General features: G+C 39.6%; 2 protein-coding genes across 9 annotated transcripts in view; both read left to right on the top strand.

Moving 5' to 3' along the window:
* gdap2 (ganglioside induced differentiation associated protein 2) overlaps positions 1-16,700 on the top strand; it is a 72,912-nt gene extending 56,212 nt beyond the window's left edge. Inside the window, exons 11-13 of the mRNA XM_072585237.1 lie at positions 9,965-10,019; positions 10,329-10,472; positions 12,775-16,700. Coding sequence (XP_072441338.1) covers positions 9,965-10,019; positions 10,329-10,472; positions 12,775-12,822 — 247 coding nt within the window. The 3' untranslated portion in view covers positions 12,823-16,700. The remainder of the gene's footprint in view (positions 1-9,964; positions 10,020-10,328; positions 10,473-12,774) is intronic.
* A 16,860-nt stretch (positions 16,701-33,560) lies between these two features.
* Positions 33,561-65,418, top strand: tent5c (terminal nucleotidyltransferase 5C). Of its 8 annotated transcripts, none has more exons than XR_011962545.1 (3): positions 33,561-33,812; positions 46,505-46,600; positions 46,679-47,458. XR_011962545.1 is itself a non-coding variant. In XM_072585232.1 (3 exons), the coding sequence occupies exon 3, from the start codon at positions 61,114-61,116 to the stop codon at positions 62,266-62,268; it is 1,155 nt and encodes a 384-aa protein (XP_072441333.1). In that variant the 5' UTR covers positions 33,566-33,812; positions 46,505-46,600; positions 61,090-61,113; the 3' UTR covers positions 62,269-65,418. The 8 variants fall into 8 exon arrangements, 7 of the variants coding, with proteins under 7 accessions (XP_072441333.1, XP_072441332.1, XP_072441337.1 ...); XM_072585232.1 differs by lacking the exon at positions 46,679-47,458 and adding an exon at positions 61,090-65,418 and having other exon boundaries at positions 33,566-33,812; XM_072585234.1 differs by lacking the exons at positions 33,561-33,812; positions 46,679-47,458 and adding exons at positions 33,949-33,988; positions 61,090-65,418.
* Positions 65,419-72,089: the final 6,671 nt, after the last annotated feature.

Here is a 72,089-nt window from a genome sequence, read left to right as displayed (position 1 = left end):
CTGTATCAAAGGGTCGTACACTGGTTACATAAGTAAATGCACTATCGACAGTTCTGTTAAGTATGCTGACTTTGAGTAGGTTTTTTTGTGCTGTAGTAATTTAAACTGAGATTAAAATGTGTTGCTTTCATGTAGATGGATATAAATTGGAAGGTGACTACATGGTTGGGACTTGATAGAGGAATGCGATTGGGGGATAATAAATTCCAGGTGTGGGACAGAACATAAATATTAATATTTAATTTAAACTTAGATATGTGGAATAACTCGAGGCTAGTATCCCATCACCAAGTCACCCTTTATTTACACGTGGAGAGTCCTTGTCACTGATCCAGCTCTCTCTGAGACAGCTGAGTGTGAGGATGTCTGACCATCTTGTTCTTATCTGTCAGCCAGGGCTTCCTGATTGGGGTTGTTAATCTGGTCCAATCAGGGAACTGATATTCTATGAGGTCCACCTGGCTGAGCTCATTACAGTCACTACATCCCTCACCCTCTAAGTTTGAGGGTGTAGGCTGGTTCTTTGTGTCGCTCCTCCTGGAGTGTTTTAGCACGAGGTCAGGTTCCACCAAATCCCCCTCTGATAGGGGCGGCGTGTAAAGCATAGTTTGCCTCTTGGACCTGAAGCATCTCGGAAGAAATGTGTTCATTTCTTCAGGCAGTAAAGGCGTCGAGGCAATGACATCTGCCTTGTCCATCTTAGATTCTGACGTCTGTTCAATATTTGATGCATTGGGAGAACCCATGAGTTCCACCAGCCTTTCCGACTGTTCCATAGAGCTGGGCATGTTATGCTCCTGCCCAGTTTGCGAATTTGTAGCTTTCATATGGTCCACATGCTTGTTCAGGACTGTTGCACCCACTATATACTGGACCTGACCTCAGTCAACCATGTCTCTTGTTATGAAGATGTGGGTGTATTGTACCTTTTAAGAGAGTTAAAAGTTGGCAGTGACAGCACCAAGTGTTCTCAACCAAAAACAATGTAACATATACTCCAGCTACTGGGGTAACTAGGGTAGCTGGGTTACCTGGAAATGACAAAACTGATTCAAATTAGGCCAATCAATTTAAATTATACCCCCCAAAACACCAAACTCCAATCCAGTTCAAATTTAGTATATTGACAATCTTAAAAGCTAATGACACAATCCGATACTTTGGGAGTATAAAAACCAGGAAAAAATGAACAGTTGGGAGGAGAGCTGCCAAACTACCAGCATGTAAAAAGACTGCCTGAAAAATAGCTCTCTCAAAAGTACCTTTATCGATCAGTAACCTGTGAAGCAGAAATCCCTAAGAAGAAGAAAAGAAGATGGGAATTCAGAGAAAATGAAAGTTGCCTGGTTTTGAGATAGGAAGTTTTGTAAATTGTAATCGGGAATTTTATCGGACTAGTATTATAGAAGGGAAGGTAAAAGATAGGTTAGAGTAAGGACTTGTAAATAGTTGTTAGTTAATTATTCTCTATTATACTTTAAGAAATAAAGTTTGTAATTTTTTACTTTAACTAGTTCTTGGCCTATTGAATTTTCACAGATTACTGCACAAGATAAATCTTTTTCAGTGTTGCTGGTTTTAAATTAAGCAGGAGGGTTTACCCCGTGTCGTAACATTCATACCCATGGTTCCTATGCTGAACTTTATAACTCACACATGTACATGTACATGCACATGGTCGTACACACTCCCACAGCTGGAGCCATCCCAGCACGTACATGAAGGATGCACCCAAACTCAAATAAGCACCAGGACAGTATGGTATCTAATGAAGCTGTAGTTTATTTCCATAACCCTGCCTTCAAAGTCTGAACTGTTGTTTCTGCCAGACTATTGATGATGGATAGTATGGAACTGCCCTTGTACGTCACATGCTACTCGACATTAGGAACTACTCAAATTCCCTGCCTGTAAATGATGGCCCACTATCTGTGACCAATGTGTCTGTGTATGGCAAAAGATACATGCAGTTTCTCTATCATCATCCCTGTGTTTGATGAATGAACCCTGTGCACATCCACCCATTTTTGAATGGGTGTTCACAATGACTAAGAACATTGAGCCCATGAAAAGACCTGCAGAGCTGATGTGTAACAGAGTCTAGGAATTTACCTGCCATTCCCGGGGGAATGTTGGGAGAGCTGTTGGCGGTAATTTTTGTCCTTGGTGGGGCAGTGCCCAGACTGCCAACAATGTGGCTATATCAACATTACACTCGGCCACCATGCATAATGTTTTACCAGACCCTGGGGGAGTTCAGCCAGTATCTGGACAGCTCAAGATAATCTAATTTGTTCCCCATAATGATGTCCAGTACTGTGATCTGATCTTTCTGGGTCCAAAAGGGTTTCAATTTTGGTAATGACAGCCCTTTGGTTTTGCCCATCACCACCAGCTGTTTCCAGGATCAGATCTTTCTACATCCAGTCTGATATTGTCAGCTGTGACTGCATCTAGAAAAGTTGAAGCAATGGTACGTTGGTATCATTGGTGGTGTATCTGCTAGTTGGCGGTGAGTCAGTGCATTCGCTACTTGGCCTGTTGGACAGTGTTCCAACTTGTAACTATGCACACATAGTATTAGAGCCCATTGCTGAATTCATCCTGAATCTGTGGATGGCACTGCTTTGTCCTTTTCATTTAGATCTAGCAGAGTTTGTCGTCTGTTTATTATTGCAAATCTACTTCACCTCAAAATGACTGCCGAACCTTCCCTCGCTATCGGGATATTTATGTTGTGCATTAGCCAACGCCCAGGATGCATACACAATTCGGCATTCCTCTCCATTGGGCCAACTATGCACTAATACCACCCTGATGCTATATGGGGGGGCATCAGGTATCAATACCATATTTCACTTGGGATCATAGTGTGCTAACACCTTCAAGGATGGTAGCTATTTTTTCACGTCCGTGAAAGCAATGGCTTGGCTATGAGAGCATTTCCAAGGCTGACCCTTTTGATGCAAAGGTGCCAGGATGGAGGTGAGCTTATGCGTGAACATTCTGTAATAAGTCACCAGCCCAAGGAAAGACTTGAGCTCCGGTACAAAGGTGGGAGCCGGGGCATATTTGATTGCCCTCACTTTATCTTCCAATGGGTTTAACCCAGTCTTGTTGACTCTAGCCTAAGTAGGTCACTTGGGGTGCCTGGAACACGGAGGTTTCCCTTCTAAGGCATATGATTATGTCCAAGTTGTCTAAGTGCTCCTTATTGATCTTCCCTCTTATTAATATGGCATCTAGATAAATGGCAACTTGGGGTAGATGTTGTGAAATGTTCTCCATTGTCAGGTGAAAAATTGCACAGGCTGGTGATACACCAGGTGGCAGTCTTGTATATTGATACAGACCCTTATGGGTATTCATTGTAGAAAATTTATGAGAATCCTCATCTAACTGCAATTGCAAGTACCATGACTCATGTCTAGCTTAGTGATGGACTGCTCTGCCCACTGCCCCCCCCCCCCCCCCCCCCCCCCCCCCCACGCCACCGCTGCCATCTAAATCATTTATGCAAGCGATTGGGTATTCATCCAGCTATGAAAAGCACTTTACCATTTATTAAAAATCCCCCCAAAGATGCTTCACAATCCGTATGACCGGTGCTGCTCATTCCACAAACTGATGATTCCTTTGCTTTCGGGCTTTCTAATTTCTGTCTCTGCTTTTGCCTGCAAGGCAAATGGCACGAGATGAGCCTTGCAGAATCATGGAATTGCTTCCTAGCCAACTTACAAGATGTCCTTGGCTCCTTTGATAGTCCCTATACCTTCCTGAAAAACCTCTGGGTATTTAATTCTGACTTCACTCAGGCAGCTATTTTCTAATGAAAAAATGTTGCGCCAATCTGGAGGAATCTTTCTCGACCAATTTTGCCCAATTAAGCTTGGAACCAAGCCTTTTACTACACTCAGGACCGGAAACAAAGTTGTAAACTTAATCTGTAAAGGTTGCCCAGTATAGGTTCTCATTCAGCTGAGGTCTTGCACAAACTGAAGGGTTGGAGTCCAGAGTGAATTTTGTTCAAGACTGGTTCTTTGATTGTTGAAACAGTCATGTTACTATTAACCTCCATTAGAATTGAGTGATGATTTAACCGAATGTTTGTTTTGATTGGTTCTGATTCGGATATTGATGTGCAATATAACTGTTCTAACCCAGATGTAGGCAGACTTTGCTGGGTGTGCACTCTCCTGAATACTGGCCTGAGTGCTTTTGCTCAATTTAGGTTTTGTGGAACTCTTGAGCTGTATGGAATCCACGTACCAACAGCAGTAGAGTGCCACAAGAATCGGTACTGGGTCCTCTACTGTTTGTCATTTACATAAATGATTTGGATGCGAGCATAAGAGGTACAGTTAGTAAGTTTGCAGATGACATCAAAATTGGAGGTGTAGTGGACAGCGAAGAGGGTTACCTCAGATTACAACAGAATCTGGACCAGATGGGCCAATGGGCTGAGAAGTGGTAGATGGAGTTTAATTCCGATAAATGCGAGGTGCTGCATTTTGGCAAAGCAAATCTTAGCAGGACTTCTACACTTAATGGTAAGGTCCTAGGGAGTGTTGCTGAACAAAGAGACCTTGGAGTGCAGGTTCATAGCTCCTTGAAAGTGGAGTCGCAGGTAGATAGGATAGTGAAGAAGACATTTGGTATGCTTTCCTTTACTGGTCAGAGTATTGAGTACAGGAGTTGGGAGGTCATGTTGCGGCTGTACAGGACGTTGGTTTGGCCACTGTTGGAATGTTGCGTGCAATTCTGGTCTCCTTCCTATCAGAAAGATGTTGTGAAACTTGAAAGGGTTCAGAAAGGATTTACAAGGATGTTGCCAGAGTTGGAGGATTTCAGCTATAGGGAGAGGCTGAACAGGTTGGGGCTATTTTCCCTGGAGCATCGGAGGCTGAGGGGTGACCTTATAGAGGTTTACAAAATTGAGGGGCATAGATAGGATAAATAGACAAAGTCTTTTCTCTGGAATCAGGGAGTCCAGAACTCTAGGGCATAGGTTTAGGGTGAGGGGAGAGATATAAAAGAGACCTAAGGGGCAACTTTTTCATGTAGAGGGTGGTACGTGTATGGAATGAGCTGTCAGAGGATGTGGTGGAGGCTGGTACAATTGCAACATTTAAGATGCATTTGGATGGGTATATATGAATAGGAAGGGTTTGGAGGGATATGGCCCGGGTGCTGGCAGGTGGGACTAAATTGGGTTGGGATATCTGGTCGGCATGGACAGGTTGGACCGAAGGATCTGTTTCCATGCTGTACATCTCTATGACTCTAATTACAGTGGCTTGTGGCCTGTATCTTGAAGAAACTTTAACTATTTGGCCAAGGCTTGGCTACGTTTTGGGGTTTAGCTTTGGGCTGACCGAGAGTCCCTCTGTTCAGAATATGTCCTGAATAAGGCTGTGCTATTGTGTTCACTCAAGTGAGGTTCGCTGAGCTCAGTCAGACTGGTGAGGGTGTCCACTTCTTTTGGAATATGTTGCAACTCGTATGCTCCACTTGCCGCATTTTTCAATGATGAAGCCAATTGTGCCTATTTGAAGTCCAGTTGGGCTTCAGCTAGTAGGTGCTCTTTCATGGTTACACCATTAATCCCACTCTTGTCACCACTGGAATAACTTCAGAGAGGCCAGTATCTTGTCACCAAGTCGCCCTTTATTTGCACATGGAAAGTCCCTAACACTGATCCAGCTCCCTCAGAGTCAGTTTTCAGTGTGAGTACATCTGAATATTCTGTTTGTATCTGTCAGCCAGGTCCCCCTGATTGGACCAGATCAACAGCCCAAATCATGGTACTAACATTCGGAGGTCCACGTGGCTGACCTTCTTACAACCACTACAATGTGAGACTAGTTACGAGGAAAAGGAAATTCAGATCTGTGGATTGGTTGGAGTAGTTAAAGCCATTCTCTTTTGAGGAGGTTGAGAAATGATTTGATTAAGTCTATCTATCATCATGGATCTGTATAGAGCAGATGAGGAGAAACCATTTCCATCAAGGGAGCAGTTGAGAACACAGTCACTCCAAAATCAAAGAAATCAAATACAATGTGAGGAAACTATTTTTATGCAGCAAGTGACATCTAGAGGCACTGCGAAAGACATGGTTGAGGCAGATTCACTTATGGTTTTCAAGAGGGAATTGGGTGATTGTCTAAGGAGAACTACAGCGGGGGATGAGATTGGCAATTGAGACTGTCTGAGAAATCTGGCAGTGACATGAAGTATTGTCTCCTGTGCTTGTAACCATTGTATGATTTTATGAAATGAAATGTGATTTGTCTTATTGTCGATACTTTTTATTGATTAGAGATGCAGGAACTTGAATAAGCTTGATAATATACTCAATCAGTTTTTGTAATTTGGTTTTCAAGGCATGACTATTCAAGCATTGTTTTACAGAATTATGCTCCTTATGCTTTTTGTTTTCTATGTTTTGCAAGGGGTTATTGTAAGAAAAATAATGGATCTCAAGTAGTGCAGTTGGTAATTCTGATGCTGTCTCAGCCAAACAGCCCTGGGTTCAAGTCCCTATAAGGACATGTTGGCTACAGAAAAATGTTCCGTTAGTGTATACGAAGGATGATAAACAGCATTTGTGATGGCTACCTGTAACATGGGAAAAAGGGAAGAGGCAGGGGCAATTATTATAGGAAAAAGATGAAAATTAAGCCATTTTGGAAAATGTATCATATAAACAAATCTGTACATAATTCTCTAAGTAACACAGATACTTGAACTCCACCGAAAACTCCTCCAAATGCATTTCATTTGAATATAATCCTGTTTTAAATTCTGTGCTAATAGTCTCTCTTTATATTAACACTATATTGTTTTGCTTAATGCCAGTTCTCAAACTCTTAACATTTTTAAAAAATTTAAAAATCACGTGACACCAGGTTATAGTCTAACAGGTTATTTGGAAGCACTAGCTTTCAGAACGCTGCTCCTTCATCAGGTGGTTGTGGAGTATAAAATCGTAAAACAGAATTTATCGCAAAAGTTTGCAGCGTGATGTAACTGAAGTTATATATTGAAAAAGACTTGGTTAAGTCTCTCATCTTTTAGAATGACTCATGTTGGTTTCAGTTCTTTCATATGTAAATCACAAAACTTCTTCTTTTAAAAGTTGCATTCTCAAGTGAACTTTAACCATTGGTGTCATGTCAGCCCAGATAATGCATTTAAGGTGTTAGCTCCATCTGTGAGACTCTGTGCCACAATGGTCAGACTGATTCTAATCTGAAAAAACAGATCTACAGAATCTTACATGGATTCATGCAGTTTTTGAGGAAAGTAAAATGTAATTCTGCAAGTACAAATTCACCCCACAAACTTACATGAATGTGGGTGTGTGTGTGTGTAGGGTGGGGAGGTGTGCGGGGGTTATGAGTGTCTGTGAGACAATGTGTGTATGCATGTGAGTGTAAAGGGGTATAAGTCTGAGAGGGTGCGTGTGGAAGTGTAAGAGAGAGGGTCTGTAGGGGTGTGTGTGTAGTGCAGTGGGATCACTTGTAGTGTGACATGAACCCAAGGTCCCGGTTGACGCCAGCCCCACGGGTACCGAACTTGGTCATTGGCCTCTGCTCGGCCACCTTTTGTTGTTGCCTGTCCCAATGTCTGCCTTGGAGGACAGTCACCTGAAAGTCTGAGGTCAACCACTGAAGTGTTCTCCGACTGGGAGGGAACATTCCTGTCTGCTGATTATTGTATGGTGTCCATTCATCTGTTGCTGTAGCTTGGTCTCGCCAATGTACCATGCTTCGGGGCATCCTTGCCTGCAGCATATGAGATAGACAGTGTTGGCTCAGTCACATGAGTACCTGCCAGGTACATGGTGGGCGGTATCTCCACGCACACTGGTGGTATCCATGTCCACACTCTGACATGACTTGCAGCATCTACTGTGACAAGATTGTATGGTGTTGTCGTGAAAGCCAGGCAGTTTGCTACAAACAATGATTTGTTGAGGTCTGGTGGTTGTTTAAAGATGAGAAGTGGAGCTGTGGGGAAGGTCTTAGTGAGGTGTTCATCCTCATGGATAATGTGTTGCAGGCTGCGAAGAACATGGTGTAGTTTTTTGGCTCCTGGGAAGTACTGAACAACAAAGGGTACCCTGTCAGTTGCAGCACGTGTCTGCCTCCTGAGGAGGTCATTACTGTTTCTCGCTGTGGCACATCGGAACTGGTGGTCGATGAGTTGAGCATCATAACCCCTTCTTATGAGGGTATCCTTGTGTACTTCCAGGTGTCCGTCACATTCCTCCTCATCTGAACAGATCCCTACGTGTAGGGCTTGTCTGTAGGGGATGGCTGTTTTAATGTGTTTCGGATTGAAGCTGGAGAAGTGTAGTAACATGAGATTATCCATGGGTTTGAGTAGAAGTGAGGTGCCCATCCTTGGTGGAGATGCATGTGTCCAAGAATGAGACAGATAGTAGAGTAATCCATGGTGAGTTTGATGGTGGGGTGAAACTTGTTGATATCACTGTGTAGTTGTTTCAGTGACTCCTCACCACGGACCCAGAGGAAGAAAATGTCTTCAATGTATCTTTTGTATAGTGTTGGTTAGACGTCCTGCATAGAGAAGAAATCTTGTTCGAACCTGTGTGTGCAAATGTTGGCTTATTGCAGTGCACATTTGGTCCCCATGGCTGTTGTGTGTGTCTGGTTGTTAAAGGTGAAAAATGTTGTGGTCGAGGATGAAGCGGGTGAGTTGTAGGATGGTGTTCGGAGATTGGCAGTTATTGATGTTGAGTACTGAGGCTGTTGCCACGATGCCGTCATTGTGGGGGATGCTGGTGTAGAGTGCTGAAACATCCATTGTGATGAGGAATGTTCCCAGTTCAACTGGTTCGTGGGTGCTGAGTTTCTGTAAGAAATCTGTAGTGTCACGACAGAAGCTTCGACATAGCCAGAGAGGTTCTTACAGAGGGTTCATTTGAGAATGTAACTTGTAAATTGCAAAACTTTTTTTTACATATGAAAGAACTGAAACCAACATGGACATTCTAAAAGATGAGAGACTTAACAAACAATCCATGTCTTTTTCACCATATAATTTCAGTTACATCACACTGTCAACTTTTGCTATAAATTCTGTGTCTTACAATCTTATACTCTACAACCACCTGATGAAGGAGCAGCACTCCGAAAGCTAGTGGTTCCAAATAAACCGGTTGGACTACAACCTGGTGTTGTGATTTTTTTACTTTTGTACACCCTAGTTCAATATTGGCATTTCCAAATCATGACTTTTTTTTTACTATTTATTTGACTTCTTGTAATTTTACAGTAACACCAGACTTCCTGCCTTCCTACATTTCATTTTTTTTCACTCAACCAACTGCACCATAACTGGCCACTTGCAATTATCAAACTTTTCCAATTAACAGAACTTGAAACCAGCATTGTTATTTTGTCTGTGGCCCTAAAGAAGTTGTTAAATTTGCAATGGAGTTTCAATAAAAAAAGTAACTACATAATCTAAATGATTAAAGCTTTTCTTCAATTCATTCTGCTAATTTTGAAAATTGAAATGGTACCAAATTCATTCAACCTGAGTGAATGAAGTGTTTCAAGCAATATTTTTCTGGAAATTCAAGTATTCTTGTAAAGTTTGTCAGCTTTACTAAATGAATCAGTAACTCTGGTTTATAATTTGTCACAGATAATGAGAGACACCTGTTAGAATGATTGACATTTGTAATGCCACATTTATGACTAGTTTAGTCCTTGATCGTGTACTAGTTGACCTGTCCTGTAGAATAAATCCTGTAGCAAATCCTGTGCTGAACTTGAGGGATACAGAGACATCAGTATCTTTAATAGAGAAATCCACAACCAAAACTTTCATCTGCATCATTAAAAACAACTTTCAGAGGGGGCAATATTGCACGGGCTGATGGCAGTGGAAATTTCTTGATATAAAATATTTCCCTTTTGTTCCCTAGGTACAAGAAAAACATGAAGGCATTTTACTTTGTGCATCCAACATTTCGGTCTAAGGTATGTGTTTCACATAATGAATTGACGGTGCTAACCCAACATTAGGAAAACTAAATGAACAGCCCTAAAGTGTGAAACACAACTCTGGAGGCTAATTGCTGAAAGTGAATTAAAATTTTTTGTTTATTTGTCTTGCTCCCATTGCTTAATTGTGTGCACTGTCTAGCATTTGCAAAGCTTTAATATTCTAATAGTATGTTGCTGAGCAAAGCTATCTGTTTTCAAATTAAAGCTAATCTAATTGAAGTAGAATATACCAACATTGCAAATTTCAAATGCATGGTTCATTTTCTATTTTTGCTTACCTAGGTGATGACCTGGATGTTCACAACCTTTTCTGTCTCTGGGTTAAAGGACAAAGTTCATCATGTTGAGAGTCTACCTCAGTTGTTTACGCTTATTTCCCCAGAGCAGATTGATATTCCACCTTTCGTATTGGAGTATGATGCCAGGGTAAATGAGCAGGTTACTCTGTCCTGTTACTTTAAAAAATTACATGGTTGGATCAGGATTAGTGGGGGCAAGGGGTGGGAAGAGCAAGAGGAAAGTAGTGTTACATTTTAATGTCAAATATTAATATTTTTGGATGTTCATTTACTTTTTACAATTTGAAAATTGATTGTTCAGATTCTAGGTGCTTTAGCATTTACTTTTCAGTTTTGATCTGCAGCTTGATACAAGGGGAAGTGGTGATAATGTGATAATCAGACACCCAAGTTAACGCTCTGGGAAATGGGTTTAATCACACCATGACCAATGGTGAAATTTGAAATCAATAAAACTGGAATTCACAACTTAATATAATGACAACCACATAACCACATAACCACAGTCGATTGTCATGACAAAAAGTTTGCTAATGTCCTTGAGGGAAAGGTTGACGCAGGTCTTTCCTGGACGAGCTTGTATGTGACTCCAGACCCTCAACTACCTGTGAACTGGTTTTAGCAAGGCCATTCAGTTCAGCAAATGGGCGATAAATACTGGCCAAGCAAATAATACTCACAACCCATGAACAAATATATGCTTGAAAATTCAACTTCATTTCTGGTTGTATGCAAATGATTAGCTAAAAAATGGTCAGAATTGTTGAAAAAAATCAATCATTAAAGCAATTATTAAATTATTTTCTAATTTCTAATTAAAAACTGCCTATAGTGATGCATGATATCTACCTTTAAAATGATTTTCATTGAAGAAAAAAATTATAGGTTCTCTGTCAATGTATGACAATTCTCTGTAAGCCAACTTTCAGGTGCCCATTTTGCTTTCTCCTATTCAACTTAGTTTGTACCTAGTTCGTTCTTATCAGAGACCATGCAAATGGAAATAAACAGTATTTTTCACCACTCCAGTGGAATAAACGAGTGAATGATTAAGCAAAGTTATGAAAAACTGGAGTGGTGGCATTCCTGAATTACAGTACAAGGAAACTGAAACTGAACTTCAAATTAAAAAGAATATTTCCTGCATTGATTTCAGCCTGTAAAAGCTGTCTTAGCTTTAGCACACAGCTATACTTGTGTCTGCACCTTCACACCATTTTCCCAAGAAAATAAATAATCCAATTATGGTTATCCACTTCGGTGGCAAGAACAGGAAGGCAGATTATTACCTAAATGGAATCAATTTAGGTAAAGGGGCAGTACAAAGAGATCTGGCTGTTCTTGTACACCAGTCAATGAAGGTAAGCATGCAGGTACAGCAGGTAGTGAAGAAGGCTAATAGTATGCTGGCCTTCATAACAAGAGGGATTGAGTATAGAAGCAAAGAGGTTCTTCTGCAGCTGTACAGGGTCCTGATGAGACCACACCTCGAGGACTGTGTGCAGTTCTGGTCTCCAGATTTGAGGAAAGACATTCTGGCTATTGAGGGAGTGCAGCGTAGGTTCACAAGGTCAATTCCTGGAATGGCGGGACTACCTTACGTTGAAAGACTGGAGCGACTGGGCTTGTATACCCTTGAGTTTAGAAGACTGAGAGGGGATCTGATTGAGACATATAAGATTTTTAAAGGATTGGACACTCTGGAGGCAGGAAACATGTTTCCGCTGATGGGTGAGTGCCGGACCAGAGGACACAGCCTAAAAATATGGGGTAGACCATTTAGGACAGAGATGAGGAGAAACTTCTTCACCCAGAGAGTGGTGGCTGTGTGGAATACTCTACCCCAGAGGGCAGTGGAAGCCCAGTCTCTGGATTCATTTAAGAAAGAGTTGGATAGAGCTCTCAAGGATAGTGGAATCAAGGGTTATGGAGATAAGGCAAGAACAGGATACTGATTAAGGATGATCAGCCATGATCATATTGAATGGTGGTGCAGGCTCGAAGGGCAGAATGGCCTACTCCTGCATCTATTGTCTACTTAACTTGTATGTACCTGTGATCAAGTGAATTCACTTTGTGCTGGGGAAAGGACTGTAATGTAACAGCTTCATGCGAGTCCAATTGTTGTAAGCCAAAAACATTCAAAACTCTTGATGCTGCTCTTGACTCCATGTAAGTAAATAAAATTTGAACAAAATTTTGAGTATAAATTTATAAACCCTCAATTTGACAAATTATAGCAAGCTGGCTGCGATTTGTCCAATTGAGTTCATTGCTCCTTTTAAATCTGTTTTTAATCTAATTTTCAAAATTATTGAATAGAATCCAACTATTTATCAAAATTTAACCTTCGACTCATAGAATTGGGACAGCTGTCTGCCTAAATTGAAGGATGTTGAAATGACCACCTCTTTACATTTTACTTACAGATAAATGGACCTTACCAATATTCATGCCCATCCTCTCCTGACCTATGAAAATCAGCATGCTATTGGTTTCTACATACAGTTCGTATCAGGAATTGGATGTTCTAAATGAATGTTGATATTCAGGAGGCCTTTTTTCCTCCAAATTTTTGGAATTTTTTTAGAGCAACAATCAACTTGAGGCAAAACGAAATGAGACAGCAGCTATTGCCTTAAGAATGCAAATATTTTCCTATTTTTGTTTAAGAATGATTTTTAAGATCACTTGTTTTGAATTCTAATAACATTATTGATTCCACTATCTAAAGCTTGTCAATTTAATCAAACCTCTGGAAGAGTATGATGCAGGCTTAATGGTGTTCTGAAGACTTCTCTAGTGAATTTATGCTTTTCATTACTTTTAAAAATAAATTGTGCCTAGTGTTGTAAACTATAAAATAAAACTTTCTGTAGAACATTTATCTGCAGAGTGCAGGATAAATAATGTTATTTTGACATTTCATTATGATGAAGGACATTATTAAATCAGTTTTTAGTGTTGATGATTACATGTTATACTTGTTGTTAATTCATTGGTAGGTTATCATAAAACTTAAAACAACCACATCAAACTATGCCTGAATTTAAAAGGAAATGAAGTGAGCTGATCTGTAACCAGAATAGTCTCTGGTACACTCAGCTTTAATTGTTTACGTTAAAACTAAAGTGAACAAAGGTGGTTCTGCAAAATTCAGGTCAGCAATTGGCTGTATTCCAACTTCAATTTGGCAAAGCAATCTTCCATTTTACCCTCTTCCTCACGTTCACAGCTGCAGGTAAGCAGATAGGCACACAAGTGCAACAATTACTTTGCCTTTGTTAAGCATGTTGCAAAAGCAATTATTCAACTTTGAGAAACACATTAATACACTAGATAAATAAAAGGCAAGACATAACTTTAGGCATTTTTTAAAAAAAAATTCGCAAGTAGGGAAATCTCATGTATATTTAGTCATTCTTGCTCAAAACAGTTAATCTAGTGTACGATGGTCTTTATTTGATGGGTGTTTATCAGTGAGTTTTGACTTTTTTTATGGATTGTGTTAATTGTATTGAATAATTTTAGCTTGCAACAAAATTTTAATTGTCACTTAACACCTTTTTCATTGTATTATCTTTGCTGCAATTCTTTCAAACTTTTTAATAGTTTTTTTTAACGTGGCATTTAAATCTTTGATCTTACTGATTATTGAACTGCCGTTGCAGTTTACCTTCCTTTAAATGCAGTGCACAATTATTTTTTCTTGTAGTATGATGTCACTATTTAAATAATTGATTCAGAGCTTAGAAAGGAGAAATGTAGAATGCCTCAGGTACAGGTGTCCCCCATATCCGTGGGTGATACTTTCCAAGACCTACCACAGATGGTAGCGAACCCTATCATTTAAATGGGAAACTTACCACCCTGGCAGCCCCCTGGAATTATTTCTGGAATGTTCCATGTAATATTTTCGGGCAGTGTAAACCGCGGATAACTGAACCTACAGATACGGGGGTTCTACTGTATTTATTCTTCAGGAGTTTAGTGACCATAACGCATAATCGTATGCTGCATAGTTATTCCATTTAAATTGTTTCCTGGTTTCTAAGCTTATGCTCAATACCAGGTTTGACTTCAGTCCTGGGATGAAAGTCCACTCCACACCTTTTCAGGTGACTACTGGGCAGAACTTAGTTGCATAAAATAAATTTGGTACTTGTATTGGAGCTTAGTTTACCACATTGCTCGGAACAAAGATGGTTCTGCCAGTTTCACACTGGTTCAACAAGAGCCTCAAAGAAAATTAGGTGTAGGACGCATTGTTTCTATGACCGGAGATTTTGTTTTGTCTGAGATTTGGAAAAAGGCTTATAAAACTCAAAAATAACGTCTTGTTTTTTGGAGGATTAAAAATGGTGTTTGTATGTTATTCCAATCACAATTTATCCCATCCATGTTGTAAATATTCTTTGTTTACACTACAGCTGTAAATGCATATGTAAAATTAGTGAACCATTGTCAATTAAGAACATTTATTGTATCTTTTGTATATTGAATACTTTAACTTTGACATGTAACTGTAATATAATTTCCACATGGTTATTTTTGAATTGTACATTTATGATTCCACCTTAAACTTCAAATAAGCTTCTCTGAGCTGAAGCAGTTTGAAATTGAGGGCCTTGTTCCTTTCTTTGACATAATAGTAGTTTGGTCTTCTGGGTTCGAAAATGAATTGTGTGTTACTCTGAGGTTGTGATTCATCATTTTCATTGAAGAACATAAAACATGCCAATGAATGTGATTTTGCATAATGGCCAGTATCAACTTCTCCATTAAGTGGGATTCATCCTGTCTGTATGGGCAAGAGCTTTTTTAAAAAAAAAGTCCCTTGTCAGCTCTGATGTTAGAGAACTTTTATTTTAATTTGTATTGGAAACAGTTTTGATTCCAATTTGTCTCCAACTGTTCTGGTAATTGTGGCATTAGGGTAAGAGCTTTATTCTACTTGAGAGGTACAAATGACGTCTGTACATTTATTTTGAGGTATTAAAACTTATGAGCAAGATTGTCTTTAAGAAAGTAAATCCTGGCAGTTTAGGGATTAAACAAGTTTATGACTACTTATTTTAGTTTATTCCATTTTAAGAGCAACTTGGTCTTTCATTAATATAAACCTAATATAAACATTCTTCCTGAATTCGGAATGAACTGCAACAGTGGGAATATCTAAAAGATGGTCGTTCTTTGTTTAATCATTTACTGCTTAATGCTCTGCTAAACTCAAAGAACACGTAAAAACGCTTCCTTTTCATGTTTTAATTCATTAACCAATCTTCACACGAATAGTTAATTGCTCTCTATATTTATCCAAATTTGAAATATCTCTATTTTTCACTTGATAATGTGGCTGCATCACTATTGAAATATATTAGAACACTTAAGTAGAGTCGTATCTTGTGCATTATCTGAGAGAACTAAAACTAAGGTAATAGCATTAATTTTCAGTTGCTTTTCAAGGTCAAAAATATTACTATGGGATATCACTTTTTTTTCTAGTAAAGGAAAAAAGAATTTCATTGACAATAGTGAGTCTTGGGCGGAGGGGGGGGGGCGCAAGTCAGACTTTGCTCAAAGTATAGACAGATCTTTCAATGTCTTCACTTACTGAAAGGCTATAAATACTCTGCAAATTATTTTCAGTGGCTTACCATCAGAATATACTGCTTGTATAAAAAGCAGAGAATTTTGTTTAAGTAGCACACTTTATCACAAGGTAAATATAATTCAAAGTATCCTAAAACAACTGGCATTCAGCAGCAAATTTTACAGAATGAGCTGCTTGAATTCAGTGAAGATACTCCTTCACTAGTCATAACCTGATCTTTGTTATTTTATGATGTAGAAGCATTCACATGATATTCTTAACAATATTGGAGTGTTTCCATTTCCCTTCCTATTTTGCTTTTTTCCTTCAGCATTGTTTTGGGAGGGGAGGACAGTTGTCTTCACCAATATAGAAAAGAACTGGTTCAGCTGCTTTGACCTAGCCAATTATTCCTTGTGCCAAAAACTTTGAATCTGCAATCACGGTGATGTGTTGTATGGCTAACCATATCGCTGCCAAGTCACTTACAAATGCAAAGTCATACTTAAACATGCAAACATCTCCCTTTTATTTGTTACTTAAATATTTATGCTTGGAACTGAACTTCACACTAATGGCTCCCCACAATTGTTCATGTATACATGTATGGGTTCTGCATTCATTTGTGTTAAAACTAGTTTCACTTCATGTGTTTGTTTTGGCGAGTACCAATGCATTCATCTTATAGTTTGTGAGTATGAACTTGCCCTATTTGGGCAGGCAAGTTTTATTTTATGTTAATAAAATGTTACCAAGTACAAATTGAGTTTTTTTTTTTCATATGCAGCTCTGTGCTCAAAAGTAAGCTTGATAAGCTAGAGAATGAAATCTGATCCAGGGTAAGTAGGAATATGGATTTGAGATTACAATCACCAATGGTTTTATTAAGTGGTGAAGCAGGGCCAAATAGTCATCTTTTTATTCTCAATTTCTTATTTCTAGTTACCAAATTAATTCTCAATTTAATTGAATGTCCCTTTCATTAATCACTTCAAAAATTTGAATCCAGATTCTGCAAGAGCTGAAATGCCAACTTAATGACATTTGATGGATAAATCAATAGACTTTCACTGTTAGATTGAGAAAGTCATCTTGAAATTGAGATGACAAAAGCAAAATTAACTCTTACTCCTTAACATTCAAGAACAGTTTCATCACTGAATCCCCCACTGTCAACATCCTGGGGATTACCATTGACCAGAGTCTCACCTGAGCTCACCACATAAACCCAGTGGCTACAAGACCAGCTCAGAGGCTTAGGTATACTATCACAAGTAACTCACCATCTGCTTCCCCAAAGCCTGTCCACGTTCTCAGGACACCAGTCAGGGGTGCGATGGAATACTCTACACTTGCTTGGATGACTGCAGCTCTGAACAAAGTCAAGAACACTGATATCACCCAGGGGAAAGCAATCTGCTTGATTGACCACTTCAGGAGCAACAACATATACTATCTGTAAGAGTCATAGAGACGTACAGTACAGAAACAGACCCTTCGGTCCATTTGTCCAAATCGACCAGATATCTCCACCCAATCTTAGTCCCACCTGCCAGTACCCAGCCCATATCCCTCCAAACCCCTCCTATTCATATACCCATCTAGATACCTTTTTAAATGTTGCAATTGTACCAGCCTCCACCACCTCCTCTGACAGCTCATTCCATACATGCATCACCCTCTGAGAGCAAGTTGCCCGTTAGATATCTTTTATATCATTCCCCTCTCACCCTAAACCTATGCCCTCTAGTTCTGGACTCACCCACCCCAGGGAAGAGACTTTGTCTATTTATCCTCTCCATGCCCCTCGTGATTTTATAAACCCCTATAAGGTTACCTCAGCGTCTGATGCTCCAGGGACTAGACCAAAGATCCGGGGAAACTTGCAAACCCATGGCCACTTCCATCTAGAATTTTAGAATCCGTAGTGTGGAAACAGACCCTTCGGCCCAGCAAGTCCACTGGCCCTTTGAAGAGTATCCTGCCCAGACCCATTCCCCTTTAACCCTGACTAATGCACCTAACCTACACCTCCCTGAACACTCTGGGCAATTTAGCATAGCCAATTCACCTAGCCAATGCACATCTTTGGATTGTGGGAGGAAACCAGAGCACCCAGAGGATGCACATTCTCCCCACACCCATACTGGGAGACTGCAAAGTCCACACAGATGGTCTCCTGAGGCTGGAATCAAATCCAGGCCCCTGCTGCTGTGAGGCAGCAGTGCTAACCACTGAGCCACCGTGCCACCTAAGAAAAGTTAAACTGAGGTGTTGACATAGGAAGTGGGCTGCAGGTTTGTTTGCCAAAATTTCTCCCAAAAAGAAGTGTAAATCCGTACTCTATTCAAAATCATCTGTATGTGTAATAATGTTTGTTAATTCCATGAGACAAGATCTGTTTAAAGTGTGATACTTATTTGATTCAAATGGCGTCACCTTTAATCGTGCCAAGTTGATTCAAATAGTTTAAATCGCATGGAACCTAATTGGCAGAAGACTGGTATCTGAGATTGTGGGGACATCTGAAAGATACTGAGATGGGTCATTCATCAGACATCTCTGGCCTGAAGGTAGTTGGAAATGCTCTAACCTTGTCTTTTGTACTGATGTGCCAGGCTCCTCCGTGGTTTGTGGATGGGGACATTTGTGGAGATTTCTTCTTCCGTTTGTTATTAGCGAGTTTTGAGAAAATTTATTCTTTAATTGTTTTCCCTGCTGCCATTAACAATTGGATGTGCCAGACTACAGAACTTTAATTTGAGGACGCAGCAGCCTGAAAGAGTATGGCAGATGGTGAGGGAACCAAAAGAGAACTAAAGTTATTCGATCACAATCTCTCCAATCTGCCTGTCATAGCAACGTACAGCATGGAAACAGACCCTTTGGTCCATCTTGTCAATCCAACCTAATCTCATCCCACTTGCCAACACCTAGCCCATATCCCTCCAAACCCTTCGTATTCATATACCCATCCAGATGCCTTTTAAATGGTGTGATTGTACCAGCCTCCACCACTTCCTCTGGCAGCTCATTCCACACACCATTGGGGCCATTGTTCCAGCAGCAGGAAATGCAGGTGCATCTAGCACGAGGCTGTCAGAGAGGTCATGAGGTTACATATTTGGGTGGTTACTTTACCCGAAGCAATACTTGGTAGTGTCTCCCACCCATCCTCATCCTCATCCTCTAAACAAAAGAATATTCAGAGCGTCAGTTGGTAAGGTGGTAATTGTTTTCTTTTGTGTTTCATTTTCTCAGTGGTCTGCTTAGGAATTTAGAATAGTGGGAATGGATGTTTTGGGCAGTTGAATGTTCCTTCTGCAGTATGTGGGAGGTAAAGTTCACCTCTACTGTCCCTGCTTACTGCATTTGTGGGAAGTGCAGCCAACTCCAGCTCCTCGAGAACAGTGTTCGGGAACTGGAGCTGGATGAACTTTGGATCATTCAGGCAGCAGAGCAGGTTGATGAGAGGCGTTACAGGTAGGTAGATACTTCACAGCCACGTGAAGAAAATAGATGGGTTACTGTCAGGGATAGGAAAGGGAACCGGCAAGCAGTGCAGGGATCTCTCAACAACAAGTATACCATTTTGGATACTGTCGGGGGGAATGACCTACCAGGGGTAAGCAATGGGGCACAGGTCTCTTGCACAGACTCTGTTCTTGTTGCTGAGAGGGGAAGGGGAAGAGGAGCAAAGCTTTAGTCATTGGGGACTCCATAGTTAGGGGAAGAGATAGGAGGTTTTTGTGGGAATGAGAGAGACTCATAATTGGTTTGTTGCCTCCCAGGTGCCAGAGTTCATGATGTCTTCGATTGTGATTTTTGGATCCTTGAGGGGGAGGGGCACCAACAACATAGATAGGAAGGAAGGTGGGGATCTAAGGCGGAAATTCACAGAGATAGGTTGGAAGCTTAGAGTTAGAACAATTAGTTGTTATCTCTGGTTTGTTGCCCAAGCCACGTGCTAGTGAAGCGAGGAACCGGGAGAGAGTGGAGCTGAACATGTGGCTACAGGGATGGTGCAGGAGGGAGGGTTTTGGATTCTTGGATAATTGGAGCTCTTTCTGGGGAAGGTGGGACCTCTACAAACAGGATGGTCTTCACCTGAACCAGAGAGGTACCAATAGCCTGGGAGGGAAAATCGTTAATGCTCTTTGCAGCAGGGGGATGGGAACCTGAATTGTAGTTCCAGTGTACAGGAGGTTGAGGGTAGTGAGGTCAGGGATAGGTTTACAAGGTTGTGAGGGGGCACCGGTAATCAGGATGTTGGTTTGAAATGTGTGTACTTTAATGCCAGGAGCATCTGGAATAAGGTGGGTGAACTTGCAGCATGGGTTGGTACCTGGAATTTTGATGTTGTGGCTATTTCAGAGACATGGCTAGAGGAGGGACAAGAATGGTTGTTGCAGATTCTGCGATTTAAATATGTCAGCAAGAACTGAGATGATGGTAAAAAGGGTGGGGGATGGTGGCATTGTTAATCAAGGTAGTATTACAGCAGCTGAGAGAACATTTGAGGACTCATCCACTGAGTTAGTTTGGGCTGAGGTTAGAAACAGGAAAGGAGAGGTCACCCTGTTGAGACTTTTCTTTAGGCCTCCAAATTGTTCCAGGGATGTAGAGGAAAAGATAGCAAAGATGATTCTCAATAGGAGCAAGAGTAACAGGGTAGTTGTTATGGGGGATTTTAACTTCCCAAATATTGACTGGGAATACTATAAGTAGTTGAGATGGGTCAGTTTTTCAATGTGTGCAGGAGTATTTTCTGACAAAGTACATAGACCGCTAACAAGGGTGATGCTATATTGGATTTGATACTAGGGAATGAACACGGCCAGATGTAAGATTTGGAGGGAGACAATAGTGACCATAATTTGATTACATTTACAATAGCTAATAGGCAGGGATAGGTATATACCGCAGGGGAAGAGGTATAACTGGGGGAAAGACAATTTTGATGCGATTAGGCAAGATGTACGATGCATAGGATAAGGAGGGAAACTGCAGCAGATGGACACTCTTGAAATGTGGAGCTCATTAAAGGAAAAGATACTGTGGGTCCTTGATAAGTATATACCTATCAGGCAGGGAGGTAGTTGTTGAGAGAAGGAGCCATGGTTTATTAAAGAATTTGAAGCTCTTGTCAAGAGGACGAAGAAGGCTTATGTGAGGATGAGGCATGAAGGCTCAGTTAGGGGGCTCGAGTGTTATAAATTAGCCAGAAAGATCTAAAGAGAGGGCTAAGAAGAGCCAGGAGGGAACATGAGAAGCTGTTGGTGAATAGGATCAAGGAAAACCTTAAGGCCTTCTATCGGTATATCTGGGAGTAAAGAATACTTGAATATAGAATAAGTTAGTGCAAAGTTGTGTGGAATCTAAGGACATGAGGAAGTACTTAATGAATACTTTCATCAGAATTCACATTGGAAAAGGGCAATGTTAGTGAGAATATGGAGAAAAAGGCTACATGATTAGATTGGATTGAGGTTGACAAAGAAGAGGTTTTAACAATTTTGGAAGATCTGAAAATTGATAAGACTCCTGGGCCGGATGGGATTTATTCTTGGATTCATGAGAAGCCAGGGTGCGGATTACAGGGCCTTTGGCTTCGATCTTTATGTCATCATTGTCGACAGGAGTAATGCCAGAAGACTGGAGAATAGCAAATGTTGTTCCTTGTTTAAGAAAGGAGTTGGGACAACCCTGATAATTATAGGCCAGTGAGCCTTAATTTGGTTGTGGGTAAGGTGTTGGAAATGGTTATAAGAGATAGGAGTTATAATCATCTGGAAAGGAATAATCTGATAAGTCAACACTGTTTTGTGAAAGGTAGGTCATGCCTCAATAACCTTTATTGAGTTCTTTGAGAAGGTGACAAAATAGGTGGATGAAGGTAAAATGGTTGATGTGGTGTATTTGGACTTCAGTAAGGCATTTGATAAGGTTCCACATTGTAGGCTGTTGCACAAAATATGGAAGCATGGGATTGAGGGTGATTTAGTGGTTTGGATCAGAAATTGGCTAGCTGAAAGAAGGCAGAGGGTGTTGGTTGATGGAAAATGTTCATCCTGGCAATCAGTTATCAGTGGTGTGCTGCAAGGATCTGTTTTGGAGCCACTGCTGTTTGTCATTTTTATAAATGATCAGGATGCGGGCATAGAAGGATGGATTAGTAAGTTTGTGGGTGACACTAAGATAGGCAGAGTTGTGGATAGTGCTGAAGGATGTTGTGGGTTACAGAGGGACATAGATAAGATGTAGAGCTGGGCTGAGAAGTGGTAAATGGAGTTTAATGTGGAACAGTGCAAGGTAGTTCACTTTGGAAGAAGGAATGCACAGTACTGGGCTAATGATAAAACTCTTGGCAGTGTAGATGAACAGAGATCTCGGTGTCCAGTTGCATAAATCCCTGCAGGTTGACACTTAGGTTAATAGCGTTGTTAGGAAGGCATATGGTGTGTTGGCGTTTATTGGTAGGAGGATTGAGTTTCAGAGCCATGAGGTCATGCTTCAGCTGTACAAGACATTGGTAAGGCCGCACCTGGTGTATTGCGTGCAGTTCTGGTCTCAGCATTACAGGAAGGATGTGGAAGCTTTGGAAAGGGTGCAGAGGAGATTTACTAGAATATTGCCTGGTATGGAGGGGTGGCCTTACAAGGAAAGGCTGAAGGAACCAGGCTGTTTTTGTTGGAAAGAAGAAGGTTGAGAGGTGACTTATTTGAAATGTATAAGATAATCAGAGGGTTTTATAGGGTGGACAGTGAGAGCTTTTTTCCTTGGATGGTGAAGGCTAACATGAGGGGACATAGCTTCAAATTAAGAGGTGATAGATTTAGGACAGATATTAGGGGTAGTTTCTTCATTCAAAGTCGTAGAGTGTGGAATGACCTGCCTGCAACAGTAGTAGACTCGCCAACATTAAGGGCACTCAAATGGTTATTGGAAGGACATATGGATGATAATGGAATGGTGTAGGTTAGATGGGCATCAGATTATTTTCACAAGTTGGCGCAACGTCAAGGGCCTGTACTGCACTGTCATGTCCTCTGTTCTGTATGTTCTACACGCATCACTCTCTGCGTGAAAAAGTTGCCCCTTTGGTCTCTTTTTATATCTTTCCCCTCTTCAGAGTTGTTACAGAAGCATTTGTCCATGAAATAACAGGTAGGGGTAACCACTGTGCAGTTTTTGGAGAGACAAAGTCCCATCTTCCTGTTGAAGAAATTGTGTGGCAAACCACTGTGCTAAATGGATTGCATTTGAAACTGTTCTAGTAAATCCAAAGTAAGCATTCCATGAGGTTCTGTCTGCCACCAGCTGCACCAGAATTCATTTAGCCATAATTTGTAATCTCATGGCTTGGCACTTTGCCTGCTCTATCATGACTATTAAGCCAATGAAGAGTACAGCTGGGCAGCCATGAAACAGTTTAGAGTGAAGAGAAGTTGTGCTAATCATTGCATTCTGAAGCAATCTCTTGAAGCAGTGATAGAATACAAAAAATCTATGTAGTTCACTCAAATCCAAGTAGTAAAGGTTAACTCCTGATATACAAAGGAAGTTATATCAACAATGTCATGAACACAGTATTGAGACTCTGAAAGAAGGAGCAACAACTCGAACCTTGTGCTTACCCGTAATGTATATAGTTAATATTTAAATAAACATTTCTTACAATAAGTTCTGAAAGTCTTTTGAAACCTCTTTCATGGGGAAGTGCACCCAATAGGAGATCTGGCAATGGATGTTTAAATCAGTCATCCACCAAAAACATTGAAATCTCCATCCATTCGACTTACCAGAGTAGAGATGTGAGTAGAGAAGTTAATACTGAGGGTGTGGAATATACTTTTAATGGTAATGAGGGTAAAACAAAGTTAGATAGAGAAAGAGGGTGATTTACCAAATCTGTGGGTGCAGAATTGTAACTGTTGACAGCATTCACTCGTTGACAAGTATAATTGTCCACCCAGGAAATTCTGTACAACTGGTCATTGTGAATCATAGTTTGACTGATGAGACCAATCAGAGAGCTGCACCTTCAGCTAGACATTTGGCAGGTGTTTCTGGGAGATGGAAGTGGTCCTTGACCTTAATCGTTAGCAATCATTTCTCCGGTTCCTTTTCCATACTACTTCATGCTGATGGGTGTTCTCAAGGAATTGTGTCTTTTCATACAGGAATTTCCTCCAAGTCAGTTTCTTCTGAATAAGGGTCTCCCATGCATTGACCTCAAAGGTACATATCCTTAAGGAAACCTTCAGGGGGCCTTTGAAACACTTCCATTGTTATCCTCTCGTTCAAGTGCCTTCTTTGAGCTACCAAATAAAATCTCTGAGTGAAGAGATTTTATTTCGTAGTTGGAATTCAGGCATTCCAAGTACATGGCTGACACAGTAGACTTGGTTTCAAGCATTTTAAAAAGTGTTTTTTGTAATACTGCTGGACTGCTATATTGTGCAAATGGTAGAAAGTACAACTAGACAATTAAAGATTTTTAGATGACTATTTCCAGTACTTTTTATTAATATGGTACACAGTGAGGGTTGTTTGACATTGATTGTGATTCTTAAATGTTGTTGGTGCTCAAAGTATTTGATCTCAGCTAATGTGCTGAACTTTCAGTCTGATTATCCTTCAACTCAATATTGGTGAATTGTAGCACAGTCCTGGTCACTCTTTCATTGTTATCAAATGTGATTGAGTCATTTTTGGCTCTGTTGCCATTATTTATTCACTGCCTTTTGAAACATTTATTTTAGCAATATCAACAGATCATTTCTTCTTTTTGAGTTCTGCCATGAGTGTAGGCAGCCCAAGTAAACTTTCTTCTGGTTGCCCCTTGTTTAGGCAGTTGGCCATGGTTTGTTGTTGGACTAGTGTTTTGATAACTGATTTCTTCTGGACTAGTGGTTTTGACAAATGTATGATTCTGAATCTGTCATTCTCTTGGAACTAATGAGACTCCTGACATCTTAAGGAAGTTGAGGGCCAAAAGTACATGCTGACTCAAAAACGAGGCATGTTGATTGCAAACTACACACTCGTTTTCACCTGTCTTGTGTTTCTGGTGTGGCAGCATTCCTATACTCCTGACAGTTGCTCCACGTACCTGATGCAGTATCATTGCTGGAGCATCTGCTTCTCCAGCCAGAGTTACTGGTCTGATAAGATAATGGTGCTTGCACCAATATCAAGCTTAAATTCAGGAGGACATCCATTGATGTAAACAGGTGGAGAGAATCCATTTGGATCACCAATTCCCCCTATTAAGACATTGTTATCTTTTCTAAAAGAGGTGTACCATTTTAAGTTTTTCCATATGTAACCTTACCATTTTCTGCAGCTTAGTAACTCTGTGTATTTAGTGTTTGATAACTTCAATGTCTTGTGTTTGTTTTGGAGTTATTGCTTTATCTTAAGAACTGTTGCTTCCTTGAAGTCCAGTTTGCGTAGTCCCTCTCTGACCTTGAATGAGCTAGGAATATGTATATTTCCATTTTTTCCTCAATTTTCTGATTAATTTTATTACCACAAAGCATTTTAAATCTATAATTGCTTAAATTCCACTGTTTCATACACCTGTATTGTACTTACCAATGTTTTTTTTTAAATTTGAAATGTGAAGTTTACTGTTCTCTGTGCAGCATTCCCTTTACCAGATTTTTGAAACCCCATGTTACTGAGTTTGTGAAATTATTCAATAAAACTTTAAATTGTATTACTACTTGTACACTCATTTATTGCTTTCAAACTTTTAAAAATCTGTTTATTTGTAATACTGCTGTACTGTTTAATGGGTTTTCCCTTTTTCACGGCTTGCTCACACTGTATATTTAGGAAAATTATGGCACAAACTTCTGTTATCATTTTTGCATATTCAGTAGCCAAGGTGAAGTCTTCCCATTTCTTCCAAGGTAAATTAGAAACGTTTCACCTTTCACAGCCATGATAGAATATTTCTGCACATTTTAAAAAAGATTTATCTGCCTGTGGCCCTTATAAATCTCTCCAATGACATTCCATCTTAATTTGAGAACCAGTCTATTTAAATCTTTAATTTCTTCTGACTTTCCTTCTTTAGACTCTTTCACTAGATTTCTCTAACTTTGGTGTTTTTCAGTTTAAATAAGTTCTGAGGCCTTTCTAGTTATATAACCTGGGGCCTTTCACTGAGCTTTGCCACTGTATCACGGGGCAGCGTAATCTCAGTGGTGTCAATACCCATGGTGAGAAGTGAGAAATCTCTGATATTTCCTTGCTTTCCTTTCTGGTTTTTGCACCATTTTTTTTGTAAGGCAATATCTGCCGAAACTGGCAACTGCAGGCAATTACGCATGCGCGCTCATTAGGGAATGCTTTGCTCCAAGCACTGACATCATCACCTAGCCTTTACCTACGGCAGAATAGGATGGGGCAATTAAAATTGCTGCTCTTTAGATGAATCCCAGCGACATACAGCAGGAAACTCTAGAATAATTTATGATGCAACACATTTAACCCATCAAGCCTGTCATGGCACCTTATCAGAATGAGGAAGGAAATTAGGTAAACACTTGAAATTGATTCTTTCCAAAATGACTAGCAATGATGAAAGATTGAAATTAATTGGAAGAATAATTTCTGAGTTCTACATAAGGCTGAAGCTTCACCTAAGAATCACTAACAAGATTTGGTCTGTCTGTACTATGTTCCGATTTGGTGTTTCACTTTAGGACATGAGAAACTGTTACAGTTTCCTATATTTATATTAGTCCAGTTTGAATGCATATTTATACTGTCGATATCTGAAGCTTGTCTCTTTCAGGCAGAGCCTTATTTATATTGCTTATTTCTGTTGGCCAGGAACTCGTAAATGTCCTTCAGAGAGAAAGTTCTGCACATGTTTGGAGATGCACATTGCAGATTTGTCTTGCACTAGCTTCGAAACATACATATATAGAAGTTGGGAGGCAAAGTCTCCACTTAACTTTTTAAATAGTGTTAGATCATTTTATAGCAGTTGATGTTTGAGAAGTATCCAAAGCACTAATGGTACCACCACCATGTTATTTCTTGTAACTACGCTGAAAGGAAATGTGAGAATAACCCTGTGGTACCTAACACATTTTCCTCTACTTCATTCTGGAATTGAATTGGAATCCAACTCTGGATTTAAATGGCAAGGGTAAAGTCAGCACAAAGTAAAATGGTTCTGTACCTGTGTCATACTTGCTGATGTGTAATTGATATAAGGACAATTACTTCAAAAATTAAACTTTTTTGTATAGATTGAGCTGAATTGAAAATAGAAATTCTTTGTTAAGTATTATAGCAAGATACAAAGCTTTAGGCAAGTAGGTATGTAAGGAAAAATATTTTTACACTGCAAATGGCACTGATCGAGAACTTGTTGCCTTTGAAATTGGCAGAAGTGGGAACAATTAATGATTTTAAAAGAAAATTGAATGGGTGTGAGAGGGAATAAACTTACATGGCTAGGAGAAGAGAGCATGAAAATAAATATTAATTGAGTTTCTGTTCAGAAAGCTGACATCGACTTAATGTGCTAAATGGTCACCTTCTGTGCCTTAATGACTCTATGACTGTAATCTAAATGGATTTAATCTTAAATTAATTTGAGAGTTTGAAAATTCAGTTTAAAGAAGCCTTGCCCATTTGCTTGTAGACAGCAGCACAGAAAGTCAATATTTATAACAGCAGGTTGCAAATTGAACGGGCCACTTTGCTCTGAATAGTGTTAGAGACAAAGTGTTGAGTTACCCTCAGACCTGTTGGAGAGCTGGCTCATCCAGGCCATGAGAAATCATCTCCCTCCCAATTTTTGCCCAGCTGATGGTAGACAGGTTATGAGGGTCAGGAGGTGAGTTACTCATCACAGAATACCCAGTTTATTGTCTTGTCTTTTAGGCATAACATTGAGGCCCTCACTACTCTTTCTTGTTTTTTGGTTTGGAACTGTGAATTGAAGTTAAGAAGTTGAGTTTTGAACAGTAGCTTGTTTAAAAGTGAAGCAATCTTAAGGCTGGTATCCCATAACCAAGTCACCCTTTATTTACACTTGGGAAGTCCTTGACTCTGCACAACCTCATTGGACCCCGAGTGTCAGAAGAATCTCTGATATTCCTGTTTATATCTGTCAGCCAGCAGGGATCCCTGCTTGGATTAGCTTAACAGCCCCAATAAGAGCTGACCTTGTTACAATCACGACATCCCTCCTCCTCTGAGCCTGAGGACGTAGGCCCATCCTTTTTCTCAGAGAGCTTCCTGAGGCATTTTAGCACCAGGTCAGGTTCCTCCATTTCTGCTTCCAGTGTGGGCAGCACATAATGCACGAAAGCTCGCCACTTACACCAAGAGTGCCTTGGTAAAAATTCACTCTCTTCTTCTGGCAGCAAAGGCATCAAATGCAGCTACATCTATCATGTCCGGGTCTGATTCAGAAGTCTCACCGACACTTGATGGAGACTGTGAACCCATGAGTTCCGGCAGCCTTTCCAACTATTCCGTAGAGCAGCATACATTTTGCTCCTGCGTCGTTTGCAGCTTTCATGTGGTCCACGTGTTGTTCAGCACTGTTGCATCAAGTTGACCCTTAGACATCACTGGCCCTGACCTTGTGTCGACCATGCCCCCTACCCATGTGGGGCCATTTCTGTGGTTCCTACACCAAACTTCATCCCCTGTATCAAACTGTCTTTCTCGCTTGGCAGAGTCTTGGGTCTGGCGCTGGCATTACTAAGGGTGTCCACTTCCATAGGAATATACTGCAACTCATATGCTCCACTTGTCGCATTTTTCAATGATAAAGCCAGTTGTAGTGCCCGTTTGGTCGGGCTTCAGCTACAGGTTTGCATGGCTACATCATTAATCCTATATACCAATGGTCTCTAAGCATTTCATGAAGGAATAAACCAGAGACAAATGCCTCTGCCAGTCGTCTTAACTTCAACATGGATTCCTCTGACGTTCAAAAGGTGAGTGATGATGTGATCAAGGTTTCCAAGACGTTAATGGAAAATGGTAAGGGAGGAAGTACTGCGAGTTGCAGAGTCTAGCACTTAGAGGGTATTGCCAAAAAAAGGGGTGGTAAAAGTTTGAAACTTTCTTCTGCAATTGACAATTCATGTTGCATCAAGTGTTACTTTTAAAATGGATTGATAAATTTTTGTTCGTCAGATATATTCAGAAATTAGGGTTGAAGATGGTTATATGAAATTAGATTGCAGATCAACCATGGTCTTGATGCTGAAATTGACTCCAGGAACTAAATATCCTATCCCTGCTTGTATGTTCTTGTGATTGAGAGCAGAATGATGGGGTGATAATTAGCTTTTGTGGACAGGACATACCTGAACAAGTGTCCACTTTCTGGGTGGATGCAAGTGTTGTACCTGTACTTGAATAGCTTGGAGATAGGCATATGCTAGACAGAGCACTTCCCTTCAATACTGCAACAGAAATATTGTTGGGGTCTAAAGTCTTTGCTGTCTGCAGTACATTCAGTCATTCTGTAATACCACGTGGAGTAAGTCAAATTCAATGAAGCCTGACATCTGTGATGCTGAGAATTCAGCTGAATACTTTCAATGGATCAGCTATTCAGCACTTCTGTCTGAAGATGGTTGCAGATCCTTTGGCCTTATTCCTCCACAGAATCTGTCCTTCATGTTTATTTGTCTTGACCAGCATCGATTTAGATTGCATAGCATTGTTTACAGCTTGCTGCTTCCATGGCTTGTAGCTTTACCAGTCTGGCTATTCATATTCTGGTTGGCCGAGTACTCCTCTTGGTGTGGCCTTTTACACTCTTCATTGAACTGAGGCTGATTCCTTGCTTGTGGTAATGGTGGAGTGAGGAAAGTAGTGGGCTCTAACATTTCAGATTGTGTTATAATATAATTTTGCGGCTTTTAAAAATTAGAGCACCAAATGGGTGCCTAATCTCTGTCCTGAGTCTAGCCCATTTAAACAATGACAATTCCACACAAAATAATGGAAGGGTGTCACAATTGATGGTTGTTCTACAATGGTAATGCCAAAGAGAGATTATTCGATCATCTTTTGTTGGATGGTCATTACTTGGCATTTGTACAGAATGAATATTACTTCCTACTTGTCAAATCGAGACAAAATCTTGTTGCATATGGCATAGATTGCTCAATGCTTGACAAGTTTCATCTGATACTAAACATTGCTATCATCAGCAAACATCTCAATTTTTGACAGTATTTTGGAAGCAAGGTCATTGAAGATGCTTAAATGTAGAAAACTATGCTATGGGGATCCTGCAGCCATTTCCTGGTTAACATCCAACAATCACACCATCTTCCTTCGTGTTAAGCATGAGTCAAGCTAGTACAGAGTTTTCCCCTGATTGCCATTACCTAACTGAACAAGTGCTCCTTGATACCATATTTGGTTAAATGTTGGTGTCAAGGGCAGTCACTCATATCTCATTTCGGGACTTCAACTGTTTTGTCCATGTTTAGACTTAGAATAGAATACAGTCTGGAGATGTTTGCAAAGGGCTTTACTGAATATAAAAGAGCATCACTGAGCATATTATTGCTATGGAAATGCTTCATTGCATTTTGACGATAGCTTCCATTACTTCACTAATGATTGAGTAGATTAATGGACATTAATTGGCTGATTTGGATTCATCCTTTTTGTTGTGAGCAAGTCTTAACCAGAGACAATCTCTCACGTTGCTGAGCAGATGCCAGTGTTGTATTTATTTTTTATTCACGCAAGGGACATAGGGGTCAGTAGCCAGCCAGCACTTATTGCTCATCTTTAGTCACCCTTCAGGAGGTGGTGGTGAGCTGCCTTTTTGAACAACTGCAGTCCATGTATTGGAACAACTTGGCAAGGGACACAGCTAGTTTTGGAGCATAGGTTTTCAATACTAATGCCAGATTCTGGTCAGGACCCATAACCTTTGTAATATTCAATGCTTTCAACTAGTTCTTTACATCATACGGACTGAATCAAATTGATTGAGGACTGACATTAGGATCTTGGAAAACTCAACAGGAGGCTGAGTTGGAATAAGCACTCTGCACTTTTTGATGGAAACGGTAACAAATGCTTCAGACTTGTATTTTGCACTGATCTGTGCTGAGCTTCCCAATAACCGAGGAAGGGGGAAACTGTAGAGCCTCCTTTTCCATGGAGTTAATAAATTGTTCACTGTAAAGACACAGGAATAGCAAGCCAGAACAAATCAGACTCAATAACACTGGATATGGCAATGCTGTGAAACTAAAATATTCAGTGACCCTCAAAATCACCCAATTGTTCCTAAACAGATGAATAATAGATATCAGACACCAAGTTTCTAATTTAAACAAAGATTAGCAGTTTATTATTACTGTAAATTTAGCAAAGTTAAACCACAAAGCAATCTAACTAATGTCTACAATTTAAGCCCAGTCTTCTTTGATCATATCCCCAGTCACACATACAGACAGACAAACATACAGTTAAAGGATAAATTAGAAAGAAAATTAAAGAGTTGCAACTGGCCAGTTCACTTAAGCAGTTTATAACAATGGTTGCTAAAGCTTTTTGCAGACCTTGGATAATGAGTTATTCACTTGCTTGAATTCTCAAGTCGCCAGCCAATGTAAACAATTTCCACAAACTGCTGAAGATGTTTATTTATAACTGGGCTTATTTTCTCAGAACTTTCAATAATTCTATTAAAGGATGACTTGACAGCAACCAAAACTGTGCAGCAGTTTTCAGAACCATACTGCTTTCTATGCAAAACCCAGTCAAAACCAGTTAAATATATGGTTTCTCTTTTTTTCCCAGCATTTTCTTTGTTTGACTAACTGGCATTGGCCTCCCTGTGTTTGCCCCTTTTAACACCATAATACATCTTAGGTGCCAACATCTGCAGTGTACTTAGAACAATAACTTAGCTGCAATGAACTTTCAAAGCCGATTCCCACATTAGGTTTTTTGTTCATTTCGTTTTTTTCAAAATCAAGCTGTTTATCCAAAACCCAACTCTCAACTTCAGCTCATTATTCAAACCAAAAATGAGAAAAATAATGAAATAAGCAATGAAGGGCTATCATTCATGACTGGATATGGTAGGACTGCAGAGCATCGCTCTGTTTTGCTGGTTGTATGATCATGTTGCTCTGTCTATAGACCTATGTAATCTGTTCTAGCAATACTGTCATGGACTGATGCACCTTCAACTGACAGCTTGGTCAGGATGAAAACAAATTGGTTTCTCTCTTCTGCTTTTCTAATCACCTACTGCAGTCATGCTCAGTCATGGAGCTACCAAGCCACAATTGATATAATGCAGTGAAGGCCTCCATGCAGAATACATTCTATGTTCTGTTTCCCTCAATGCCTCTTCTAAGTGGTGTTCAACAAGGAGGTAATGACTCATTTGAGTTGTTGCTTGCAATCAGCAGAATATTTTATTCCTTTTATTTGACCTAATGCAATGAAACTTACGCACAGAGACTGACGTTGACTTGTTTATTCCCATGGTCTTAATTTGGTAGTTTTCATGGTAATATGGTCTCATGTTAAAAGTGAATGAATCTTCAGATTTAAGTAATTCAATTTTCATGTGAATGTCAGTATTTGTGAGTGCTATATCCAGTTGTCTTACAGATTCTCTGTCACATAGTTGTCTGGGTTAAAAAAAATCTTTTTTTCATTTATAATTAGTTTTACACTTCCTGTGCAGCTGATTTGAAAAACCATATTTTTCTTAGCTAAGTAAACCAATTTCTAACAGCTGTCATCTTTATCAAAACTGCTATACGTCCACCATTGATTTACTAACACTGGGAAAAAATGTCAACTTTATTGTTGAGTTTAAAGATACTGAAGTGGCAGGAAATGGTAAAAAGAAAATTGCTGAAAATGTACAACAAACTCAAAAATGAATAGCAGTGTCAGACTTACGACCAGGAGTGGGCCATTCAGCGTCCAAGTCTGCTCTCCGCCACTCAATAAGATAATGCTGATCCCATTGTATTTTCCTGTTTGCTTTTCATAACCCTTGACTTCCATGTCAATCAAAAAATTATCTGACTCTGCATAGTGTAAGTTCAATGGTCCAGCCTCCACTACTTTCAAAGAGATGCCCGCTGACAACAACCCTCTGACTGTAAGAAAATAATCTCATTTTAAAGTGTCATTCTTAAAGTGTGTCCCCTATTTATAGTTTTCCCAACTTGTACGACACAATCGTGGAAAAGAAGAAAAATGTCAGCTCTGACATGGAAAGCAATAGATTGAGGACTGCTAAATTAGAAACTACGAGATTGATAGCCACAGTCTACTATTTACACTTCTCGCCCCTTTCCAACTCTACTGGTTTCCAAAATCCCGTTCGAAGTGTGATAATGGGAAGTGAGGAGAAAGGCACACGAGGAAGCCAAACTACTGCAGGCAGAAGCCGGACCCGAATGCTTGTGGCGGAGTTGACAGTGGGGGTCGGGAGTTGCTGCTGTTTGCCTGTACCGACAGCAGAGGGTGTGTTGTCACCAGCTACAGGCTGACAGGTTGGCTTTCACCCCACAGGTCTGACGAATCTATCTCCATGGAGATATGTTTACGTACGGAGCACGGCGGGTTCTGCAGCTGGCATCCCATTTATACAGGCTGATGCGGACACACCGATCATATTTATAGGTGGACCATACAAGCGCCCAGACTGAGGAACCTCACAAAGTTGCCCGACAAGGACTTCACGTGGAACTTAGCCCGGGACACGATTTTAAAAAATATAACAAAAATCATGTTTCATTCCACTTATGAAGTGTTGCCAGTGACTTTCTGAGCAGCAAAGAAAGTTTGGTCAGCAATTCCATTGCTCTATTTGCAGGGGTGAGTAAGACCGCAGAGCTTGCTGTAATCTCTTGTCACATTTCACCGCAGACAGCGCCACCATTAATGTCCTGAATCAGCAAATGCTATTTTTAAACAGTGTCAGACAAGGATACGAACACCTAATTTATACATAGACAACATGTATCTATATATAATGGAAATGCTTAAATAAGGTAACGTTAATTAACAACTTCTGCGTTGTACTTTGAAAAGCATGTGTCTTTTTTCCTAAAAAGTGTCAAGCCCATACCCACTTCAACTTGAAAGAATTACGATAAAATGTATGAAGGTAAGAAGAATATAATCATCTTATAAGTGTCTAAGTTATGGCATTCGAAGGAGCAGGTAAGACGGAACTCTGATGCATTTGCAAGCGCTGTCACTGTCTTCTCTTTTAGAGAAAAAAAGAGTTTTGTGAATAGTAAACCTTACTGGTGCATTAGCTGACCTTTAATCCAACAGAAAGTTTTATTTCTCCTGCAAGGCTGGTTTATTAAAACCGAAAAATGTAAATCGAATACTAAATTGTCACTTCACTTTGATCCGAAATATGTTTGAAATTTTTATAAAGATGTGAAGCAGCAGGCTCTTTGACAAGAATCTAAGCCGATTATATCTGTCAAGCTTTATTTTTGTATGGATACACACATGCCTAGATTATGAGACGAAACGCGAGCACTTCAACTAAAAGCCGCTTTCAAAATTTTATGATGTGCAAATTGCTGTCTGGTGACAGATTTACTTAAAAAGAACACGTCGTTCTGCACATCTATGACTATATTAGCAGCGAAATAAAGACAGCACGTCTGGATCTGTTCCTGATTCTGTACTCTGGACTGTGAGAAAGGTCCTTATTTTAAAATAGTGTAAAACGTGGGCAGCTATGGGACTGGAACTAGCGAACCGTTGGACCTGACACAGCTGATTGGGAACGATGCATATGAATTGTCAGTTACCTTCCTTCCCCCCACCACTCCCCATCATAAACGATTCTTAAAAACGATTCTTTAAAAAAGTCCATGTACATTTACGTCAAACTGTAAAACCAAACGAGAAAAACTGAAATCTTTAATCGTATCAAAGACGTTCTGTAGTCTTGGCAATTCTGTGAAAAATACGAACTGCATGTACTTTGGTGAGATCTGTGTGTACAGTATTACATGTAAAAAAAGATATTTAAAAAAGGCAAGGTCCTTTACCAATCTGATTAGCAAGACAAGAACACTTTGTAACAGCAGATGGACTTGGACGACTAAAACTTTAAATTTTGAAACCGAAAAGGCTGAGCGCAGCCTGGTGGGAACAAAGGGTAATACAAGTTCGCACTGTAAAGGAGTGATATGCATTAACTTAACTTAATTCGTCAGCTCACCTCAAATCTACATCAACAAGTAATTTAAAAACTGACACGGGAAACCCCGCTAAAGTGTTTACGGTAGTAAAGAGATATCTGTCTCGAAACATTTGTATGTTTGAGAAGATAGTCTCCCATACTAGAGGAAGCAACAAGTATAATACAAAACGTTGCCTTACACTGTTCCCATGAAGCGCCTTGCAACGTTTCTGTCTGAGAGAAACGCTATTTTATTGTAAATTCTTGTTTACTGCTTCAAAGGATGGCGATATAACAATCCACAAAGTTCTCTTGGACGATTATAATGCATACAAAGAAGATATTCTAGTGCCACCAAATTGTAACATACTTTGAATTATTCAACCTATTACTCGTTAAATCAATGACAAAAATGGGATCCTTTATATGAAGAGGAATTTCCTGATATGACACCTACATTTATATTTTCATAGATACCCAAGAGGTCTTGTGGCACATTTGGCCTTTGAACCAGAGCTCTGGGTTGAAAACCTAGGCCAGGAGCTGCTAGCAAGGAAGATGCATTCATAGCACAGCCAAGCAGGTCGAGCATTAACCTATAAATGACAGCACATGCCAAGGTATAAGACGTGCTTACCTTGGTTCTACTCCCACAGTTTAATGTGAAAGGTTACTTTTTTTTAGAAACCTTAACACTCTTTCAGAACACATTATAATCACCTTTAAGATTTCCACTTTTGTCTCAAAAGCTGATATTTCTTTGAGAACTTGGATCCCTGGCACTGGAGTTTAGGCAAGTCGCACAGATACACTGTCTATGGAAACCGAAAGAACTGCAGATGCAGTAAATTAGAAACAAAAACAGAAATTGCTGAAAAGGCACAGCAGGTCTAGTAGCATCAGTGGAAAGAAATTGGAGTTAACCCTGGTTCAGGTTCAGGGACTTTTCCTCTGTGGAAGGGTCCCTGAACCCAAAATGTTAACTCTGATTTCTCGCCACAGATCTGCCAGACCAGCTACACCTTTGCAGTACTTTCTGCTTTTGACACTGTCTATGGAGCCTGATTATTTTTCTTGTTTGTCGATCAGATCTGAATGCAGCATAAAGATGGGGATTGAAATAGAGCAGTTGATTCTCATTTGATCACAATTTGATCCTCAAACCTATGTCCCACAAGAGGATGATGGTTGTCCTGCATTGATTAGAGTTGTATAAAGTGGAACTTATTAAGAGGTCTCTTTCAACTTCACCCTGAGTTGGTGGACACCTTTCAAAACAGGAATCTATGATCAGAGATATTATTACACACCTCTGGAGCAGGTGGGACTTGTACCCAGGCTACAATTCCAGAAAGCATTTGATAAGGTGTCACAGAAGGTTAGTACACAAGGTAAGTCACATGGGGTTGGGGTAATTTTATTCACTTGGATAGAGGATTGGCTAACCAACAGAAGGATAAATGTCTTGTTCTGGTTGGCAAGCCATAACTAGTGGGGAGCTTGGTCCTTGGACTCCAACTATTTACAATCCATTCACTTGGATGCGGGGATAGAAAGTACTACAGCCAAATTTACAGATAACACCAAAACAAGTGGGAAAGTGAGTTGTAACTATTTATGAGGGGCATGGATAGGGTAAATAGGCAAAGTCTTTTCCCTGGGGTCAGGGAGTCCAGAACTAGAGGGCATAGGTTTATGGTGAGAGGGGAAAGATATAAAAGAGACCTAAGGGGCAACTTTTTCACACAGAGGGTGGTACGAGTATGGAATGAGCTGCCAGAGGAAGTGGTGGAGGCTGGTACAATTGCAATATTTAAGAGGCATTTGGATGGGTATATCAATAGGAAGGGTTTGGAGAGATATGGGCCGGGTGCTGGCAGGTGGGACTAGATTGGGTTGGAATATCTGGTCGGCATGGACGGGTTGGACTGAAGGGTCTGTTTCCATCCTGTACATCTCTATGACTGTAGAAATAAGAAATTTACAAATCGATATGGCTAGTTTAGGTGAATGGACCAAAATTTGGTAGATGGAGCTTACTGTGGATAAGTGTGAGGCAATCTAGTTTGATCAGAAGAATGGAAGCACAGCATGTTAACTAAATACGAGATACCTCCACCTGTTTCAGTGTAAAGGGATACTGGTGTCCTCTGCATGAATGGCAGAAAACTACTGTGAAGGTAACAACATATATTAAGGAAAGCAAATGGAATTTTGGTATTTATTGCTCAAGGAACAGAACATATAAGTTTGCAAGTGTTACTGCAATCATACATGGCATTAATGAGACTGTACCTGGAGTATTGCACACAGTTGCGGCCTCTTTACGTAAGGGGGGGGGGGGGGGATATAATTGCTTTGGAGGCAGTTCAGGGAAGATTCACTAGATTGATTCCAGAGATGAGGAGTTTATCTTATGTAGAGAGATTGAGCAGTTTAGGCCTTATTTTTCAGTAAGTTCCTTACCCATTGGAAGGGTTCATCCAGCTCGCCCATCCCCACAGCTCCGAGTTTAATGTAACCCTCTACGTAGAAACTGAGTAAAAGCTCTTTGCAAGGCGGATCATAACGCTTACCACTGACAGTATAGGTTGCCATTTCCTCAAACGAAGCAAAATAACAGAATTTCCCCCTCCGAACCTATCTTACATTCAAGCAATCCCTTTAGTTTCCATTTCCAAGTAACTTTTCAAAGTTCAACCTAAAACTGGCAGAAAGCATCGGGGACATGATTGATAAAGAGCATGTTCCTTAAACAAATGAACTGGTTGCATATTGCAACTTACACGAGCTGGTAGAGACTAGACGTGCCGAATGGCCTCCCTCAACTCCATAATAATTCCTTAATGTTGTGAATTGGCTGGATGCGCACGAACTGACGAACTGAGGCGCTGGAACTGATTTGTTGGTATTTAGAATCCAGGACTGCAGAGAGATTGCATTCTCGCTCCATTCCTATAATATGATTCAACATTGGGGTACTTGGGGAGGCAAATGTTAACCGCAATTCTGGGGGAAAAAAATCTATCGGCTCTTTTTTTGTCCAAAATCGGAGGGGGTGTAGAAGTAAGGACTAACCACATTAGTCTCAACCACTCTCTGGGCTCCACTTTGTAGTTTCTCTTTGGCTCTACCTTCTTGTTCGCTTTTCCAAATCAGGAGCTATTCGACAAGTTCTATAATGTTATTTTGAAACTCAAGAATGTTGAAAGTCTTCTACACTTTAAAAGAAATCTGCCAGGCACTGAAACAAATAATTTTTTTTTCAATTCTAACAGCATTCTGCGAGGGGAATCTAGATTCAAACCTGTTGTGTCGCCCTCTACCTATGAGCCGCCACTGCAAGCGGACAATTTGTTTTAATGCACAACCCTGCAGCCTCTCATTTAAAACCTGGTGCGGAGACAGTACTCCCAACTGCCCAGGTGCGCAAAAGCTGTTATCTCCAGGTCCCCGGATATCCGGGCAAGGTCATTAAGTTTTTTGAGAATGAGTATTGTGACAATTGGTATTTTAATCCGAGCGGAGTTTTGTGCGTCATCAAGTTGAACCAAAGTTTCATTCAAAGAAAATAAAAGCTAAAGCCACTCCGACAGTCTGTGCTCATTATCTGCATAAGCTAATGCAAATGTGAATAGGTTTAATTATTACTTTGAAGTGACCACTAAAGAAATGTAAATGTGTATCAAGAATTCTTTCTGATCAGTTCAAAGCATTTTTTTTAAGATTACTTATTGTGTGAAAACAGACCCTCCGGCCCAGCAATTCACCTAATCTGCACATTATTTTTGGGCTGTGGGAGGAAACCCACGCAGACACGGGGTGGGGAGGAAGTTACAAACTGCACACAGACAGTTGCCTGAGGTGGGAATTGAACCCGAGTCTCTAGCGTTGTGAGGTAGTAGTGCTAACCACGGTGCTATGCCTTGATAGAACATTTTGTGGTGCAATGATACTGTCCCTTTAACTGGGTTCGAGTCCCATCTGCCCTAAAGATGTTTACACGGACGAGCAGGTTGGCTAAAAAGAATTAAATTATTCTGGGTAACCAGGGTTTGCCAACATCGCAAGACGGCCTTGGAATGTCCAGAGATCTGAAACGTTTAAAGATGTGGTTTTGTTTTAAGTACTTCTGTTCCTCGTATATATTTTGGAGCTTGAAAAGTTTCAAGAATCATCCAAGTTGGTAACAGAAACTGTTGACCTTCCAAGTGGTTTACTCGGGCGGGACACTGCAAGGATGCCAATGGCAGTGCAAAACGGGAGGGAGGTAAATGTCATGTGAAGATAGTCACATAATACATCCAGAGTGGGAAACCGTAGCATTTATTACACACTTATACACACACAGAATTGGAGGTATATCTGCGTGGAAGTAAAAACGATGTTATAGGGTTTATAGTTTATATTATCATTTCTGTATCTTTGAACTTTACCATCTATCAGAGTTGAGGCAAGAACATAGACACATTGCGCTATGAAACTGTGCGGTTCATTCATATTATAATAATTTTATGAAGACATAAACAATCTAAATATATAAGATCTGTGGAGGAATTGAGCCACACTATATCTGAAACAGGACTAGTTAATGATTTCTTTCGATGGTGAGTTCCTAGTTACAGACTTTCTGAGGGAGAGAGGTACTGGGCAGAAATGCGATAGTTCGTTAAATAGAGAACCAGAAGCAGACGACAAGCAGGATTGATCAGCAATCTCGGTAAAATTCATCTGTTTGCTTTCCACAAATTAACAGCTATACAATAACTTGCTTTTAAATCCCTATTTATTCATTTGATTTTAACTATTTATTGATATGACTTTAACTGTTAAATATATTTTATTATATTTTTAAGCTGAAATAATAGCCATCGTCTGTTCCTTTCATCATATCTTGAATCTTACTAATAACATGCGCAGTAAACCTAATTATTTCAATTTATTTTAAGTGTTTAGTTATGTTTGTCCACTCTTAATTGTAACAATGGCATTTTTAGGTAGTTAATCTACTATAGTTAATTACCAATTACAGAATCACAGATTTGTTATGGTGTAGAAGGAGGCCATTTGGTCCATCATACCTTCATTGGCTCATTAAATACACATCATTACCTAATGCCAAACTCCTGTTTTTTTTCCCAATATCTTTGTCCATTATTTTTATCCAAATAATCATCCAATGCTTCTCTTGAAGACCTTGACTGAACCTGCTGCCGCTACATTTACATGCAGTACACCCCATACCCTAACTACTTTCACATGAAAATGTTTTTCTTCACTTTACCTTTGTCTCTTTTGCAGATCACTTTAATCTATGCCATTTGCAAGAGAGAACAATTTCCCCCTACCTCTTCTGTCCAGTCTTGTTCATGATTTTGAAAATCTTTATCAGGCCTCCTGTATGCCTTCTTCTCTCTTCAATCCTCCTGCGTTAGAGAAACTCTTCATTCCTTGAAGCATTCTTGTAAACTGCTTTTGCATTCACTCCAGTTAACATCTTTCATTTGTGGCATCCAGAACTGTAGACAATGCTGAAGGCGATGTCCAAAAAGTGTCTTATACAAGTTCAACATTACATCCCTACTCTTGTACTCTATGCCCTTATTTAAGAAAGTCGAGGACATTATATGCTTTACTTATTGCTCACGTTACCCTGTCCTGTCACTTTAAATGATCTGTGCACATCCACGCCCAGGTCTCTTTGCTCCTGCAACCTCCTTTAGAATTGTACCTCCTGTTTTATATTGTCTTTCAATGTTCTTCCTACCCAAAATGTATCACTTCACTCTTCTCTGCACTGAAATCCATCTGTCACCTATCTGCCCACTCCACCAACTTGTCAATTCCCTTCTGGAGTTTGACAGTGTCCTCCTCACAGTTTACTATTCATCAACGTTTTGTGACATCTGAAACATTTCAAATTGCCCCCTGCACGACCAGTAATATATATCAGGAAAAGCAAATACTGAACCTTGTGGAAATCCATTACAAATTTTCCATTGGCACAAAAAGTATTCATTGACTATTACTCTCTGTTTCCTGTCACCAAGCAAATTTTGCATCTATTTTATTAGTGATCCTTTTGTTTGTATAGCTTTCCTTGCAAATCTTCTGGGTGGCACTGTTCCAAATGTCTTATGAAAGTCTGTGTACACCACATTAGCAGTATTACCCTCATCAAGCTTTTCTGTTACTCCTCAAAAAACTCCAGAAACTTAGTTACAGGTGATATCCCCTTTAGAAATCCATGCTGACTCTTCCTATTACCAAGTAACTATTAATTCTATCCCTAATAATTATCTCTAGAAGTGTCCACCACTGAACTTAAACTGATTGATATGTAATTGCTGTGCTTATCCTCACAAGCTTACTTGAACAAGATTGTATTGTTTGCAATGTTCCTGTCTTCTGGTACCTAGGAAAAACTATGACCAGTGCCTCTGCAAATTCCACTCTCACTTCCTTTAAAATCCTTGGGGTATCTCATTTGGTCCCGGAGCTTTAGCCACTTTAAATTTGTTATATTTTAATAAATCATGAATCATGTATAACTATGTACTATCTTTGACATCAAACATAAATTGAGCTACTTCATAAATAAATATGAAAATGTATACTGTACCCAGAGAGAGAGAGAGAGATTTTGTGAATTTTTTTAAAGAAAAAGACTTGCATTCATGCAATGCTTTTCATGACCTCTGGATGTCTGAAAGAACTTTAATGAAAAGTGAAATCGCAATTTTTGAGAAGATTTGTAGCTCAGGTTGATGATGAGTATGTAAGTTTTGACACCATACTAGATAACATCATCAGTGACAGTCTCTGGTGAAGCACTGGTGGTATGTCCCACCTCTGTATTTATAGGTCTTGGTTTCTTAAGGTGGGTGATGTCATTTCCGGTTCCTTTATTCAAGGGAAGGATCTAAATCGATGTGTTTATTAATGGAGTTCTGGTTAGAATGCCATGCCTCTAAGAATTCCCATGCATATCTTTATTTCTCCTGTCCTAGGATGTGTATGTTGTCCCAGTCAAAGTGGTGTTCTTCTTTGTCTGTATGTATAGAAACTAGTGATAGTGGGTCATGTCTTTTAGTGGTCAATTGATGTTCGTGTACCCTAGTGGCAAGTTTCCTGCTAGTTTGTCCGATGTAGTGTTTTTTACAGTTCTTGCATGGTATCGTAAATGACGTTAGTTTTGCTGGTAGTATCTAATGGATCCTTTAGGTTCATTCATTGTTGTTTAAATGTGTTGGTAGGTTTGTGGGCTACCATAATGCCAAGGGGTCTGAGTAGTCTGGAAGTCATTTCGGATATGTCTTTGATGTAAGATAATGTGGCTATAGTTTTTGGTTGTGTTGTGTCTGCTTGTTTGGGTTTATTTCTGAGGAATCAGCAGATTGTGTTTATTGGGTACCCGTTTTTCTTGAAAATGTTGTATAGATATTTTTCTTCTGCTTGGGTGCTGCAATGAAATACTTTTTGCCTTGTAATCATTGTTGTATTGCTGGAAACACAGCAGCTAATTTGCGCTCAGCAAACTTCTACGAACAGCAATATAGTAATGACCAGATCATCTGCATGTTTACTGAGTGAGTTGTTCAGTGAATAATGTTGAATGAGAGATAAATATTGTCCAGGATACCACAGATCTTACCCGTACCCTTTCTTGAAATAGTGCCATAGAATCTTTTACATCCACCTAAGTTTTCAAGTAGACTCTCAGATTAACTGTGGCTGAAGAAGGAGGTGGATAATCAGAAGAAATATTGCTGTTGTATCAAGGTGGCTAAAGGTTGGCCAAATGAGAAAGCAAAGAGAGGGATGCACAGGATGTTAGAGAAGAGAAATAGCGTTTATACGATAGAATGTATGACTGAAGTAAATTGCAGAAATATGGGATAAAGCCGTAGAAAGAAAATTACAAAGGATAACATGTGGGAGATATAATTCCATTGATGGTGTCAGTGTGGTGGAATGGGCAGATAGAAGCTGGAATTAAATATGTACCAGCACTATTATGTAATATTTTGAATAGGTTTGAGTTTGTGGTGCATGTTGTTTGTCCCTCAAGGAGAGAATCATTATGTTCATCAGTAGGAAGAATTGGTAGATTTCCAATGGGTATATAAGTAATTGCTAAAAGGCTGATTTGTGCCCAGAGGATTCTGCTCCAAACCAACAGGAAACCACAGACAAATTTATTTGGACAATCTGTTAGCTCAGGGTTAAAAGTTTGATGATATTGTATTGCCATTTCTATCAACGTGGGTGCAACATTAAGAGAGCAGTTGTTGGCAGCCTTTTCATTGCTTCTTCATTGAAGATAAAGGCTGATTGACACTGTGGTCAAAATGCTCAGCCCATCTTTCCAGAATTTGAGCTTTTCTCTGAGCATTGTTGACTAGCTGGCACTGGGGAATAACTGTTGAATCACTAGACTGGCACCTGTATATGTGTATGAGTTTTATATATGTATCATATATTTCATGCACGTTGATACAACCACATTCATTTTCTGTCACCAATTCCCCTTGAACTGAATGGTTTGGTAGGTTCTTTCAGAGGGTAGTTAAGAGTCAACTGCACAAGAAAATAAAGTTTTCCTTATTTCTCCCCTTATTTTCAAACAGTGACCACTTATTCTAGAATCTCCTACATCCTTTCCACATCCCACCATGTCAAGGCTATTTAGAATCTTGTGTGTTTCAGTCAAACGAGGGAGATGAGCAGTTTGATCCTGAAAAGGGCTGCTCAGTCTCTTGCAGAGTTGGGGGGTGTCAATGAATCTTAATTCCTTCCAGTGAAGAAACAACCCGCTGGCCCGAGCTGCCCCTGTACAGTTTCACACCTACAGCTGCCAATGAATCTTCACCTGTTGCTACATCACTCGCTCATCTCAACAGGACTTGCGACAGATGGATGACAAGATGACAGACAGATAACGACCATATCTTGCATGTTACTTAGGTTATATTTAGGGGCAGTTATGCAACATCAGCCTCACCCTTTAAACATATCTTGGTTAGATGCTGAGTCTAAGTGCTGAAGATTGATCCAGATGTATTGAGTGACAAAGGCAACTCCTGTATTTTTTAAAACTGTGTGCATTCCACAACACAATGCTGATCCGTCATCAAGACTGTGGACCTAGAATAATTTGATCAGCACATTCGCTGGAGTTGGTCTCCACATGCTAGGTCACTGAGGGCAGGAAATCTGACAGCTCACCTCAGGTTTGGCCTGACTCTCAAAGTGGTTTACTGGCAACTATAAGTTGCATCTCTATAAGAACGTAAGACATACGAGTGGAAGTAAGGCCATTCAATCCATCGAGTCCAGTCTGCCATTTAATCATGGCTGATGGGCATTTTAACTCCACTTACCCACACTCTCTCCGTATCCCTTAATTCCTTGCGAGATCAAGAATTTATCAGTATCTACCTTGAAGACATTTAATGTCCTGGCCTCCACTGTGCTCCGTGGCAATAATTCCACAGGCCCACCACTCTCTGGTTGAAGAAATGTCTCCTCATTTCTGTTCTAAATTGACCCCCTCTAATTCTAAGGCTGTGCCCTAATTGCTGGTCCTAGTCTCCCCACCTAACGGAAACAACTTCCCAGCATCCACCCTTTCTAAGCCATGCATTATCTTATAAGTTTCTATTAGATCTCCCCTCAACCTTCTAAACTCTAATGAATACAATCCCAGGATTCTCAGCTGTTCATCGTATGTTAGGCCTACCATTCCAGGGATCATCCGTATGAGTCTCCACTGGACATGCTCCAGTGCCAGTATGTCCTTCCTGAAGTGTGGGGCCCAAAATTGGACACAGTATTCTAAATTGGGCCTAAGCAGAGCTGCATAAAGTCTCAGAAGCACATCACTGCTTTTATATTCCAACCCCCTTGAGATAAATGACAACATTACATTCACTTTCTTGATCACGGACTCAACTTGCAAGTCAACCTTTAGAGAATCCTGTACTTTAGCTTTATGAATTTTCTCACCATTTACAAAATAATCCATGCCTGTATTCTTTTTTTACAAAGTGCAAGACCTCGCATTTGCTCACGTTGAATTTCATCAGCCATTTCCTGGACCACTCTCCTAAACTGTCTAAATCATTCTGCAGCCTCCCCACCTCCTCAGAACTACCTGCCTGTCCACCTAACTCCGTATCATCAGCAAACTTCACCGGAATGCTCCAATTCCTTCATCCAGATCATTAATATATGAAGTGAACAGCTGCGGCCCCAACACTGAACCCTGCAGGACACCACATGTCACCGGCTGCCATTGCAAAAAAGAACCTTTTATCCCCACTCTCTGCCTTCTGTCAGACAGCCAATCCTCAATCCATGCCAGTAGCTCACCTCGAACATCATGGGCTCTCACCTTATGCATCAGTCTCCTGTAGAAAAGGAAAATAAGGACATAAGAAATTATGGACTATACAGCTTTACCATTTAATAGGTTTATGGATTAACTTTTGCCTCAAGTCCACTTTTCTACCCTATTCCCATAGTCCCTGATCGCCTTGAAAGGAAGTTAAGGAGAGTATTATGGAAAGTAGTTAAATATACAGTTAAAAACTGAATGGATTTTGGCAGCAAGATGGCAGGTAGAATGGCAGATTGAGGAATTGGGGTTGGAATCAATTCAGTGATAATTTTGAGACTAATACAATCCTCTGGCTGCTAATTGTCCTACAATATTTTAACATATTCAGACACTTTTAACATATTCAGATATTTGTATTAAATTTCAGGGGTCCAATATTTGCTTCAAAGAATTGAAATGGAGAGGAGGTTTTGTATAGCAAGAATGTATTATCTACAGACCTGGTTTGCCAATGTAACTATTATTAAAATTGATTTTACTATTGTGTATTAGATGTGTGACAGCAAACATTACTACTATTTCTCACTTTATTTTCCTTATGGAAACAACCTTAACTAGAATAGCTATGATCCTTTAATGATAATTCATTTCATTTTGGGCGTTGACCACAAAGTAAAAGTACATATAATTTGTTGATACATCTTTAGTTATATTTCATTAGGCATGAAAGAGTAACTGGCATGTGAAATAAAACTAATTATATCCTGGTGGACATTAAAGATTTTATAGCCCTATTCAAGGACAGCTCTCTAATGTGACTGCAAGTCAAAAGTAAATGATTCGTTGCAAAGTGCTTTGAGATGTCCTGTGAATTGATAGGCACCATCTATGAATACACTCATTCTTTCATACCTGCTAAGTTTTTATAGCTTTCGTCTGGATACTCATTTGTTAACTGCAGCTATTTTGTGTCATCAGCAAAGCTAGAATTTCTGCTTTCAATCCTTCATTTAGGTCATTTTGGTGGATTGTAGGAAGTGGAGATCTAAGGATTGATTCCAGGGTTGAAATATAAGAAGTAACAAGTTATAAGCACACACTCACCTAAAGGTATGTTACCGGGCATATGCATATGTAAGCAGCCATCTTTCAAATGACTTGTTAATCTGAAGCTCCATCTACTTATAGAGTCATAGAGATGTACAGCATGGAAACCAACCGTTCGGTCCAACCCGCCCATGCCTACCAGATATCCCAACCTCCTCAGAGAAATGTAAAGATCACATGATGCTATTCATAGAAGAGCTGGGTTATCATCTAAATGGCTTCGTCAACATCTACCCCTCACCTAACACCCAGCAGATGATATGGTCATTTATTTCATTTCAGACTGTGGGACTTGACTTTCCAACAATTGATTGCAGAGTATTTTTAATGAGTTTCCTACTTTGCACCAGTGAATTACTTAATCAATATTTCCTTGGCTTTAAAGCAGTTTGCGATGCCCTGAAGGCATGAAAGGCACCATAGAAATGCAAGTTTATTTTTCTTCTTTATTTGTGACTACTTGTATACTGAATAATAAATCTACTTTTAAATTGCTGGTGAGGTCTCAGAAGATGAACCAGTTTTCAAGGAACTGCTGAAAATGAACTCCAGCATGCAGTGCATTTAACTGGCCACACAAATGGTTGTAGTCATTGGGATTACACACACATATATAGTTGTACAATGTGGCATTACAAGACTATGACAAAGGATTTACATTGCAGTGGGGACTGCATTGTTACTGGAACCAAGTAAACAAGTACCAGTAAGTACCAATAAACATGCGGCTTCGGTACTGCCAATTCAATAGGTTTAGAGCAGGGTTACACTGTTACAATGGACTTGCATATTCAGAATGAGTGTGAAGAACAATATGAAATACATATAAAACAATATAAAAACACATCAAACTGTTAAACTTTAGACCAACCACTCACAATATTAGGGTGTTGCTTGTCAATTATAAATTCCCTTCCAAATTCTTTTCTTCGCCTTTAATCCTTTCGCCTTTGCCTTTCCAGTGGAATCCTTTTCCAAGAGCCATTATTTCTGAGTGAGTTTGTTTACCTATAGGCATTTTACAGTTGGTACTTCTGTACATCAGTTCCTGGCAGGTCAACAACTACATGCCAGCTTTTTTTTTGTGATCAAAAACTGGCTGTGCTTCCCTAAAAAGTGGTTTTGGAAAGATGAGTCTTCTGTGAATTTAATATTTCCAATCGTCATTATGCCGGAGAAAAACAAAAGCTTCTCAGAAAATGTATTGCCAAGGACATCAAATAAATTGCTTTCATGTTGTGACGGATACTGGCTGAGGGATGGTGATTGTTCTACTAGTGATGGTTTGTTTAAGTGCCTTATACAGCTGGGCCGTTTACTGAGCTTTAAGAACCAGCCTACAATAGCAGTCTAGAGACTCAGAACAGAACCTTCTGGTCTTGCTGATGGCGAGTTTTGAAGACAGAAAGAGTGTTTATTTAGACTGGAGGCATCTGTGAATCCTGTTGCCTTTCCATCTCCAACAGAATTCAAGTTCCAAATGAGAAGGCCTATGGTTAACCTTCCCATCTGGCTGTCAATTCTGGCACCTTAATTTGCCAATTCATGACCCTTAAAGAGCTCATCACAGACTTGTTGGTATTAAGGCAACAGTAGGCAGCATGTATAACAGGGGAAAGAATACAGACTCTCTGTCAACTCTGGGGAAGGTATTTTGGCCAAAGGCTATCAGTGCCTGATGGAGGGGTTAGAGAATGGGAAAAGAGTGGCTGTCACTGGGCATGAAGATGCCTGCTGAGAGCCACTACTGCCCTTGCTTCTGAGCAGCACCCCCACCCACAATTCCTCCTGCATCCTGCGCAATAGCCCCCACACTCCTTCACTCCTTACTCCTTCCCGATACCTCAGTGATGCTAGGACTCTGATTGGAAAGTCTCAGTAGGCAGGACTCCTGCCCCCATTACCTTGATTCCAGGGGAAGGACCTCTCTAGTAACCCCCCTTCCACCTCCCCCCCCCCCCCCGCCAACCCTGATTCGCTTGTAACCCTTCCTGAAGAGATGTACCATGGGCCTTTTGGCAACTCTACAGTCAACAGGTGAGACACCCAATGCCAGAGCAAGATTCAGCCCACAGTTAGGAATGGGAAACTCCTTTTCCTGAAGGATATTAGTCAGACAGTTGTGTTTTACTATTATTCTAGTGGGTATTAAGCATTTCATTTTCAGATGCAGCTTATGAATGATCAGAGATGTTGAACTTGGTTTCATAAACTTTGTTGGGATTTGAATTTATGCCTTCCGAGGGCACTGGTCCAAAAGCACAGCCACTTCATTGCCATACCTGCGTACATTATCTATGCTTTATCTCACCAGTTTGTCACATTTTGCAAGTGTGGGTCAAAACAGATTTTAAAGACCAGATGGTAGATAATCCATTGTACGTCAGACAATTTCCCAGCTCAGTGCACCTGCCTTGAGAAAACTTTACCCTGAATTGTGCAATATTTGGATGGGGAGGTGTGCAGGCTAAAGTTGATCTGCTGCCTTTGTTGGTGACCATACGAGCTGCTGAGTGCTATATCAAACTTACCTGGTTAGAGATGCAAAACCTGCCAGCACACCACCCTCCTTACCTGCATTTGCCTCTCCTCCAACTTATTTTACTGCATCCAGTGCTCCCAATGTGGTCTTCTCTACATCGGGGGAGACCAAACGTAAACTAAGGGAATGTTTTGCCGAGCATCTCAGCTGGGCCTGCAGGACTTTCCAGTCACCGCCATTTTAATTCCCCTTTCCACTCCCTTTCTGACATGACCATCTTTGGCCTCCTCCATTGCCACAACGAATCAAACTGCAAATTGGAGGAACAGCACTTCATTTTCTGTTTGGGCAGCCTACAGCCCAGAGGATTCAAAATTGAGGTCTCCAATTTCAAATAACCTCCCTTCCCTTCCCCCCGACTCCCTTCGCCTCTCCCACTCCCTGCCACTACTCCCTGCCACCAACCAGATTCATCCCTCCCATCGACCATCCAGGTTGTACTCTCTACCTGTCTCCACCTACCCCACATCACCACTCTGCCCCCTGCCCACCCCCAGTCCTGAAGAAGGGTTACACCCAAAACGTCAACGTTTCCACCTGATGCAGCCTGGCTTGCTGTGTTTATCCAGCTTCCTGCTTGTCTACCTTAGATCAACCTTACTGGCTACTGAAAGTGTTCTTCTCAGATCTCTTGGACATTAGTCGAGTTATTTTGTTAAATATTAGATTCTCATTGCCATCCACTCTCCCTACCCTATCCTTGTGAACTCATGCCAACCTATGCCCTAACCCATCTCCAATCATCTGTCATATATTCTGTATCAATTCATAAACTCCCCCTCCCCCATTCCAAAGGTCCTTTACAGCTCTTATGTAACTATTATATGCTATTTGATGCCAATCTATGTTTCCTACATATCCATGTCAACACACCCAGTAAACACCGTAGATTGGCTATAGGAACCTTGCAGAGACAAAAGAAAATAAAGTTCTAAATATCCATTATAAACTTCATTGTATAAAAAGATCTCATTCGTGAAAGTCCATTACATACACCTAAATCCTCTGACATACTTAATCCCTTATAAGAATGAACATTGGTATTATTAATCCAACTTTAAATGCTTCAATAACCTCTTTGAGCTGAATATCAAACTGGAAACATATAGCTCTCTTCTGTAATGATGAAAAGCTGTGGAAAGCAATGAAGCAATAATAATGCAATAATTATAGTACTTAGGACTGAGTTAATAAATACCTATTGAAATTGATGGTAAAGAATTTTTTTAACTCTTGTGAACACATTCATGCAGTTTTATCCTTTATTTTTTAAAGGACAGAGGATTTAAATAACCTGACAGTTTGACAGGTTTACACTCTTCAACCATACTTCAAGAACAGTTCTGCCATTGTGTCATGGAGCATATACCACAGAATGAGAATGCTACTGGAATAAACATTAGGTCTGTTTATTCTCTGTAGTGAGGTCAGATGAGTCTCTAGGAGCGTCGGAGGCTGAGGGGTGACCTCATGGAGATTTATAAAATCATGATGGGCATGGATAGGATAAATAGACAAAGTCTCTTCCCTGGGGTGGGGCAATCCAGAACTAGAGGGCGCAGGTTTAGGGTGAGAGGGGAAAGATATAAAAGAGACCTAAGGGGCAATATTTTCACGCAGAGGGTGTTAAGTGTTGAATGAGGTGCCAGAGGAAGTGGTGGAGGCTGGTACAATTACAATATTTAAAGGGCATTTGGATAGATATATGAATTGGAAGGGTTTGGAGGGATATAGGCCGGGTGCTGGCAGGTGGGAATAGATTAGGTTAGGATATCTGGTCGGCGTGGACGAGTTGGACCAAAGGGTCTATTTCTGTGCTGTATATCTCTATGACTGTATGACTCTGCAAACAGCTGGCCCTATTCAAAATATTACTAATAACACCCTGTAATATTTAGCTTTGTGTAAAACCCATGTAAAATGAAAAAATGTACATTTTCAGAATATAATTTTCGTAGAAAGGTATTCAGTTGTGTGCAGAAATTGTAGTATTTTCATACCATGAACTTAACTGGAATTAGAGAGGATATTTATTCAATTGGAGTGCTTTACCTGAAATAAATCAGAATGGAACTGATAGCTCACTGGTTCTTCACACAAATGAGTTATAGTGTATTTTTTATGAGTGACATGTCAATGTTTCGTGACATGTGTTCTATTTATAGGAGACAGTTAAAGAAACCATTGAAACAAAGCATTTAAGAACTGAAGAGATAAAGGAAAAAGATGCATGTTAAGAAGGCAATGAAAAGTAAGACTACGTAAGGGAGACAGGAAGAATTGAAGATAATGTTGCAGAAATGGAGACATAAAATTGTTTTCTTCCTTTTCTTAATGAGCAAAGTCACTGAAAAATCAATCAAAAACAATCCAAAATGTACTTAGTAAATAATCTTAAAGACAGTATTACTTAATAAATGGCTTCATGAGTGAGACCAACATATGAATTTAAAGTCAAGTATGAATCATAGTCACTCTCATGAATGTCAGTAATTTACATTATATTAAGATCTCTGACATATTCCATCTCTAATACCTGCCAGTATCTTACGAAAAGTGGAAAAATATAATCAATAATTTTGTAGCTGATGAAATCAGTTGAAGCTGGTTTATGATGTCACTGTGATGTCATTGCTATGGAAATATTTTTATTCCTCTTGTAACCTTTCTTTTTAAGTGTCATAACCAGGGTAACTTTAACCACCCAGGGTATGGAGTTTCCATCTTTTTAAGATGTGTGAAAACTAAACAGTGCCTCAATGGCTCCAATTCTCACTTTTCAAGCAGTAATGTAACCATTTATTGAAACAGGTCAGTTTGAGATCTATTCTTCCCCAGTAGTTACTAAAGATTAGCCAGTGTAATTTAAAAAAAAATACTATTTGAAGTATCTTATTGCAAATATGAGACAGCAATCTTGGAAATAAATTTATTGCATTTTACTGGTACATTTCTTTATATAATATAAAATATATAACGTTCTGAAATGCAGAACCTAAGTACTTCATAATATTGTTCACAAAGCATTACCAGCATGTAAAAAGTGGCTAGTAAGAGATAGATTGCAGTCTGTTGTGGAGAAAGAGGGTGATATCTGCCAGAGACAAAGGACAATGCTAGAATATTTAAAGAGCACTTTGCGTTGGATTTTGAGGCATAAGGTAGCTGACAAAATGTTGTTGGAAGCAGAGGTGCTGAAGGTAGTGGATGTTGCCAGATTGATAGACCAGGGTGTACTGCAAAGGCTGATTATGCTCAGAGGGGATGAGTTGTCTCATCCAGATGGCTAGCACTCCCAACTTGCAAGAAAAATGTGGCGGGAGATAGCAGAAGGCCTTGTTATAAACTTCCATTCTTCCTGACTTCAGTAGATATGAGGAACCTGCTAGAGGATTGGTGCATACTAAATCTGACATCCTTAACTGAGAAGGGATGTAAGAACAGCTAGCTAGTCAGTTTAGCATTAGTGGTACCTGGAGAGTTTTGAATTAATTAATGACAGCCAACCTCAATTTGTAATGGCTGACCACGTTCGAATAATTTGATTAAATGTTTTGATAAAGTAATAGAGAGTATTATTGAAGGGAATATAGTGGATGTTACCTAAATGAAGTTTTTACAAAGTAACATATAAAAGGCTGATTTCAACATTGAGGCTCATGTTTCAGGATGAAAAATTAGTTTAAGGAGAGAAAACATCTAGGAGTGGTAAATGATATGTTTTCAGGCTAGAGAATGGCGTATAATGGTGGTTGTCAAGGGTCAGAGCTAGGGCCACTGCCTTTTTAATATAAAATGAGTTGTATTTTGGAATACAGTGTAAAATTTTAAAATTTCAAAATTTGCTGATAATACCAGACTTGGAACTGTGACAATGAGTATAATATCACTGAACTGCAATATGGCATAAAGAGGTTTGCAGAATTACAGTAAAGGGACAGATGAAGTTTAATACAGAGAAGTAATGATATGATACAGTGTAGAAGAATAGCTGGTGACAGACAATGTAAATTTGATGACACATCTTTAAGGAAGATGTTGGGACAGAGGACCTTCTGTATCCGTGAGAATGGAACTTTCAAGATGTAGGAAAAAGTAAATGGGACATTGGACATCATTAGTAGAGTTATTGAGAACAAAATAGGGGAATTTATCCTCAATCTTTATAAAGCTTGATTTAAGCTGCATTTGGAGTTTTGTGTCCAGTTTTGGTCACCAGACTTTGAGAAGAATGTAAAAATCCTTGAAAGAGTCCAGACGAGATCTACCAGAATGTTTTTAGGAAATCAAGTACAAGGTTAAGTTGGAGAAGTTGGGACAGTCAACTTGGGACAAAGAGATTGAGTTGAGATGTATGCAGTTATAGAGTCATTGAATTATACAGCACAGAAACAGACCTTTTGGTCCAACTCATTCATGCCAACCAGATGTCCTAAACTGATGTGGTCCCATTTGCCAGCATTTGGCCCATATTCCTATTCATGTACTCGCCCAGGTGACTTTTAAATTTGTAATTGTACCAGCATCCACCATTTCCTCTGGCAGCTCATTCCATATACTCACCACCCTCTGTGTGAAAAGGTTAGGCCCCTTAGGTCCCTTTTAAATCTTTCCCCTCTCACCTTAAATCTATGCCCTCTCATTTTGTACTCCCCTAACCTGGGGAAAAGACCTTGACTGTCAGCCTATCCATGTCCCTCATGATTTTATAAACCTCTATAAGCTCACCCCTCAGCCTGCAGGGAAAAAAAAAGTCCAAGCCTTATTCAGCCTCTCCCTATAGCTCAAACCCTCAAATCCCAGCAATGTCCTTAAGTTTACAGTTTTAGATAAGACAGATAAAGAAAAACTGTTCCCATTTAGCTGATGGTACAAGAGTAGTGGACACAGGTTTAAGCTTTTCTTTTCTGTCAGAGGGTCATCAGTCTGTCGAATTCTTCTTCCCAAACAGCAGTGGAGGCAGGGCCACTGAATATCTTGAACACTGAATTAAGTACATGTTTGATTTACAAAAGAGTCAAGAGTCAGGCAGAGTGTGAGGTGGGGTGGGAGAGCAGACAGGAAAGTGGAGCTGAGACCAAATCAGAGGAGGCTGTCAGGACCGAATTGTGCTCCTAATCTGGTCGGCATGGACAAGTTGTATCAAAAAGTCTGCTTCTGTGCTGTATAAGTCTATAACTGTATAACTCTCAACTCAACCTCTTTATTTCAAGGAAGCTGTAGCAACTTCTCCAACTTTACCTTGCTCTTAACTTCCCAAAAACATTCTCATAAATCTCCTCTGGACCCTTGTGTTGTTTTGGGCAAGATAAAAAGGAGGTATTTAAGGAAGAACTGTTTTAAGCAGCAATGATAATGAACTGGAACTTGTTGTCTATAATCAATGACGGCAAAAGAAGATTTGAGATTTATGCAGAATAGAGTCATAGGGTTACACAGAACAGGAATGGACCTTTCAGTCCAACTTGTCCATGCTAACCAGATGTCCTAAATTGATCTAGTCCCATTTGCCAGCATTTGGCCCATATTCCTCTAAACCCTTCGTGTACCTGTCAAGATACCTTTTAAATGCCGTAATTGTACCAGCCTCCATCACTTCTTCTGACAGCTCGTTCCATACACTCACCACCCTGGAGCAATGGCTGGGCAGTTGGACGGGTTGTGTAGATATAATTGGTAAATGAGACTGACTGGATTGCTCTGCAGAGAAGTAGCTTAGACTCAGCATGCCAAAATAGCCTCTCTCCACACCAATAACTTTCTTTAGCTGAAGCCAATTCACAATGCAGGAAGGGGTTTAATTGCCAGTCTTTGCTTAATCAGCTGATTACATTGGAATGAGAATAAGGAGTGCCATAATTTGTAATCTTGCTTGACATCCTGCTCCTGATCACCATCCAAGGATTCCAGTTATACATGCATGTTGATTGAAAATAAAATTGATTTACGTATCATAGCCAAATAGACAGTTGACCTTGCCTAAGTTCAAAGATAAAGAAAAGCTACTTCAGTAGTGTACTGGAGAATTTCTAATTACAGTGAAATTGTTCTCCATCAAGGAGTCAACATCTTTAGGAGTCTTGGAAATGAATAACTAAAAAGTAAATTTAAATTGCTTTTACTTTATATAATTTCTCACTCTGTCCATATACTGCGGTTGATTGATATCATGCCATTTTTTTCACTCAATAATACAACACTTAACCTTCCTATTTGGATTTGTGTGTTTGCTTGCTTCAGTGGTAACCTATAACTTTTCAGTCAGAAAGTCATGGACTCAAGCCCCACCCTGGGTACTTGAGCAAAGAAATTTAAGCTGTTACTTCACTACAGTGCTGATGAAATATTTCACAAGAAGTGCTATCTTTTTAAGGAAGTGTAAAATTGAGGCATTTTCTTCTTATGCAGGTGAATTAAACATGTCTTAGTGTTCTTTCTGAAATTTCACAATCAAACCAATCCCACCAACCACAGACCTTCTTGTCACTTTATCCCATTGTAATTATGGAAAACTGACATGTGCAAATTGATATTTGCATTTTGTGTTAAGGAAATGAATAAACTTGAAATATCTAACTGATTGAAAAATGCTTTGGGACATTTTGAGAATGTAAAATGTGTTTATATAAATGCTGTTTCCTTCGTTCTTGTTGGTATGTATGTTAAATAGCTGTGGAGGTATCATTCTTGGACTGGAATGTTCCAAGTATGCTATCACATAAAGTTCTTATCGATGAACTTTACTGAAATTCAAGACGTTTCAGTCTAGAACAAATCTAATCCAAGCGAGTCCCAGAATTTATGTCTCTTTATTTGTGACATATTAATTTAACTTCTCACTGTTTATCTACAATTCACATTAGAAGGAGCTTTCATAAAACTCCATCTGTCTAATTATAAAAGTTGCCGATATTCTAATTGATTTATCATATATTAAGTAAAGCAATTTTCCTTTTAAATTGAAGATGTTGCCTATTTATGATTAAATTTCTGTCAGAATCAATCTTTTGTTCTTTTCTCATCAGTGTTATTAGCTGTCAATAGAGATAATAGTGATCTGACCAAAGCTGGTCAATGCAAATCCCAATCCAGGATTTGAGCACATGATCCATGCTCACTCGGCATTGAGGTAGTGAGGGAGTGTCCATAGTGTCACCCGTATACAGGTAGTTGGATGATGAACCACCCAGATGCATATAAAATCCCGTGGCATTATTCCAAGAAGAATTGAGAAGTTCTCCTGGTGTCCTAGCCAAGACTATTTTCTAATCTCAAACAAATCATGCTGCTTTATATCTCTCTCTGCGTTACACAAATAGTTACACTTCAAAAATTTCCATTGGTTGTATGAACGTATAAATTAGGAGCAAGAGTAGACCACTTAGCCCTTCAAAGCCTGTTCGGCAATGCAAGAAAATCGTGGATGATCTGATTTTACCCTCAACTCTATATTCCCACAAGCCCCCCATCCCTTTCATCCCCTTGGTAATTAAATATCTTTTTAGCTTTGCGTTAAAACTATTTATAGACTCTGCATTCACTGCCCTTTTGAGGAATGGAATTCCAAAGACTCACAACCCTTTCTGTTTTAACTGGGCAGCCTCTTATTTTTAAACTGGAACCCTTAAATCTAGATTCGCCTACAACAGAAGACATCGTTTCAACATCCAGCTGGTCAAGTCTTTCAAAATAATTTCAAAAACTTCCAATTTCTTTGTAAAACAGATTGGGCTGTTGTGGGATCATGAATCTGCTTTTTAAGAAGAATACAGAAACCGTTTTAGACATAAAGTTTATTTTTGATTAATAAAGATAAAACTTATGAAAAAGCGGTACAACTTGGACACAGAAATGGCTGATCTACATTATCTCAAACTCATAATATCGTTTCCAAATCTGACTTTTAACCCCCCGAGTGAATAATGCCATTTATTGCATTGTAGTTGGTTGAGCAATGTACCTCCCATGTTGCTAATGTAGTTACCAATAACGAGGTAAAGTTGCATTCGAGCCAAATACCTAAGCGTGTCTATATACTTTCCAAAAAGGACAAACTCAAAACATCCCCTATCATTGCAGCATCCCCCAGGTGCACGTGAACTGACATCCAATCAGAGGGGCCACTCGGGTTAATCCCAATTAGCCGGAACCTTTCGCGATGAAATAGTGCAGACACAGAACTAAATCTGCATTAATAATGTTGTGTTCAGATCAGGAAAAGCGCAACATAACCAAAGTTGAACAGCTTTCTGGTGTGGATGGGGTTCGGCTTTTGTTAGTGTTTGCTGCAGGTGTGTTTGTGCGGTGGAGAGGTACAGCAAATGTTTCGTGTGCAACCTGGTGTTGTGTGATTTTTAACTTTGTGCACCCGAGTCCAACACCGGCATCTCCGAATCGCAAATGTTTAGACTGTGAAGGGGTCTGAAATCTATAAATTGCAGCAACGAAGGCAGCAAAGTATTCATTTGGCTGTAAAGATTTTGTGGAAATGTGGGTGGTGCTAGTAACTGTTATGATTTTCTATGGTTCGCGTTAAATGCATCTTTGTAAAATAAGAAGCTGCATTTTGTATTTCTAGTCCACCAAGGCTTTCTGTTTTGTACGCAATGCCTTCTGTACTTTGTTGTCTTGCTAGTTGATAAGTGTTACTTTCAGAAGCTAATTAGATTATAAAGTAACCCATCTTTTAACCATGACGATGGTTCAAGGTTAGTTTGTTTTATTGGTTTAGTCCCTAGGTGATTGAATTGTTGAATGAGGTGATAAAATGAAGTTTTGCTTACAACTTTGCTGCCCTGAGCCCATCAAAATAAAACTTTTTTAAAAATTCATTGGTATTAAACACCTCATGCTTCACTTAATCCTAATTCAAATATTTTTGGCAGTTTCACTAATGATATTATAAGCAATTTTTTTTGCTTCTTTCAGGAAAGAGCAGGTGTTCTCAATTCTTTCATTGAAGACCAGAATTAACTATTTATACTCTCATGAAGCAACATGATAGATATTTGTTGCGTGACTGTTATTTTGTACTCCCAGCTTTCTAGTGAATTCCAGGCACTAACATAGTCCTGTTGGCTTGAGTAGGTTTGATAGTAATGACCATCTCTAAATAGTTTTAAGATTTTACATCTATGTAAGACAGAATTTTTAAATTTACTTGTAACTTGAATTTTCCAAATTCACTTCACCACAAAATGCTTTCTTAATAATAGCAGCTGTTACAAATATTTATTTTATTCAACAAGAACATACTTATGAATCACTTTTGGCTACTTTAAATGTTTTTGGCATTGTTTTAGAAGAATGTACTTATTGGCAAATCTTGTTTTAAGCTAGTGTGAGAATGTGAAAGTCAAATATTTAAGTTGTTAGATCTATAAATTTTGATATTTTATAATTTTTATGTCTGAGAAGTCCAACAAAGTAGTACAGTTGTATTAGGTGTGACTAAATTATGCTTTTGGGAAACTAATTAATTAGCTTAGGGGTTTAGTTTAACTCAGAGCTTCATTATACACTTTTCCTTGTGGATTCTTCTTAGATATTAATTGTGGAACTGGAGGGTAGTTAACAAGGCCCTGCTCAAAAAGAAATTCACTAGTCTAATTTTTATTGTGGACTAGGGTGCTGGATGGTTGGTTTGTAAACCAATGGTACAGTATGGGTTCAATTCCCAGATCAGTTGACGTTACCATGAAGGTCCTTCAGTCACTTCTCTGAGGCATGGTGACCTCTGGTAAAACCACCACCAGTTGTCTGAGTGCAGTCTTATGTTTCCAGTATGACTGACAACTTTCCATTTTCTTGTGGACTACCTATAGTCCAAGATTCAAGGTCAGCTAGTAAGCATTTAGAAATACATGAGGTAATCAAATCTAAAATATCTTAATGTATAATATTTGACAAAGTTACAAGATAGATAAAATGTTTGTTAATGAATTTTTCAGGAGGTTGTTCAGTAATAAACCAGAAACCTGGTAAGCAGTTCAAGTTTGTGAATTGAATGAATCTGCATAGTTAAAGGGGAATGTTTTTAGATTGGAGATGCATATTGATAGTGTTTTCCTGTATTTCAAACTTGTTTCATTCTTCTTGTATGGTGGAAATCAGAATTAGGAGTAGCATCTCAATTAGCTGACCATACAATAATTAATAAAGGGTTTGGCTGACAGTGAAAAAGCTGTAAGATACTTCAAAAGGACAACAGATAGATGATGGATATGTTTAACGTGCATATCACAAGTTAATTTTATTTGGATGGCAATAAAGAATGGAACTAAACCATTAATGGTAAAATGCTAAATGATGCACATGAGTAATATGTCAGTAGCCCAAACAAAGAATTGAATGTAATCAGTGCTGTGACCAAATTTAAGCATTTTTATTAAAAGAAAACACACTTTTTGGAGTATACAAATGAGGTGTAAGTATCATAAAGTAGTAAATGTTATTCATTTCAAAAAATGGTAACAAGGATAGGATGATACTGAGGTTGGAAAAGGTTGTGATGAAAAACTTGTCATGAACTGCTTTCACTAAAGCAGATAATGCAAATGAGAGACTTTTCAATAAAGTGGTTATTGCAAACAGAGGGGAAGTTACTGTGAAACGTTCATAAATTTATAATCCTGTATGCAGTGGGGTTAGACATTTGGCTTAGAACAATGCATGGTTTCCCAGAACTATTTGATAGAACTGTTTGATCCATCTTTTTAAAGGAAATTCTTAGATGTGAAATATAGAAAGCAGTAGCACTGCAAAGACAGTGTAACTAGTCTGGAAAAGCTCTAACAAAATCTACAGAATTAATACTTAAACTTTTCAGTTATTTTTAAGGAAACCTTCTTGAATTCACTGTTAATATGAACTAAATACAGTAAATCATTTACTCAAAGTCAACAAATTGACATGCAGAATATGTATCTCTAGTTTTGTGCTAATAGTGCCAAAAAGCCATTTGACTTGGTGGCTCTTAACAACTGGAGCAGTTCAAAATTAATCCAACTATATTGCTCAGTATATAAGGTTTCACAATGTCCAGGAAATGGGTTTCTATAAAGCCTTAACCTCAGAAGTTCACGTCTCATTCAAAGTGCTCAACCTTTTTTTTTCATCTTTACCTTTTTGTGGGTGATTGTTTAAATTAGCACACTGTTGACATTATAATAGTGATCACTCTTTAAAAGGCAATTTATTACCTGTATGGCATAGCAGAACACTGAGGTTGTTGAGCTTGCTAGCATGTGACCCTCTTTTGACAACTTGGTCTGTGTTTGCATAACTCTACAAATGGCCTATCCTGCTGAAGAACCTTTTTTTTGAGCTGTATTGGGGTTCTTTAGTATTCATTCAACAAAATGATGCTTATACTTTTGCCATTTCATTTATTTTTAAACATGGGAAGAACAGTTGCAGCAATCAGTTGAGTTTCTTTGACCAGTGGTTGTAAAAGAACTATTGTCAAGGCACCCTGACATGAGCTTGACTGACCTCTTATAAGTTATTTGCTGTGTCCATATTGTGCCATGTAATAAACTAACTTGCTTTGTAAACAAGTGAAACAGCTGAGCTGGCACCTACTAAACGTTTTGCTATTTGGTTATCTTGGTGTCATCGTGCTACAAAGCAGAGATGTTTTTCTTTAACTCAGTTATTTTGTTCAACTATGGGCATATCCCTGAAGTGAAGTTTTTCAACTGTTGTATGTTGCAGTTTTCCTAATGGATAGTAAGTACAAAGGTGAAATTTTTCAGTCGTCTTAAATTGTAATTCTAGACCTGGTGCTGAACAAACAGCTTTTGAACTGGACTGGTCCTCAATTATCATTATATTTAAATATTTGGGACACTTTGTCCTGTGTGTTTAACTACAAGCTCTTTTTCCCTGAAGAGCATTTTATTTTTGAGTACATGTATTTAATATACTTTTTTTTTTGTTTTTTTTTCAGTGGATTAAAGTCCAAAGACCCAATATGGCTGAAAGTAAAGCCACTAGTGTGCTGAGCTGGGATCAAGTGAGCAGTTTGAATGATGTCCTCACTGAGGTGGTCCTCATTCACGGCCGTGGAAACTTTCCAACATTAGAGGTCAGACTCAAAGATGTGGTTAAGACTGTAAGGACCAGGCTGTTTGAAAGTGGAATTCTAGTACGGGATGTCCGTCTCAATGGGTCAGCAGCCAGCCATGTCCTAGTAAAGAATAATGGCTTGAACTACAAAGATTTGGACTTAATTTTTGGGGTTGATCTACCAGGGGAAACTGAATTCCAGTTGGTAAAAGATGTGGTGCTGGGTTGTCTGTTGGAGTTCCTTCCAGAAGGAGTTAACAAAGAAAAAATCACCCCCCTTACACTCAAAGAGGTCTATGTGCAAAAAATGGTGAAGGTCTGTACGGATACAGATCGTTGGAGCTTGATCTCCCTCTCCAACAATAATGGAAAAAACGTGGAGTTAAAATTTGTGGACTCTCTCCGCCGACAGTTTGAGTTTAGTGTTGATTCCTTCCAGATCATCTTGGATTCTCTCTTATTTTATTATGATTACTCGGAGAACCCAATGAGTGAGCATTTCCATCCAACAGTAATTGGGGAAAGTGTATATGGGGACTTTGAGGAAGCATTAGATCACCTCAGGAATACACTGATTGCAACCAAAACGCCAGAGGAAATCAGAGGAGGAGGACTGCTTAAATACTGCAACCTTCTGGTAAGAGAATTCAAACCAGCCAGTGAAGAAGTAATTAAATCCTTAGAGCGGTACATGTGCTCTCGTTTCTTTATTGATTTCCCAGACATCACTGAACAACAGAGAAAGCTCGAAGTCTACCTCCAGAATCACTTCATCGGGGAGGAGAAAAGCAAATATGATTACCTGATGATCTTGAGGAATGTTGTGAATGAGAGCACTGTTTGTTTGATGGGACATGAAAGACGCCAAACTCTCAACTTAATCAGCCTTTTGGCGCTCAAGGTGCTGGCAGAGCAAAACATCATCCCTAATGTCACCAATGTCACTTGTTATTACCAGCCTGCTCCATATGTCAGTGATGCAAACTTTAGCAACTACTATGTAGCGCACACTGCCACTTCATACCAACAATCGTATCCTACCTGGCTTCCCTGCAACTAATAAGTAATGCTATGTTCACAGTTGACTTGTGTGCAGATTGATGCAGCTCAGCTCACCATTGTGGCTTCTTTCATTCACCTTTAGCTGAGAAGGGAGCAAACCCTGTGGCTGTTTGTATATGTTGCACGTATTAAACTGCAATGAGAATACAAGGATAATATGCACACATTAATTTTTGCTGTAGGAAAATCCAAAAATGTCACTGATCGATGGTACATAAATTTTTAGGACTATAACTCTATGCTATCAAGAGTCCTGATAGTACACTGTGTCATAGTGTTCTGGCAATATAAATTTCTGGAAAGGGTTATCTATCCTCACACTGTGTACTAGCAACAAATTTGTTCATTTTAGGGCAAAAATGCAAATAAGAATTCACAATAGTTCAGCATTTTTAAAAAAAAGTAACCCATTAAGTAAGTTTGCAAATAAAAATGTAGGGGTTTCACAGTGATTTGTTTTTTTTTTGAACATGAGGCACAAAGTTAGAAACCTATAGTTCACACTTCGGTTAGAATTCTAAGTCATTCCTGTAGTGACTTAGTAGGGGAAGGTGGTGAGTGTGAAGAAAGAATTGGTGTGCTTGTGTATAAAGCTGCAAAGATTCGCTGCATAACTGCAAAACAAGTTTACAGATAAGCAGGCCATATTATAGTTTGGCTTGGGTGACAATGGTGGACCATCACCATACCAAGAAATGAGAGTGTGTAATCTGGAAACTTCTACCTCTTGAATAAATGACAATTGGTATTTGAAGATAAAATCTTGCATTTGCAAAAACATTTTAGAAGATAAAATTCAGAACTAAATTTTCCTGTTATTTTTGTATAAGCTCTGCTGCTCAGGAAAACGAGCTGAGCGATCTTAAAAGGTTAGTTGCACACTATCCCTAAGTTAGCTGTGTTAATGAATACAGTAAAGCCTTCTGCAGAGTCAGCTGCAATGTTGAATTATTTTGGTGCAGATAATAGCTATGCTTCTGCATCATGGTGTATAAATACACTTTTTTTTTTCATGGCTGCTTGCATCAGCCTTTTAATCTAAATCCCATTCCCAGGTAATGGAAGTTTGGGCTGAAGTTAGTGTATTCTTAATGCAGCTTTACTGGGTTGGAGGAAAGTCCAAATCTAACAAGTGTCAATTTTTAAATTGTCCTTACCACTCCAGTAAGTGCCCTGGAATAGGGATAGAGAAGTGTAATTTGAACTTTCTGAACTCTAAGTCTGCCAATGTGTGGCAGGCTGGCTTTCAAATGCATGGTTCATGGTGTGAAAGAAGTACAAATTTTGCTAAGTTCCAGGTGCAGAAACTAGTGTGCAGTAACACTGAGCTTTGCCTGAATTTAGTAAATTGAGTCTTTCTTTTGAGCTAAAATATAGATGACATTAGATATTAGACCACAGAGGTAATGTGAATTAAAAAGTTTCATGTCACATTCTGCTCTGGACCAGATTGTTTTGTCCTTCAATTTGAATGGAATTTGTGAATAAATAGAATCCTCGATTTAAATATAATGAATATTTCCTGAAACACCTCAGGCCTGGAAATGTCAAACTTGATATTTGTGAGCTGATTTGTTAATATTCTTTTTCTCTTAAAAGAAAGCAGGTGGGAACAGCTTAAATTGAATATAACCAGTGGACTGACAGTAACAAAGTACATCAAATTACTTCCATTAACATTTTTTAATTAATGCTAACACCAGGAAAAAACTATGCAGCAACTCCTGCCATTAAATAAAAAAAGAACACAGTGTACTATTGGTGAGGCCTCTTTTGTTTTTGAGATTTAATTATGCAAAGTGTTAATGAATGCAGTCAATCTAGGATGGTCCAGCACACATTCCAGTTCAGTGTGAACATAGTATTGCTGTACTTAAGTGCAGGGGACAATTGAAAATTGCAACTTTAATAAATTGTATACTGAATTTCAAAACACCAGCTCAAGAATTACATAGAACAGAAAATAGCAGAGTATAACTTTGCAAATGTAAAGGCTTTATTTTTGACACTTATGTCCTTTTGAACACTTGTGTATAGTTTCAATAAGGAATATTGGGAGAGGCTGTGAGGACTAGAACTTGGGTATACTTTTAAAAGCTGGTTAGTGAGGTGGGTTCTAAGTTCTGAATTGAACAAAATCTTGCTGCAGTCGCAGTCTGATTTCAGTCAAGTTCAGTGAATTTTGATCAGAATTGTGCATGAAAGGAAGTCTGTTGCCCAGTATGTCATGAAGCAATTTCATTAAGGGAAATGGAGAAATAAGTTGTATAGTTGTACATTTAAACCTTTGTATTGCACAGGGAACCCGCTCTATAGTGTCGATTTTCTATTGCAATGTGATTGTCTTCTACAGACAGTGGCAAATTTCTGCATAGTTGCACAATTCGGTGAGATTTGTTTCTAATCTGGATGATATTAAACTGTTCAGCCATTGCGTGGGGCATCAAAGTTGCATTTGGTTCTGTTCTCAAATAGATACCTAAATATTCATTTTCTGGGAGAGTCACAAGGTAGTGACCCAAAATGGGAATTTCCCAAACAGTGGGGAGGGAAAAGGTGCTAAGTACAGACAGTCAATTAAATCTGGGATAATCTTGATCTGTATGATTTGTTGCCTTATCACATGGTGAATTTACCCACCCAGCCAGCAAGAAAGTCTGAAAAGGATATGTTTATAATTTTTTGGGCATCTAAGCATGCTATAGTCTTGAGTGCTTGCTACTAGTTAATGTTGCAAAATGTAGCTAAATCAGATACTCAATGCTTGGTTCAGGATTGTGTAAATACTGGGTGAGTGTATGAGGCATTGGAATTCTCTTGCTGGTGTATGGTTTTTGTTTGATTTTTGTACCCTGATTTCAGTTATTTTCCTGTAACTAGGGACAGGCATCAAAAGGAGGAAACAACTATTCTTATTCAAATTTTTTGTTGGGTTTGAATAATAAGTATAGAGATGATTTGGGGCTGAGACTTCTACTCCTGTAAGAATTAAAATTTGTATTTTTATTTTAAGATTAACTCAGCTATTACTAGCAATACTTGTGTATTTAAAGTTTCCAGATTGTGCTGCTGTACATGCTTTGTACAAATATGTAGACCTTTGGTCCCTATTTGACAATAAAGACTAACCAATAAAAGGTCAACTCAATTGAATTTATTTTTTTAAACAAATTTGCTGATTGTCCTTTTTTCATTTGTCTGACAAATCGAGAAACTAGATGTTTGTGCTAGGTCAAACCACTGCATGACATGTAGAAAGAATCATTTGAATTGCTGTATACGTCAGTTACAAATTTCAGCCATCATATAGAATTCTATCTTCTTCGGGTTTTTTTTTTTGGCTTTAGTTCCAATTTTCGTAACTTTAAAAGACTGAGTTTTTACAGCACATAGACTTTGTCTTTAATCACTAAACCTTAAGCATGCTGCTTTGACATTACTTTAAAAGCCTGCATTTCTGATTTGATTATCCTATGCTATCTCTGTTTGGTGGGGTGTCTTTTTAAAATCTTTACTGTATAAACCTTTTTTTACTACTTCTATAGGCACTGTATAAATGTAAATTGTCATTCAATACATGGATAGTGAACTTGAAGTTATGTTTTAAGCTTGGTGTTTTTCTACTAAGTGTAGTATTATGTTCTTTCACATACTGGTGTGGAGCAATCTGTATAGAGGTCATTATTAAAGTAAATTAAGATTATTGTAACCTGATAAGGTCCTTCTAATACCAAACTGAGATCAATAATGTTGGCCTTGACAGATCAATTCAGCATTCCCTGTCAAGTCTGAAAACTAATCTTCCAACTCTATGGTGTTTCCTAACTTAAAATATTTAGGAAAAATTTCAATGTCTACTTTTCCTTTTGAACAACTGAATGGATTCCCTTTTCAATGTTTGCATAAATATCTAAAATTACAATGAGATACTCAGTTGAAGCTTATCCTTTTGTAACCCACCAGCTTGGAGTATGGTCCACACCAGCAGCAATAATCCTGCATTACAGTGATGTGTGAAACAATAAATCCTGCATGTACAATTGCTTGTGTGAAACAATAAAGCAACCTAAGGTTCTACTTCCACTTTCAACCCAAAGGGTTAAAGATGAATTAAGTCAAAATTCATGGTGGTATAATGCCAAGCCATTGGGATTTGAGATTTTTGATTTGATTAGTGTCATGTGTACTTAAGTACAGTGACAAACTTTCTTTGCAAGCAATATTGGCAGATTACAGTAGGCATGGACATAGCGTGGAAAAAAACTTAGTTAGACTGAGGCATGCAGGTTAAACCATGCAGGATGTACAGAAGGCAAGATTAAGATCAGCAGGCAAATGCGTTAGAGGTGATGTCAGAGTCTGAATGTTGGGCTAGTGAGTGAGGGACCCAAGTCATGTTCTAGGGGCCTAGAATCTAGGTCTCCACCCAAACCTAACCAAATTTGCTGGTGAATCTGAGGTATTCTGTTGAATGCAATTTGAAAGAATGCTGTGGGTAACAAAGGTACAGAATGTACATGGGCTGGGAAAACTGCACTAACTGTCTGTGTGTGGTTGGCAACACCTTTTTACTGACCTGAGGTGGTTGGGTCCCATAGCACTTAGCAGCTAGAGTGCGACTCTGGCTGTGGCTGAGAGAGTAAACAAAAAGGCAAACCTTATTCCTCCACCACCTCACTAATCTGCTTGCAGCTGTAAATGACGATACTGGTAAAATGAACATTGCATGGACTTCATGATGATGAAACTAGATCTTCATGTGGAGGGATATACTTGATTATGTTGCAGTGATTGTTTTGCTAAACAACCTGTTGCAGCAATGTGTCCTTGTGCCTTGGCCAATCCCATAATTTACCATTATTTGCAAATCAAGTGTCCACTCTGTTAGCCTTATAAAGTGACAGTATAGGACTGTGCATGTCAAACAGCACCAACACCAAAGATAAGCATTTCTACAACCAATGGGTCAAATCTAAACTCTGCAATTCTGGTATATCCGGTTTTGGAGTGGTCACCAGCATTGTTGATGCTTCAATCAATTTGATTCACTGCACAAAATGGAGTGAGAAATAGCCTAGGCAGTATCTACTGCCTTCAGCCAGGGATCCTTACAACATTTTCAGCAATAACACCTGAAGACTTGATCCAGAGCTAGATGCAACCTTTAGCCATGTAGAAAATTGGTCTGAGACCTGTACACAACACAGGATAAATATCATCCAGCTAATTGCTGCCCTATCAGTCTACTCTCAATCATTAGTAATGTGATTGAAGGTGATCAACAGCGTAGCACTACTTAGCAGTAGCCTGTTTGTTGATGCTCAGTTTGGGAGCTTCCAAGCTATCATCATGGGAGTTGACAAAGAAGGTAAAAACATGGGATCAAGTGAACAGAGTGACAGGTTAAATATGAATCAGAATGCTGATTTCTCTTCACAGATGCTGTCAAAACTGCTGAGTTTTTTTCACCAACTTTTTGTTTTTGTTTCTGATTTACAGTTCTTTTTCAGTTTTTTAGTTTAGTATTTAACTTACTGCCACATCTCTTCTAGGCATGCCCACCTTGAAGTTCTGCTCCTCTCTCTGCCAGGATCTCTGATTCCACAGATGTTGCTTGACCTGCTGAGCTTTTCTGGCAACTTCTGCTTTTGTGATCAGGAATCAGGACAGGTTAATAGGGTGGTGACGAAGGCATATCAGCTGTGGTGTAGGTGATCATAAAAGATATGTTGGAGCTGTATATTTTTTTAAAAAAATTTGGTTAGGCTACTGGTGGAGTTCTATGAGCAGTTCTGGTTAACTCTGTATAGTAAGGTTAAGATGCATTGGAAGATGAGATTCAACAGGTTGCCTGGGATAGGACATTTCTGCTATGAAGAGAGGCACAGGTTATTTTCTTTCAAGCAGAGAAAACTAAGGGGAGGAACCTGATTGAAGTTTCTAAGATCATGAGAACCATGGACAAGGTAGATAAGAAGCAGCAGTTCCCTTAGTTGAAGAGTCAATAAGGTGAAGGGCAGGAAGCTTAGAAGGGATTTGAGGAAAACACTTTCCCATCCAGAAGGTGGTGGGAATTTTGAATGCACTGCTTGGATAATTGTAGAGGGGGCAAACTTCACAAGCTTTTTTTTTAAAACAAAAAGTGGGTGAGCACTTGAAATATCAATATTCAAGACAGTGGGCCAAGCGCTGGGAAATGGGATTAGCATAGATCGGTTGACACAGACTTAGTGTCATCCATGCTGACCAAGTTTCCCCAAAGTAAACCATTCCCTCATGCCTGCATATAACCCCTATCCCTCTAAACCTTTCCTATTCATGTCTCCATATGAGATGAGTTGAATATTATTCAAATGCAGAATTACTACAAAATGCTGCAACATAGATTTGGGGGTTCTCCTGCATGAATGACAGTTAGTATATTTGTTCAGTGGATAATTTCAAAGATAACGGAGTATGAAACTCTCTCTTTCTAATGTTGTCAATCATTTCCTTCAGCCTGAATTTAAAAAAAAATGGAGCTGGGCTCTCCGCATACCTGAATCTTTCAACATGAGCATTGAATGAAAGTGTAAAAATGGAATTTCCCATGGTCTGAAGTCGATGTTTGTTTGGCCAAGGAAATTGAGCACAAATATAAATAGGTCCAAGGCTTGCAGTATCTCCAAGTGGCAAGGTACAAAGTTCAAGCATTGAGCTTCAGGCCTCATTATTATTGATCCAGCAAGGTGTAGGTGCCTACTGCTAATCAATAGGCAGCCCATCGGAGAAAGTGAAGAAGTTCAGGCCATTGTTACCAGCATTGTGTGGGTAATTCATTAACTGATTCCATGGTGGGGGATGGACGGGCCAAGAGGTAAGTAGGAGAATGGGTAGCAGTTATCAGATTAGTAAGTGGAGGCCAGTAGTGAGGTGTTGCTGGTAACAGGGTGATGTCAGGGCCTATCAGGGGAAAGGGTATGGTGGCCAACAGTGGCCCACTGGGCATGAATGTAGAGTCTGGCCATTCCTTGCTTGTAAATTCTTGTGCTGTCTCTTTTAATGCATATTGGTTAAGTTGCAGATTGGTCTTTAATGGAGAGGTGTTTAAAAATTGAAGAGGATTAAGTCATTTGAAGAAGAAAACCATTGCTGATGAACAGGATCAGGTTTGATATGTAAGCTGGTGATGAGGGTCCTGCTGGTAGTTTGGACAATTCAGATTTTGGAAAGTGGCACCAAATTCAGTTAATTGAGGATTTCAACACAGATGATCAAGTAGCAAGGCTGTTATGCAACAGAAATCTTGAATCGAAATGGAATACAATCTATTAGAAACAGATCATGAAACATGATCTAATGTGGTAATGGTGAAGTAGTCTGTATAGCTCAGTGACCTTTTCCTGTTACTGTCTTCCTATGTTACTTTAAGACTGGATTTGCCACCTAGGTCACATTTCAGAATTGGTGAATGGGACAGAAAGATGGTTTCTGAGATGTGCACCCAGTGATATGGTAGGTTAGAAAGTCAATAATGAATGGAGGATTTGGGCAAGATGGATTTGCTGCCTAGTCAAGTGGCAGGTTGTCCTATCGATGAATGATGAGAGGTTTGTTTAGACTTAAAGGAGCATTGGATCTATTAAGTGTAGTTATGGGATAGCTATGAAATACCCCTTGGCAGTAACTTGGAGGTGCTAGTGGATAGAGTCATTGTAGTCACTGCCCATAGAACATACCATCCAAGATAGAGGGTAAGGGGCATGCTGGATCTCCTTGTTGCCTCCCTGACTTCCTTGTAGAGTTACAGGTGTTTACAACCCAACAGAAGGGCATTCAGCCCATCATATCCATGCTGGTCAATAAAGATCTGATTGTACTGTTCCATTTACCATCTCTTTAGCCATAATCCTTGAGGCAATAGCAATGCCAGTGAATATCTAAATGCCATTTAAATGTTGGATAAGTTTCTGACAATTAGCCTTTCGGGCATTGACTTCCAGATTCCCACCACTCTTTTTGGTTTAAAAAAAGTTTCAATTCTTTTAGCCTATTACTTTTTAATCTGTGCCTGGGTATTGACTCCTCTACTCATGGAAGAGGTGTTTTCCTGTCCATTCTATTGATGTCCCTCATGATCTTATACACTTTTTTTTAATGAGGTTCCCTCAACCTTCACAGCTCGAAGGGAAACAATTCAAACGTTCTTCATTTCTCAGGCCAATCAGCTTAGACAGCATCCTGATAAGTCTCCTCTGTACCCTCTCTCTAGTGCAATCCCATCCTTCCTATAATGTGGTAGCCAGCGATGCATACAATATGCCAGTATGGCCTAACCAGTATTTTGTACAATTCCAGTATAACCTGCTGGAATCCGGTATTCCGAGCCTTGGCAAGTATTTTGTATACCACCTTAATCACTTTATCCACCCGCCTGCTGTCTTTAGGGGTCTGTGAATATGCACAATAAGGTCCCAATGATCTTCAAGACTTCCCTGGACTCGACTATTCGTTGTGTATTCCCTTTCCTTGTTAGCTTTCTCCAATTACATCACCTCCAGTCTTTCTGATTTGAATTCCATTCACACTGCTCTGTTCACCTAACCAGTCCACTGGTATCCTCCTACATTTTTTGGGTCTCTTCCTCATTATTCACCACTCTATCAACTTTTGTATTTTCTATTAACTTCTTGATCATACCAAATTATTAATGTACACCACAAAGCAAGAGCCCCAGCACTGAGCCCTGCAGAACTCTAGTAGAGATAGACTTTCAATCATAGAAACATGCTTTCACCCTCTGCTTCCTACCACTCAGCCAGTTTTGGATTTAATCCATCATTTTACCTTTTGATGCCATGGACTGTCCTCGTTGTATGTGGGGAGTTTCTGTACCATTCAGGACTCCTCCTCCATGACTTTCAGTTTCCCCCACTCTCAGTGCCTCAGCTTCACCATGGACATCCAGTCCCTGTACACATCAATCCACCATGGAGAAGGCTTCCAAGCCTTCCATTTTTTCCCTTTTTCTGCTAACCCAAACAGTACCCCTCCACTGACACACATTTGTTTGGCAGATCTCGTCTTCAACCTTGACAATTTCCCCTCCGAATCCTCCCAATTCCTTCAGATCAAATGGGTAGCTGTGGGCACACATATGGGCCCAGCTATGCCTGTCTCTTTGGGTACGTGGAATAGTCCATCTTCCACAGCTACACCACCACCACTCCCCACCTTTTCCTCCACTACATCAATGATTGACTGAATCTGTGCCACCTTGTGCTCCCACAAGGTGGTTGAGCAGTTGATCGCCTTCCACCCTAACTTGGATATGTCCCTCCCCTTCCTGAACCTCTCCATCTCCATTTTCCTGCAACCAACTCAACGCAGGCATCTACTTGAAACCCACTGACTCTGACTCTCACCCCCACCCCTGTAAAAATGCTATCCCTTACTCCCAATTCCTCCACCTCCCACTGCATCTGCTCCCAGAAGGACCGTTTCCACTCCAGAATTTCCCAAGTAGCCTTCTTTTCTCAAGGAACCCAATTTTCCCCTCTCACATGGTCAACAATGCCCTCCAGTGCATTCCCTCCACTTCCCACACCTCCACCCCTCCAATCTCAACAAGGACAGAACCCTCCCCTGGTCATTATCTTCCACCCCACCAACCTCTGGATCCAATACATCATCCTCTGCCATTTCCACCACCTACAAACTTACCTCGCCACCAGAAATATATTCTCCCCACCCCTATCTGCGTTCCGCAGAGACCATTCCCTCCGCAACTCCCTTGCTAGATCTTGGCACCCCCCACTAACCCACCCTCCACTCCTGGCA

The sequence above is a fragment of the Chiloscyllium punctatum genome, chromosome 15 (genome assembly GCF_047496795.1).
Source record: "Chiloscyllium punctatum isolate Juve2018m chromosome 15, sChiPun1.3, whole genome shotgun sequence".
NCBI classification, from domain to species: Eukaryota; Metazoa; Chordata; class Chondrichthyes; order Orectolobiformes; family Hemiscylliidae; genus Chiloscyllium; species Chiloscyllium punctatum.
Note: the sequence above shows the minus strand (reverse complement) of the source record. Positions and strands in the feature narration are given on the sequence as shown.